The sequence below is a fragment of the Falco peregrinus genome, chromosome 2, assembly GCF_023634155.1.
Source record: "Falco peregrinus isolate bFalPer1 chromosome 2, bFalPer1.pri, whole genome shotgun sequence".
Lineage (NCBI taxonomy): Eukaryota > Metazoa > Chordata > Aves > Falconiformes > Falconidae > Falco > Falco peregrinus.
This window is the reverse complement of record NC_073722.1, coordinates 53625801-53697302: the sequence shown is the minus strand read 5'-3', so window position 1 is coordinate 53697302 and position 71502 is coordinate 53625801. Positions and strand designations below refer to the sequence as shown.

The 71502-nt window shown below is 41.8% G+C and overlaps 2 protein-coding genes across 8 annotated transcripts in view; both read left to right on the top strand.

The window, feature by feature from the left end:
- Positions 1 to 13053: 13053 nt before the first annotated feature.
- Positions 13054 to 52708, top strand: BOD1L1 (biorientation of chromosomes in cell division 1 like 1). 7 transcript variants are annotated; one of them, XM_013303779.3, is made up of 25 exons: positions 13054 to 14229; positions 15812 to 15936; positions 17242 to 17432; positions 18630 to 19241; positions 19711 to 19857; positions 21076 to 21245; positions 22085 to 22208; positions 22570 to 22714; positions 23394 to 23469; positions 24358 to 30508; positions 32596 to 32663; positions 34207 to 34276; positions 36904 to 36947; positions 37859 to 37946; positions 39054 to 39133; positions 39808 to 39892; positions 40871 to 40944; positions 42293 to 42368; positions 42449 to 42483; positions 44445 to 44490; positions 47430 to 47464; positions 47578 to 47662; positions 48101 to 48254; positions 50001 to 50144; positions 51319 to 52708. In XM_013303779.3, exons 3-25 carry the CDS (start codon positions 17249 to 17251, stop codon positions 51425 to 51427), a joined length of 8802 nt encoding a protein of 2933 aa, XP_013159233.1. In that variant the 5' UTR covers positions 13054 to 14229; positions 15812 to 15936; positions 17242 to 17248; the 3' UTR covers positions 51428 to 52708. The 7 variants fall into 7 exon arrangements, 3 of the variants coding, with proteins under 3 accessions (XP_013159233.1, XP_055650371.1, XP_055650372.1); XM_055794396.1 differs by lacking the exon at positions 13054 to 14229 and adding an exon at positions 15180 to 15360; XR_008745575.1 differs by lacking the exons at positions 13054 to 14229; positions 51319 to 52708 and adding an exon at positions 15181 to 15360 and having other exon boundaries at positions 48055 to 48254; positions 50001 to 50139.
- Positions 52709 to 70766: 18058 nt separating this feature from the next.
- NKX3-2 (NK3 homeobox 2) overlaps positions 70767 to 71502 on the top strand; it is a 2617-nt gene continuing 1881 nt past the window's right edge. Inside the window, 1 exon segment of the mRNA XM_055796327.1 lies at positions 70767 to 71402. Within this exon segment, the coding sequence (XP_055652302.1) occupies positions 71003 to 71402 (400 nt within the window). The 5' untranslated portion in view covers positions 70767 to 71002.

The window sequence follows — 71502 nt, the reverse complement described above, 5'->3', positions numbered from 1 at the left end:
TAGTAATAATAATGATTATGATAACGATAATGACAAGGCGAGAGAAGGGGAGAGGAATAAAATCCAAAGGGAAGGGAAAAAAAGCATCTGATGCACAATCCAGTTGCTCATCACCCGCTGAGCAATGCCTAGCCAGTCCCCAAGCAGCGATTGGCAGACCTTTTGGCTAGTTTGGGACAGCTGTCCCAGCTGTGTCCCCTCCCAATTTCTTGTGCCCATCCAGGCCTCTCACTGGCAGGGCCTGAGGAACTGAAAAGTCCTTGACTTAGTATAAATTATCCTCATACTAAGTCCAAAACACAGCACTGCACCAGCCACTGAGAAATAAAAATAACTCTGTCCCAGCCCAAACCAGGACAGTGGCTAAGTTCAGTGCTTTGGCCTACACCGAAGACCCACTAGCAGTTCTGTGGTGGCAGGTGCAACAGTGATGCAAATGTACGAAAAAGCAATCTCAGTTGGCAGGAACTCTGAATTCCTCAAGTCAGCTTCAGTGCCAAAGTCAGAACACCATGGAACTACAGAATCAAAAAGTTGTGGCTGGTATCCAATAATCTGGAGCAACAGCATCAGATTTGACCTACACTTCAATTAGGAATCCACCGATGTAGAGACTACTAACAAATTCTTTCAGCAAAATGCTTTTTGACTGCATAAAAAGTCAATTGGATCGAGTTCATATCAGTTAAATTAAAATACAAATCTCAAATCTAAAGGGAAGCAAACCGGGCATTGCAATGTTGTGAGCTTCACACACATGGCAGGACCCCTCTTGATCCCCTGCCAAAGGCCCTGGGAGTCTGGGAGGTCCCTGCTGGCTGGAAGCTAGCCAGTGTTACTCCAGTTTACAAGCAGGGTGTGAGGGAAGACCCAGGGAGCTACGCACCTGTTAGTCTAACCTCAGCTCCTGGGAAAATGATGGAGAAGATGGTGCTGGGTCCTGTTGAAAGGCATGTAAAGAACAACACAATTTTCAGGCCCGGTCAACACGGGTTTCACAAGGGGAAAAGTCCTGTTTAACTCATTTGGTATTCTGTAGGATAAGGTCACCCGACTCGTGGGTGAAGGGAAGTCTGTTGTTTTTTTGGTTTTTTTCTGTTGTTGTTTTTCTGGATTCCAGTAAGGCTTTAGATACTGTCCCTCACAGCATCCTTCTGGACAGGTTGTCCAGCTGTGGGATGAGATGGTTTACAATGTGCTGGGTGAGGAACCAGTTGAAGGGCAGAGCTCAAAGGGTTGTAGTGAATGGGGGTACATCTGGCTGGTGATTGGTCACCAGCGGTGTTCCTCAGGGTTTGAATTGAGGGCCGGTCCTGTTCCATACATCTATCAGTGGTCTGGGTGCAGGAGTTGAATGCACCCTTAGCAAGTTTGCTGGCGATACCAAACTGCAACATGCTGTTGACTCTCTTGAGGGACAGGAGGCCTTGCAGAGGGATCTAGGTAGATTGGAGCATTGGGCAACTAATAATGGGATGAAATGGAACAAGTCCACATGCCAGATTCTGCACCGGGGCTGGAGCAATGCTGGGCTCAAGTATGAACGTGGAGAGGAGTGGCTGGGGAGCAGCTCCACAGAAAGGGGGCTGCGGGCCGGTGGGCAGCAGGCTCGGTATGAGTCAGCGGTGTGCCCGGGCAGCCAAGGGGGCAACCCGCGTCCCGGCGTGCAGCAAACACGGTGTAACCAGCCGGTCACGGATGTGATGTCCTGCTGTATTCAGCGCTGGGGCGGCCTCCCCTCCAGTACTGTGTGCAGTGCTGGGCCCCCCAGCTTAAGAAGGATGTTCAGGTGCTCGAGTGTGTCCAGAGGAGGGCAACAAAGCTGGTGACAGGGCTGGAAGGAGTGTCCCGTGAGGAGCAGCTGGCTTTGTCTGGTTTGGAGAAAAGGAGGCTGAGGGGCGACCTCATTGCTCTCTGCAGCTTCCTGAGGAGGGGAGGTGGAGGGGCAGGTGCTGAGCTCTTCTCCCTGGTATCCAGTGGTAGCACATGGGAATGGTTCAGAGCTGGGCCACAGTAGGTTTAGACTGGACATTAGGAAGCGTTTGTTTGCCGAGAGGGTGGTCAAATACTGGAACAGGCTCCCCAGAGAGGTGGCTGATGCCCCAAGCCTGTCAGTGTTTAAGAGACATTTGGACAATGCCCTTAACGTGCTTTAGCTTTTGGTCAGCCCTGGATTTGTCAGGCAGATGATCATTGTAGGTCCCTTCCACCTGAAATACTTCTGTTCTATTAAAAACTGTATGTTAAGGAAAAGCAGGAGTTCCCAAATTGTTAGTAAACAATTTATCCTCGTGGAACAAACATTGCTGCAGTAATGCTCCAAGTGAAAAGAACTTTTCTGTGCTGCAGGCACAAGCATATATACTGAACCTGCAGGTCTCCCACCACCAACTCCTCCTGTTCCTGACTTTTAAGCAAGTAATTCTTTTTGTATAGGTCTATATTAGTCTTTCTTCATCTACTCTTTTGCTTTCTCCTACCCCCAACCCCAACAGACTATCACCCACTAAACAAGCTATTGATGCTTGTCTCAGAATTGTCATTTTGTGGCAAGTGGCATACAAATCCCAAACTGGCTATTATGTGTAGGTTTGACGAGGGCCCAAAAATTCTGCCCACTTCAGAGAGTGTCCAGCCAAAATGCGTAAGTCACACACCACTGCACAAACAGAGCACTTTGCTGCAGAGGTGAATGTGGGGCTGAGGAAGGCTGGATGAGCTCTGTGGATTACTGCCTGCCTCTTGTTACAGGGAATGTGGGAACGCTTTCCTCAACAACCAATTTAAGCTTTCTGGCTTCAGGAGGGATTGTGCCCCTTTATATAAATTCTAGAGAGCTTCTTCCTCTGAAGACCTAAGGAATTAGGTTTAAATATACTTAGCTGTTGAGTTACACAAGTGTCCCCAAGGGAAAACTTGACACAGCATCTTGGAGAAGACATAAGGAGAAAACCAAAAGGGAACTGTCATCCTGGGAAATAAAGTGATGACCATTGTTCCAGACCAGAAGAAATGGAACTATATGGTTGTTGTTTGGAAAATTAAAATATTAGTTTAAAAAAAAATACATCAGATATAAGTCTATATGTTGGCAGAAGAAATAAATAGACTTATAATAAATAGACATGTAAATACTGCAGTACAGACAGCAGTATATCTGAACTGTTTAGAGATTGTAACTTTATGTCAAACTCGGGGAACTCTGAAAGGAGGGTTAAATGAGAAAACACAAGGAAATAAACAATTGCAAATTTTTAATGAGTTTTGCAGTCCTTTAAAAAACATGAAAGATCGCTGGAGATTTAACAACAAACAAAGGCAAGATAGAAAAGGAAATCAGGTGCATGTTAGTGGAGATAAGAGCAGCATGCAGTCAAATAGCACATACTTAACGAAAATTTTCACTTCATTATATTGAAACCTTGAAGAGAAACTAGGCTCTTTTAGACTATCACAATACGAAGCCTAAAAGTAAAATTGTGCTTTGAGACTTTAAATAGATCATGTCTCCCTGGCAATTTTAATTAGCATGCTTCTGTTTATACAAATGTGTCTGCGGGGAGCTGGTTTGAAGAACGGAAGAATAAGCCTGGATGAGTATATGGAGTAATTTTAGTATCCATAACTTAAGTTTCCTTTGTCTGCCCATGAGCAAAAGGATCAAAAAAAAAGTATTAAATTAATATTTTAAAATTATCCAAATTCCCTGTTCATTTAATGCACTATTTACATTTTCCTAGCTTGCTCATATGCTAGTGCAAATAGCCATCCCAAATAGTGTTGCAATTACACAGAGCAGTATTTCAATAAAATGTAATTGTGAGAAGCAAATTCTAACTGCAATTAAATTGGAGTTTTAAAAGATACAGAGGGGAGAGAAAGAGAAAAGAGAGAGAAAGGGGGAGGGAGGGAGGCATCTTCAAAATTCTCAGTCAGAAAGCTCTCTCTCTGCCATTTAGTGACAGGGAGAGAATTTGAGAATAGTTCTATAGAGGAATCAGACATGGACATAGACATACACCATTTACTCTGAGTGGTTTAGTATCAGAAAAGTAATCTATAATAAACATCGTAGGAGAATCTAGAAATACTTTCACCTGCCCCAGAGATTTGGAGTACTTGTCTAATAAATTATTTTAATCCGTCCTTCAGGCAAAGTGACAAATTTGGTATATGGCAACTCTGTCCTTCCCTCCTCTGCTATACATAAGGTAAAATCCCACTGATTTACGTGCAGTACTCTACCACTACAATTAATGGAACTGGCAGGAAAAGTCAAGGCATAATGTAGTGCTTTAGATGTTTTTTGGGAATGGTAGATTTCACAGACTTTCACTATTACCAGCCTTTATTGAGTTGTGAAAGTTCATGTATTTTTCTCCTGACTCCCTTCCTTTCTTGAGATATTTTATTACAGGCTTGTAAAGAAAGTTCTGTTATGCTGTATAGAATTTTAGTTTGTGGGGAATGTGTGTACATCATATTTTTTATAAGCTTGTCTCTTCAGACTCTTTTCAACACACAGTAAATCACAAATTCGGCTGAAACAAGTAAGTACAGAAGGATACTTTAAATGAACAAAAATTTTCCAAATCTTGCCATGGAGATCTTTGTCTTATTTTTTAAATCAAGCTGATTTTAACAATCACCCAGTAATCAAAGCTGAAAAAAATACCTCCCAAGCTCATGCCAGGAAAGACACACAGACCAGGCAGGATACTAAGAATTGTTCTGCTTGTACAAATAGACAGAGGGTGGCACAATCTAACAGACCAGCTTGGAGGCAGGACTTTGTAGCACCAGTCCAGAGAAACTCCTTTCCCCTTTAGCACTCTCAACAGCTAAACAGCTTCATGGCCTCCCTCCTTTTTACTTTAGAAAGCAAGAAAAAGGATGCTAAAGTATCCTTGTCCAATGTGGGCAATTATTCATTCTGTCTCAGTGGAGGGAGAGTGGGAAGCTGGTGCTTTTTTCATTAATGGACAGAAGTAGATACAATCAAAACTCTGAAAAAGTTCAGACTCTCTTTTCTCACGAGCGGAATCAAATAGTCCTGGGAAAGAACTTCAGAGTGGAGAGTCAAAGAAACAAATTTCCATCTATACTCAACGTTCAGACTGAGAAAACCTTAACCACTTTAGAGCATTTCCTTTGATGCCAGCAGCCTTGGCAGGACTGGAATATTTTGTTATCAGTGATAAACACTGTAAAACATCCCACTGCATGTGTCACTTGAGGGCAGCAGAGCAGCCTGAGGTCCAAGGAGAGTTGTCCTCGTTTCTGAGGTGCAGTGCCCCAGCTACCAGCCTCTGAACCCGACACATGTCTTCAGCAGACCGAAAGACACCTTGTCCCTCTGCAGCATACAGAAGCATTTCCTTCTCTCTACAAAACCATCTACTGGCACTAGCTGGAAACACTGGTGGCAAAAGACAAAGAGATGGAGAGTGGGTTCTTACCAAAGAGTCCTTAGGACAGAGGAGCAAGTAGAGTTCAGGCTGCAGAGAAGAAAGCAGAGGATTACTAGCATAAAGTTTGTATTTCAATTCATTGTCTAAGTCTTTCATTGTTTTTTTAAACCTGCCTTTCTTGAAGTTTGAAGTGCTAAGACATTTTGGAGAACCTTTGAGCAAGCAGGTACTTCAGATGATCAGGTTTCCTTTCAGTGATCCACTGTCACATAACAACATACAGGAGAGAGGCATTGCCCAAAATTTTCCAGCACCTTACTGATAAAAGAGAAAAATATGCTTTTTCAGTCAGTGTACAGTGAAAAAGAATTAGAACTGCCTTTATGTAAAGCATACCATACAGCTGGTTAAAAGAGCCTGCGGCAAATGGAGATAACTTTAAGACATTTCTAACTACAAAATAAATCTGCCAAAGTGCACTCTCTTAAGAATTAATTTTACAAAACAAACTGTGTGACATTAACAAAGCCAGTCAGGTGATGATCATTAACACACAGCAATAAAGACCACAGGGTAAAATAAAAAAGGACATGTTCATGATACCTGAGACTATGTCTGCAGAAGAGGCTGCAGGCAAAGCAGTCTTGCCCTCTGTGCTCAGAAGGGGCTGCAGACCAGCCAGCTGGATCCAGCAGCTCTTACAGCAGAACTGTGCTTCAGCCACCCATCCTCCTTCCAGCCAGCATATTCTTAAAACAGGAGAAAAAGGCTCTTGCAAAGTTGTTTCCCTCCTTTACAGCCTCAATGGCTCCTTTTTACTGAACACAGAAAATGTTCATTTTTTTTTTGACTAATCCTACTGCTGGAGAAAACATGATACTTCTCCTTTTCAGGAAGATTTCAAACCTTGCTGGAGCAAATATAAAAGCTAAAAAACACCAATACATTCAGATGTCTTATCTTCCACAGATTCATAAGAATAAATTTTTAAAATGCTCTCTTCCTAATGCAGAATGGAGCTTGGAATGCTTGAACGTTTGGGGTTAGCATGGATAATACTGATACTTTTCCCTGACTTCCTATTTCCCCCCTGGTTAAAAAATTGAAAAAGAAAACCTTGCGTTCTCACTCTCTCCAGTGTGAGTGAGCAGGCGTACTAGCCCAGGATTGTTTCCCCTTGTCTGACTCCCACATCAGTTCCTATTCAGAGAGCAGCTAGTCTCTGAATATATTCAGAGCTGGTTATCTCCATATACAATATATCCTAGCGGATCCAGAGTTCTGTTCTTTTTTTTCCCCAGGAAACAATTATTTCGCTATTTATCAGTCTTTCTCCAACCCCTGCCCCATAACTTTTGAAACAGTTGGCCAATTTTATTGAAATCTGGCAGGAAAGCACAAATCTTGAAGGCATTACATTCCTATCATCTCTGTGCAAATCAATAGGTGGGGAGGAAAGATTTTGAGCAAGCATTATTATTTCTGCTGTTTCACGGAACATTTTTTTTCTGCCATGTTTCACCTTCTTCAGAATGAGTCCCGAGGGCTGCCCTTGGCCTTGAAGTGCAATAGTTTGGGGTACTCCTCTGGATAGGCAGAAAATCTCCAGGCTCCTGTTCAGCCATACCGCATGAATTCACAGTGGAACCAGACTCAGGTGGGCAACACTCTCCTCCTCTCTCCCTGCTCAATGGCCAGCCAGGCAAGGATGCCAGCCATGCTGCTGGGGTATCCCATGGGATCTGCAGCAGACTAGGAATGGGGCAACAACCTTGACTGCACTTGACCCACAGCTTTGATTTGCAGCCAGACCCAGCAGGGTGGTGTTTTACCTGCCCTCCCCTCACAGCAGCCCTTTCTCTGCACATTCCCACCTTACCGATGACTTCCAATAGTCCTCTTAATTGCCCAGCTGTACAGGGAAACAGGCACTGAAAGTAGGTCAACAGCAACAACATGACCCACCTCGTTCACTCCCTCCACCCCACCTCTCCTAAAGGAATGCTGTTGAAGGTGACTCATCATTCCTTTTCCTCTGAACATGTGGCACCCCCAACACAAAAGAACAAGTCAAAAGTCCAAATGATTTTTTTTCTTTTTTAATTTTTATCTTCCTAAACAACATTTTCAAAATTTTCCATGGAAATTACTATTTTTGTATTAGATACAATAACCTTTTTACTTGAGGTTTACAACCAAAGCTACAAAAATGATGGCATGAGCAATTTTGAGCACCCTATTATTTAGCGGCAAAGCCCTGCTTTGATCCATCTCCCTGCTGACTTCAATGGAACTACACTAGGTATAAATTAAAGCAAAACTCAGTCCATCAGCTCTACTTTAGGCTTCATGCATCCTATTTAAGCAATGCCTCCACCTTGATTTCACCTTGCTGTAGTCAGCAAAGAATGCTGATATAAAAGGTGTCGTGCTTTCGGGTATCCACTCACTCTTTCACGTTTAAGCTGTACCATTTTACCTTACCATTAAAATTACACTTAGGAAAAAAGTGGAAGAGTGTAGAAAGAGTGTATAATCTCTTGTGCTCTCTCTGGAGAACAAGCCTCCATTAAGTTTTTCTGTCTCCCTTTACACAAATAGCAAAACCATGTATTTTCCAGTCAAAAACAAACAGCAAAGTAAAAACTCTATTAAAGAGAATACAGTCACTCATTCTAACAATTTTCATCTGAATGGAGAAATAAAGTGGTATTTCTCCAGCAGACAGGAATGCCCATTTCAAAAAATAAAAAAAATAAAATTTAAAAAAAGATATGCCGAAATGATCAAGCACATTAACGGGAATTAGATGTCCAATCCCTTAGATGCCAATAACAATCCCAACCATGTTGCATCAATTAGCCATTGATTGCTTGCAAAGAGGTAAAAAAGCTTTAGTCTTTCTCTCCCTTCTCTCATTGCCACGGAAGAGTGCAGCACAAAGAGCTGTACCACCAGTCACACCCATGGCCACACAGATGAGCCTTCTTTCCACCAGCAGGTCAAGGCTCTGTCTGCCCTTAAAAATTTCTTTCTGGTTACAGAAAGAAAAAAAAAAAATCAAGTAAGCCTGTGTATTAAAGCTATTTCTGACAGCAATCTTTTTTTGCCCTCAAATGCCATTCACTAAGCATGCTCTACTCATCTTCTCACAAAACTCAGGGAACCAGGAAGTCGTTCCTTGGCCTTGGCAGAGACATAAAATGAGAAAAAAGGGAGAAGAGGTGTAGCTGTACCTTCAAAATAACATACTTTAAAAGCATCATCTGCAAACCAGGTGTCACACTGAAGTTCTGAAACTGGAAAAAATAATCCTAACCTTTCAGATAAAGTTACACTCAGAAGTTTAAATTTAAATGGCTTTTACACGGGAAAGCTAGATAAATAAAGATAAGTTCATTTACCTGCACATTAATGAAAAAGTATTAGAAGATGTGGTTTGTCAAAATGTGACTTAGAAGACTTTACAAATTTTTTTCAAACTTTAACCAATCCTCCCAGCAAATACAACCAGTAGTATTTCCCACTGAACACAAAAACCTTAGCATTTTAAAGAGCACGTCAGTCCATCTATTTGACTAGCCACTTTAAGGAGCCACCATGTGCTTTCTCCATCAAACTAAATTGTCACTAACAACAATCACCCTGCTCAGCTCCAGTGGGAGAACCAGGACCCCTCAGCAGTTTTAGTTTTGCTCAAAGCATCCCTTTAGAAGTGACTGAAAAGTTCTAGAGGTGTCACACAAAGTCATGACAGGCTAGTTTAAATAAAAGCTCTCCTTTTATCACTTTAAAACGTGTTATCTAGTCACTGGTTTCACTTCTGCCAAGTCTTTTGCTTGTCAAAGGCCTGCCTGTGGAAAACACAGGGCAGGCTGCCTGCCACTGAATGAAAAACACATTTGCGGTTCCATGGATAATACACATAAACCACCAAATTTCACCTTTTATATAGGGCCTACTTGCCAGTGCAAATAGGAAAAAGATACATATGTATATACCTCCTTGAACAAACAAAACCACTACTAACACCTGAAAAGAAACATGGTTGCAAAGCCAGGAAGAGCTCTTCAAGCATGCTTTATTTTTATCCAAATGTTCTTTATTTACCAAAACAAAGATGACAAAATCATATTCTCCAGTCTTGGAAGTCCAAGAGCATTTCACCCGTTGCAACTATTGCCATGTAAGGATACGGACATCACTCAGATCACATCACAGCTGAAGGTATAGTCCATGTCTAGGCTACATTTTAATCTTGCAACTAGAGCATTTCATGCCGCAGCCTAGCTGAAGCCACATTTGCTGTTATTGACAAAGCATAAAATCTCAGCGATGCTGGCAACATTTTTCGGCTGTTTCAAACCAGGGGGGACTAGATTGTCATTACTGGTGCTGCTCCTAGGCATAGTAATTTTGGCTTTTTTTGAAAAAATCCAGTATCAGCAAGCATCAGAAAATCTGAGACTTTCTTTAGAAATAATCATTAAATATACCCTTTATGTACAGAGAGAAGCAAATGTGAACTATGCATCAGGAGATGTACATTTATACAACAAACCAATTCATCACCGATTATTCTGGATTTTATCGTGTCACAATAAACAACACATAAGCTACACACCAGAAGAAAACAAGCCTCAGAGAATGGAACAGTGGTTAACACAGATGGTGCAACGCACAGACGTGGTACCACTACATATGTGGAGGAAGAAGTGAGCAATTCATCTGGGGCAGATCTCCAGCTAGGTGCTGGGCAGTGTTAGAGCTTTTAATTATCCAAGAATCTGCTTGGGCATTTCAGTCATTCCCGGTGAAGTGTCTTCATTTTTCCTAGAAAACTTGAATTGCTTCTAAACAGCTCCCCTTTCTGTGTACCCTCATTTGTAAAAGACTACAGATTTAAGAGGAACATCACCCTTGTAAGCTCAACACTGCCAGCAGCACTTCATCTTTAGAGGCTGCAGAACCTTGCAATAGAGTTCATCATAGAGGAAGGGCATCTCTTATCCAAATCAAACTTGTTCAGATCGGAACTTCACTCCTGCACAAAGTGAAGGATTTTTTCCTTCTTTTTACCTCCTTAATCCAGTTGTCACCTGGATTTCAGATACTTCATAAATTTAGATTCATCACCAGCATATACTGCATAAACAAATTTTTTGAGATGGAGGAAAAAATTGCACAAATAAAGCATTTCACTGGGGGGAAAAAAAAAACACCCAAAAAAACCCCCACCAAACCCAGAAAACATCAGCTAACCTGCCAAGTTCTGTTACCTCTTTTACCAGCTACGGTATAAACTGACTTGAAGAAAATTTAATTTTATTAACATTCATTAAAGCAGTTGGTGATGTTGGCCAGTCTGAATTTGATGCTTGTGGCAGGCATTCACAGAATAAAATTGCTGCGACACTGTCTAAAAATGAGCTATTGCAGGTGCTTTATTCTGACTTAGACTACTACCTATAACTATTCCCAAATTCAATATATTATTTTATTGCTATTTAGAGGTAGATTTCCTGCTTTAGAGGTGGCATAATTATTCTATTTATGTCCCCAATTACTCAACCATAACCTGAGACAAAAAGACATTAATCTGAAATCACAAGCTGCGTGGCTTGCTGCCATGACATCAATGGCTGAAACTGCTCTGTCCAGCCTCACAGTCCTGCATCTGATTCAGGAGACCAAAAGCAAGCCTAGAGCGAGAAAGAGAACGATATATTCTCCCAGCCCACAGCAGCACACAGTGCAGGTACACTCTGAGCCAGAAGCACTTTCCCTGAATTTCGTGACTTGTCCTACTTTCATGTACTTGTCCAGTCTCCTCTTGCAGCCATATAAACTTCTTGTTCCCACAATATCATATGCACCTCCTTTTTCTTTGTCTCATATCTTAGTATTTCTCCAGCACTTTAAATGTTGCCTGCACTTCAAGAACTGTAGCTGGAATTAAGAAATATCTGTTATCTACTTTATTAAGTAAGAAGATATTACAAACTTTGCTGAGACTTTTCACATTAAATAGATGTCAAAAATATTTTAAAATGAGACTGTTTCCCTGAAAAAGAATGTAAACGTAAGTGTAGTCATTACCAGTGTGTAAATACCCACAGCAGGGGCTGTAGGTTTCAGGATATAAAAAAATGAATAAACAACAGCAACATGATTTATTTTTTTTAAACAGAAACATTTTGCTGAAAATTCCACGTAAAGTAAAACGCACTACAGTCAGAACCCAGAGTATGAAATGAAGATTCTCATACTGTGATTAGGGATCACAGATGTTAACACTAGAAATATTCCAGATTATGTTAGAAAAAGCATAATTCAGTGTACAGAAAATCTGCAATGCAAGACACTCTATGTAATTCAACTGTTTACATAAGTGAAAATTGAGGAATGAGGTGAATATGGAAAAAGCAGAAAGTTTAGCAGAGGTACTCAGGACTGTCCGGAAAAATAATTGTTCCAAGCATAAGGGAAGCTATGAAGTATGTGTAAATTCAAGTGATAACAGCAATACAGGTTAGGACATTTAACTGGGACTATGACAGCAAACAAGGAGAGGAGTCCGACTCAGCACGACAAAATACTAAAAAAAAGAAATCCTTTGTATTCACTCCAAACTGTTTCTGTTAATTATCTGACAAGCCTTTTTCAAGCTGTTATCTCACAAATAACATTTTACTAGCATTGGGTATCAGGCATCACTAAGTGAGTACATCAAATGACTGTAACAACTACAGTAAACTGCAAAGATAAATACTGAGTACAAAATAAACAACGGTAAGTACTGAATAGCTCTGGAACAACTGAAACAATTACACTTGAAAATGTAAGTTCATCTGTGAGCTCACTGAAAACAGCAAGATGGCTTAACATTTAGTCGCACATTCATAATTCTTTGTATAGTTATACTATAGAACAACCAATAAATAATGTAACTTTACTAGCACACAAGGCTTCATGTAACCATATCTCAGCTCGTATAAGACTGCAAAGCATCCTTAAAACAAACTGAGAACACAAAGGGCTGGTTTTGGTTTAATTAAATTCATTGTTTTATTTTCAGGATGCTTCCAGTTTCCTTTACGGCATCTTCCCATAGGAAAATGTACAGTTGGCCCCAGACAACAAAAAAGCCATTTTCAGCCAGCACTTAGGATAAATATATTTTATTTGATAAATAAGATATCCAACAAGCATGCAACACTCAGTAAATTGGATGAAACATGGGATAGTATGCAATTCAGAGCACAGAACAACCTTGTACATTCAGCTGCTAAATCAATTGGGGTACAGACTGCTTGTTGCAATAGTTTCAGACCCCTGGGCATAACTGATCCCCGATAGCCCTTAAATTCCCAAATCCCATTAACGGATTCCTGCCCCCTAGTATGCATCTTTCACAGTCCATTCATTAACATAGTCTGAGACAAAGGCCACAGATATTCCAGGTTGTCCATGACATCTTGTATGTTTAATGGTATACTGTCCTGTGAGGCAGGTATCTTGCTCGCACTGTTAAAATAATTTCTTTTCTCATTTTTCTGTACCACCCCTGATTGGGAGGAGGGAGGAGGAACCAAAATGGACATCTATCCACCCCCCGCCACTTCCTGCCCTCCCCCCCCCCCCCCAAAAAAAAAGGAAGTTGCAGTGCCTTTTCCTAACAAAAAATTTTGAAAATGGTAATTTCCCAGTAAAGTCTGCAATTTTTGTTCACTGTCACAGTAAGTCACACACTATTTCTAAAATTAGCAGGTGCATTTACTAAAATGATACCCTTCGCTTCTGCCCTTTCTTGCTTACTGCTACATGATCTTTAGTCAGCAGCAAAGGAACTTTTCTTCCATGAGAAGAGATGTAGAAGTCAGTATATCACATGTTTGGATATACCAGTAGGGGCTGTACCAAGCTCCAAGCTGCAGACTCCCCATCCCTCTTGAATTTCGTGCTTTAATCCTTCCAGGCATCTGTGTAGAAAATATGAAACTACAGAGAAGCTAGGTTTTTTTAATTACTCCAGTATCCAGAGATAAAAATCTCACAATACTTTTAAATACTTGTCAGATTTGTTTCCTTCTGTAGAATTTTAAATAGTCTAGGAGTACTTAGTTTACAATAGGAAAACTACAGTCAGGCTTTACACTTCTAACCTGCTTCTAAGTCTGCAATAACAATCCTGACACTCTTGCCGTTACAGTCAAACTGATTTTTAACACTTTTTGCAGAGGGAAATTCCTAATATTTGTAGTTGGACAAGATCTCCACTCATCATGCCACAACATGTGTGTAACCAAAACACTGTTACTCCCAAGTCCCTTTTCTTTTCTGTAAGCCAGTCATTCTTTCTCTTGAGTGTATTTTTACACGTCCTTTCATCCTTACCCATGCTGGGTAGGACAAGAGCTCAGCCACCTATGCAAGACACTGGAAAGCCAAACCACACCCAATAAGACAGTACTATCCCTCAGTCACTGTCCCAAGTATAATGAAATTAACTTCCCTATTTCCAGTTTTTTACTGCTTCCGGGTTCCTGTTTTAGTCATAACAGGTCAGCCTGCAAATTGCCAGCCCACAGCCTGCACTGAATTCGGCTTCAGACTGTGGAAACAGAAGACACTCAAGGAGCGAGGAGTGGTTAGTGCCACTGACAAGACTTCAGGACGGCACATTAAACGGTTGTGACTGAGAAAAACTAAAGAAGGCATGACAAAGCAAGTGGCAAACGAGTCAGCCTGAAAACATTTGCATTAGGAAAGGACGTAGGAACGCGCTGAAAGCCAAAGGAAACATGCTTCAACCCAAGTATGTTAAATGTCACCTCCCCAGGTGCCTCACCCAGGCCACTCGCGGCCCCGGGCAGGCTGAGGCAAGGCCCGGGTCCCCACACACAGGCCCGAGCCGCCCGCGGTCCTCGGGGGGGCGGCAGCGGCGCCCCCTGACGCAGAGGAGGGAGGGCCCGGGGCGGGCGAAGAGGAAGCGTCCGTGAGCCGCCACTCACAACTCCCGGGCGCCCTGAGGGGAGGCCGCCCGTCCCTCGCCGTCCGGCTCCCGTACAGCCCGCCGGCATCACCGCCCCGGGAGCCGCCCGGCCGGCCGCCCCGGCGACTAGCAGCCCGCAGCCCCGGCCCGACATCCCGCCCGCCGCCACGGACGGCCGCAGGCCCCGGCCCCGCCCCGCGCCTCAGGGAGGAAACGCGCGGTGCTGCCCCCACCATGATGGCGGCCAGCGCAGGAAGGGGCGGGCCGCGGGGCGGGGCTGTGGGGGCACGGCCGGGGAGCGCGGCAGCGGCGCGGCGCCGGGCGGCGGGCGGCGGGGGTGGCGGGCGACCCCGCGCTGCCCGCAGCGCCCAGCCGCGCCCGCGCCGCGCGGGGGGCTACCGGCGAGGCGGGTGGGGGCCGAGAGCCCACCGCGGCCGCCCCCCTGCCCCCCGCCCGCCGCCGTCGCCGCCGCCGCCGCGGGATCGGGGCCCCACTGGAGCGGGCCGCGAGCGGCTCCGCCCCCCTTCGTCCCCTTAAAGGGCCCGCGGCTGCTGCGCGCGGCTCCGCCAGTGCTCGCCCCGCGCCGATGGCGCCGCTCTCGGCGGCGGCGTCCCTGCTTCCCTTCTCGTCTCCCGGCGCTTCCTCCCTCCGTTCCCTTTCGCTTCCGGGGTCAGTGCTGCCGCGGCCGCTGCTCGGTAACAAGCCCCGTCCTGGGGTTCGGCCGGGAGAGCCGGTAGCCGTGCCCTGCGCAGGCCGCGCCGTCCCGCCGCCCCCATGGCCAGCAACCCCCAGCCGCCGCCGCCGCCCCCGCCGCCGCCCCCTCAGCAGCCGCCGCCGCTGCCGGGGGGCGGCGCGGCCGAGCCCGAGCTGGTCTCCATGATCGTCAACCACCTCAAGAGCCAGGGGCTCTTCGACCAGTTCCGCCGCGACTGCCTGGCCGACGTGGACACCAAGGTGGGGGCGGGCGGGCGCCGGTGGCTCTCCCCAGTCCCGGCACGTCAGTGGCAGGCCGGGAGCGGCGGGGCCGGGCCCGGGGGTGGCGGCGGGTTGCGGGGCGCTGCGCCCCGCTCTCGGGGGTGGCGAGCAGCCGCCTGGGCCCGCGCGGGGCTGCGGCTCGGCCCGTGGCACCGGGGCTCTTTGCAGCGACCCCGGGGCAGGGCTGGAGCCTGAGGGTTCGGCGGGGAGCGTGGGCCGGCCGGCGGCGCGGGCGCGCCGGGCTTTGCGGAGCGGTTTAGCCGTACGGGCGCCTGTAACAGGCCGAGGTCGCCGGGAAGGAGTGGGAGCGGCGGCGCCTTCAGTGCGTTGGGGGGGTCCGACGGGGCTCCCAGCTCCTCCACCCCGGCCATCGGGAGGCTAACTGAGTATCAAAACCCTCCTGTCCAACCTCTCTGTTGTTGCTTTTTAGCCTGCCTACCAGAATTTGAGACAGCGTGTTGACAACTTTGTTTCCAATCATTTGGCAACTCATACTTGGAGTCCTCATCTCAACAAGAACCAGCTGAGAAATAACATTAGGCAGCAGGTTCTCAAGTAAGTGGCAGCTTTGGGGTTTCTCTGTGTGAACGTGCTTGTGTACCCCGGTAGGCGACAGAGGCTCAAGGTAAAGTGTCCACTTTCTTCTCAGAAACTTCTGAAGGAGCTTTTTTTCAGCATTTAAATTGTGGTATTGTGTCAGATAGCAACTTGCCATCAGCATGAGTCAGAATTAGGCTACAAGTATTATTTTGTGTGATCCAAGTTGATGCAGTGGTGGAAAGCTTGCTTCTAACTGGGAATGTAACACCCTAGCTAAAATCTATCTTTACTATTTCTTTTAAAGGAGCTATTAATAAAATTGCCTGTATCAAGTTTTGAGCTAAGGAAAATCGACAGGATTTAACAAACACAGCTCTGCGGAGTACAAAGCTGAGGTCACCAAACAAGACACTGGACGTAAATTTGGCTAGACAGAGTTTTTTCAGAACTGCTGTTATGTCAAATTGATGTCCAACACTTAATCAGACGTTATGTTTTTTCATTAGGGTTTCTCTAGTTCTTCTTCTCAAAACTTTGAGTCATAAATATAAGGAAACTTTGTTAAAGTAGCATGAGTTTGGTCGCTAAATTCAGTCAGACAAGGAATTTGGGAATGAACTCAGTTATGCTGTAGTGGTGCTGTTGATCATTGTACTGAAGAACTGTCTTGTTTGGGAGGAAGGGAGCATTGGTTGTTGGGGGCTTTTTTTTAGTTCTTTTTAAAGAAGCAATGAGGACAAGAGGCAATATATGTCCCACAAAAGGTTACACAGCTCTAGAGCGAACCCATACATATAAAGCTCTCTATTTATTCAATTTTACTGAAGATTAAGGGTGTTCTATAAAGCCACAACACTCTGAGATGTCACACTGTATTGGGCAGAAAGTAACTTAGGGTGGTGATGACTGGTCTAGTAGTTGTTTGTCCCTCATGCCTTCCATAAATCATCTGTATGCCATGGGAGTTGATAACACCAAGTTTCTTCTTAATTTTTCCCACAAATGTCGCTTTTACAGGTAAGTAAGGTTTGTAGGCATAACCAGTAATGACATAACCACAGGCTGTTGTGTTAATTCCGTGCGTTTGGATTGCTGTGTTTCTCTGGCATTTAGGTTTTTTTCTTAGTTCATAAGGCATAGAAAGCGCTGCTGAAATACAGGCAGCTGGCTAAATACATGGCTGTAGTGGTGCTCAGGAAACGTTAATCCTTCGTTGGAGGCCCTAAGAGTGTTTACATCAGATCTAGATAAGCCTGTTTCATTAAGATGTTCTTGAAAAGTCATTTTCCTTATTTAAGTATTCATGTAACTTTGTTCCAGGTCTGGAATGTTGGAATCTGGAATTGACAGAATTATTTCTCAGGTTGTGGACCCAAAGATCAACCACACATTCAGACCTCAGGTGGAAAAAGCTGTCCATGAATTTTTAGCTACATTGAATCACAAAGAGGAGGCAGGCCCCAGTACAGCTCCAAGTGAAGAGAAAACAGATACTTCTGTTACAGTACAAGGTATTCTACCATTTCTCTGAGCAGTCTGTTAACAAATATTTGTTGAGAGAGCAGAAAGGTTGACTAGGTTTGCTGCTAGCACAGAATTGTTAGCCATCAGTGTTAGCCAGTTGAGCTCTAGGCAGTGTACCATACTACTTGCCTCTGTATAAAGGTAGAAGGAAAGAGAGATGTCACCATGTTATTCTGTCACTTCTGCTTGAGATTATAAAGGATCAGTTTACTGTAGGGAAAAAAGTTGGTCTCAGGGTTTGGCCCTCTGACTGGTACAGGATCGGATAAGACATAGCTGTAAGAGAAGGATGATTGAATTTTTTATGCATTGGTAGATTGGAAAAAAAAATACCTATTAAACAGTGACCTGTCAATGCAATTGGTGTGTGCAGTAAAACCTGAATGGCTAAGGTCCTTTCAGGATCTTAAATTCTGCTGTAAATCAGCCAATCTTTAGTTTGTTTATAAACACAGCACTTTACCTGTTTGTTTGTTGCCTGGTATTGACTTCTAAAGGCTCCTGCAGGTAATTGTCCATTCTTTCCCTTCCTAAGAGACTCCCAAGCAGTTCATCTATTTGTAACCAGACCCTTTATTTAAATCCTAACCCTTTTCCTGTGAGGCCCACTTCCTTTAAAGTAAGTGGGTTAACAAGCCAGCTGCAGCTCTTAGTGCTAGTCCAGTTAACTCTTTCCCATCCATCTTCATAGTTACTTCTAAGAGGATGGGAAAGTGGTAAGGTATTTCTGATAGTCCTGTTGTTATACAGGCACTATGCTGAGTCCATTTTCCCTGTCATTTATGGAGATACCAGAGGCATGAAATACAGACTTTCTGCTGTAGCGTTCTATACTGTGATTCTCCAGAGTCGTCATTGCATTTAGGGTGATGGTAAACTTGAACAAGGATTGCGTTCAGAACATCCTTCCCATTGACAGCCCCTGCATGCTTTAGCTGACTGTGTCACGGAGCAAAATGAGTCTCCAGTAGTCAGATCATAATTGCTGCAGAAATGTAACTTCTTGGGGGGGTTTTAAAATATTTTTTTAAACCAAATCTCTAAATGCAAAATTAGTAAAGCCTTTCAGATTATTTTAAATAGAGTAATTACTCTTTTTTTTCTTTCACTTGCTTAAAATTCTGTATGAACAGAATTACAGAAACTTAAATGAGCTAAAATAATTTTTTTTCTTACTATTCAAGGTGTGTCTGCTACAGCTCCTAGTGGAAATGTAGCTAGTGATGCAATGTCCATTTTGGAAACAATAACTTCTCTTAACCAAGAAGCAAGTGCTGCCAGGGCTTCAACAGAGAACTCAAATCCCAAGAACAACGACAAAGTTGTAAAAAGGCTCTCATCTCAGCAGAGTGTGGATGGTAGCACTGATAGAGAGAGAAATGGGGAGGACTTGCCAGACAGAGAGAAAGCAATTTGTGACCCTTCTGGAGAAGGGACTGAAACATTTGCAAAGTGTGAAGATTTAAATGAGCTTCCCTGCCAAACTGAAGAAATAAAAAATTCAGCAAAGGATACTAATAGTTTGACTTCTACAAGTAAAGAAATTCAACAGGAAAGTGAAGATCAAAAGAGTAAATTACTAGATAAATGTGACAAGAAACCAGACAGCAGTGAAAAAGGTGAGAGAAGAAAAGAAAAGAAGGAAAAACTCGATAAGAAGTCTGACCATTCAAAGAAAAGTGATGATACTATGAAGTCTAAAGAAGAAAAGCAAGCAAGAGAGTCTGAACCAGTGAAAGTGTTAGTTCCAGAAAAAAATAGCAATAAACATAAAACAGCTGAAAGCACTAAAGAAGGTATGGTGTGGGCAATCCTCTTCCTTGAAATACGGATATGGGGAGGGGGCATTAAGTGTATTCAGGAGTTGAATTGGAAGTAAATTTGGAATGTAGGTTCTCCTCTAGTTCTGGCCACAGCTAGGTCTTGGATAATCTCCCTTAGCTCAGGTACCCACACTAGGAATCAGACGAGCTTTGATTCCTCAGATGTGTGATTGGTCATCTGCAAGTTCTCTTTAACAATTCCAGCCTGCATTTAAAGTCTTTAGTTGTACCTCTGGGTGATTGTTGTTGGTGGTGGTTTGAGTAAACCAGAGTTAGCCTAATAACATTTTATTAAGGTGTTACACTTTTTTTTTTCCTTTCTTATTTCTTGTTCTTAAGGTAATTTTGTTTTCATTGGCAAAATCACTGTTTTGGTAAGAAAAGTTTCTGAAATACAGAGTGCTGCATTACAGCCCTTTGTTTCTATTTTTTCCTTTACAAGAAAATACATCAGTAGATTCAGATATGGATGTACTCAGTGACATCACTGTCAGCTCTGTCCATACCAGTGACCTTTCTTCCTTTGAAGAGGAGAGTGAAGAGGAGACTGTCGTGTCTGACAGCACTGAGGAGGGGGAGATCACATCAGGTGGTAAAATAATTAGATTGTTAAGTAGCAAGAAAGAAAATGCAATGCTTTTGTTAAGTGCATCATATAATAAATTGGATACTTTGCAGTATGTTTTATTGTACTTATAAATAAGAAGGAATTTGAATGTGGAATGGACAGTATTTGTGCAATTACGAAAGACAAGTAGTGGACATACTTTTTGAATATTTTTTCAATAGCTTGATGTATTCTAAGCATTGTAACTCCTATTTGTACTACAGTGTTTCTTAGGCAAGAAAAACCACTTAAGTGACAGATGTGTCACTTCCCTATGGATTTTTTTCCCCTCCCTTCTGCTATGAATTTAGTATAACATTGGAATGCTGGGTTACCGTTCTTGGGCTCTTGTCTAGAGCAGAGCTTAGACTCCAAATTCTGTGGATATGTGGCTTTTGCTGTTATAAGACTTTCCACTTCATAATACAGAGTGCCTTCGTACCTGAATGAGTTGTCTCTAATATGCTGTGAGCTTATCTTTTCTGCTTTAAAAATATTATTTAGAAGCATTGTATTACTTGCACATTCTCTGGCTTTGGTGTTACCTTGAAACACGATATGTTGCATTCAGCTATGACTAAAAGATTTGTGAAATTAAAACGTACTTTAAGTATATTTCAGGGTTATAAATAAATAGTACAGTGTGGAGCACAAGTGTTTTCACTTTATTTCTAATAATCCTGATAAAACCAAAATAGATGTATTTGGTTTTACTTGAATAATACTTAAATGAATATAAACAATAATGTGTTTTATGTATATATTTCAGTAAACCTACCTAGTTTTTATGTACTCAAATATTGTACAGGGGTTTTGTGGTGTAGGGAAGAAGCTTAATTTAATACATAGTAGAAACTATGTTCTAACTTCTTATGTGGTGTTAACTACTAAATACTATATGTACAAAGGCAACATGATTACAAGCAAGAGGGTAAGCCTAATTGTTGTATCCCAGTTTATTGCGGGGTTTGTATTTTGTTATTTTTTGGCTGAATGGTGTGCATGAACACATTAATATACCTTTCAGCTTTTCATAATCTAGTGATATTTTGATGTTAAATGGTTTAATTTTTTAACTGTTTATGTTTTTAGAATATATAATTGTTAATGTGCTTTGAGTAGCTTTGTTTTCTAAAAAGTTATGTTGAAAGCACTGTCCCAATTTATCAATATCTCTATACTTTGCTAACCTTTCTTCAGATGAAGAAGAGAAAAACAGTCAAAGTAAGACAAAGCCTCATGCTAATGAGCTGAGAGATGGGAAAGCCAAGCCTGTTCGTCATGCTTATGTTCGCAAGCCTTTCTTGTACTCCAAATACTTCAGTGATTCTGATGATGAACGAACTGTAGAGCAACGCCGTCAGTCCATTGTAAGTGTAGATTGTGTTACTGCTTGCATTCTGGCTCCTTAAACATTTTAGCACAGAAATCCTATTTCTCATTTGTTGGTGTTTTGTGAGTGGGAGTCTTCTGTGTCTTCTCGCTGCTTTTTGGGTTTTTGTTTTGTTTTAAACCTTGTGTTACAGCTGCCCCTCCTTCAGACTTCCGCCGAATGTTGCATGATCTGCTCTCCAGTGAAGGCACTCCACAATTTGGGTGGAAAAAGTAGCCTATTATCTACCTGCAGCTTGTCTTCAGCGGGGTTTTGTATAGTTCAGGCTTGTGTTGACTGCTGCAGGCTACTTCATCACATCATCTCTTTACAAATGTAGTTCTTGCTGTCTATGAAATCAGTAGTTTCTAGCATGTCTGCAGTCGTCAAGAATGAAAAGAGAGGATTAAGCATGTTCACTATGTTCTGTGGAAGAAGGACCAGCACACAGAATAGGGAGCAGCAGTTCTTTTAGGTGTTTTTCCTTTGGCTAAGTCTGTATTCTTTTATAGTTATATACACAGTATGTATGTATTAAATTATATATATTATATCTAAGTAAAATAAAACCCAAGATACATTCTTTGAGTAGGTATCATAGCCTGAGTCTGGTGTTAAGCAGCAATGAAACTCTGGAACTCAGCTAATTCCAATTCACAGAAGTATTAGAGGATTCCATTAACTTTTATATAATGATTTTTGAGGGCTATTTATTTTTTAGTTTGCCTCAAGCTACACTGTTCTGTTTTCTTTGGCTTTTAGACATACACATGTAGTCAAAGAATTCTCTTTGACCCAATGATAAATTAATTGTTTTCCTTGGTTTTGTATCTTGAGGCCAAAGAAAAAGAAGAGAGACTTCTAAGAAGACAAATTAACAGAGAGAGACTTGAAGAAAAACGGAAACAGAAGGCTGCAGAAAAAACAAAATCTCTAAAAACTGGAAATCAAAATGCTAAAGGTATGAGAAATACAACATTAGCCCCTGCCACCCTGCTCTCACTCACTATCTCTGGGGGAAAAACATTCAGCTTAAAATATTGGTAATATGTTTCTACTCATTTCCCTTAAAAACCCAACATTTCAACAGTGATGTAACAGAAAAATGTATAATGCAAATTACTCATACAGAGTTCCATAGCTTCACTTTTGCGTGTATCTTTTTATATATCATTGCATTGCCTAAACACAATGAATACCTGTATACATTAGTTTTCTCTGCTACACGTTAGTGTTCTCTGTACTGCTTTCAGTCACGTTTATAGCTGAAAGAATAATACAATGACACGCTTATGTATTTCACCGTTTGTGTATTATTTTAGGAAAAAGTGGCTTGAACTTAGAAGAATCTTCATCAAGAGGTCTTGAGTCAAAAGCTACTGGTACCAGCATTAAGGAAGTGCTTAAAGAACAGAAATTTTTAGAAAAAAAAGTAGCCTTGAGCAGAAAAAGAAAGAGAGATTCAAGGTATTCATCTATTTGCTCAAAAGGAATTAAACCTTTGAATATTCATTTTTGCAGATTGAAATGGTTCTCCTCAACTTTGCAGTTAGCCTTACCCATTTTAACAATTTCCTTATGAAATATTCACATCATTTTGTTACTAGTAAGCATGAAGTTCAGGCAGAAAATCAAATTATAGCCACTTAAATAAGTTACAGCTCAGACTGCAGTAGCAGCCTTTGTGGATTTTCACACACAGAATGGTAATAAAGGCATGAGCATGGAGAGCATTAGATGTTGTGCATCTAATATGTAAGTCAACTTGGCTTGGTCTTTAAATTGTTGTTTTGCACAGATGCATGCATGTGTATGTGTCTGTCTACGTACAGGTATATATGGGGCAAGGAGAGCTCTTATCCATTTTACGGGGACAATTGTAGTACTAACGTTGGCATACTAATATTCTCAGCTTTAAGACGCTGATGTCCAGAGGATATCTTTGAAGTTGGTACATGTAATTTTCCAAGAGAAAAAAGCTTGGACATATTAGCTGGTCAAAAGCTGAGTGATCATGTTCCATTTCAGTATTCTTAGTGGGCATTTCTGTCTGCCCTTCAGCTTTAAAAGCAGAAGGTTTATAAACTAATGTTGGGCTGATATCAATTTTTCTTTTTTTTTTTAATTGTCCAAATACCTGTTTCAGGCATGCTGAAGATGGCTGCAGAAAGAAATGTGATCCATCTGAAGAAGACTCTAAAGAGGTGCAAAAGACAAACGAGGTATGTGTCTCAAATACAAACCTTTTGATCTTCCTTTTTAATTGTAATAGTACTTGTTGATATATCCATACCAAACTGCATAGTATTGCATTCGTTCTCATGAATTACTTTTTTCCTGTGAGTACTTTCCGTTGCATTAGTGATCTGGTATTGCTGTAGTAATGTTTTCTGAGTTCCAGTAGCTGCTAGAATATACAGTCTGGTTTTGGTGGTGATGTCTGTTATAGCGGAACGCAAGATACAGTTTAAGCTCTATTCTGTGAAGCTTGTTGTGTTTGTAAAAAGAGCAAAGTGTGTCTTGCATGCAAAGGCTTGAGGAGCTTGAGCTATTTAAACTTCTCACTGGGAAGTTAAAAGAAAATGAATGTAGTCCAAACACTAAAGGAAAGAGAATTTTTATGTTGGAAGTTCTTATTGCTAGCAACATTATTAACAAATAAAAAGTGGTAGTTGGAAGTTCAAATGGAAGTCTCGACTTATCTTTTGTGAGTTTTTGGGTGGCGTTTGCTTTTGTATTCTTTTGGTTATTTTTCTAAACAGCATAATGGCTGTTTAACTTATGGAGTACTTGAAGTTGTGATTGTCCATTTTTGAAATCCATTTAAATAATTTTAGAAAGAAAAATCACTTTATAAAGAAAAGATATGCAAGTTTAAACAAACAGCTTAAGGTTAACATCTGTTTCTTTGGGTTTTCCCACAATGGCAGATAATTGAAATGAAAATAGCAAGTTTCATTTTCTTACTATATTTCAGGTGCATTTTCATTGCAGTGTAAAGTGTATTCTCTGATGTATTGTTTTTATGGAGAGTTTGCCCTTTGTTTGGTGATGTAGTGAAGGAACTATGTAACATTTGCTTAAATATATATAAAAATTTTCTTTTGTAGACTTGTGAAAAAAATTCCTCCAAAGATTTGAAGCATAATCATGGGAAAAGTGATATCTCTAAACAGCTTCGAAGACTTTCAGAATTGGTGCATTCAACTGAGGAAAGCAAAAGTGATTCTAAAGCAGAAAAAGAACATAAAAGAAAAACCTCCACCTCTCTTCAGGCTGAAGGAGTCCAGCAGGACAGTGAAACAAGGGATCCAAAAAAGCAACTGGATAGAGCAGAAGTCAATACTGAAGAACTACAGAAGCAGAAATCCATATGTAAAAATGAAAAACACCCTAGAAAAGATAGTGACACAGAAGTTCAACATATGAGAAATGCTGCCAAAAAAGAAGCCAAATCTTACAGAGATAAAAATGAAAAGGAAAGAACTGCTTTGGAAGATAAACTTCCTTTAAGGCACAAATATAAAGGAGACAGTATTCACAAATCAAGTGAAGATGTTGAACTCCATTCATTTGAGAGAAGTTTGAAAGGAGAGGATAGTGGTCAGAAACATAATCAACAAATAAAGGTTTCCTCAGATGACAAATCTGAAAGAAAAAGTAAACACAGAAGTGAACGGAAAATATCAGTAACAGGAAAAGATGGAAAAACTGTTTCTGAATCAACCTTAAGAGCTGAAGAATCACTGCGTAAGGAAAATAAAAAAGACAGACATCTCTCAACAGAAAAATCAAAAGCAGAATACAAGTCCAAAAGGTCCCTGAGTGATTCTAGGCCACAAAAGGATTCCCTAAGTGCCTCAAAGCAGCTTGCTTCTGCATCACACAGAAGGAGCGAAAGCTACTCAGAAGATAAACATGAAATAGAATCAGCTAACTCTGATTGTAATTTGAAACAAGAAGATGGCATTCATAAAGATAGACGAAGATCTAAGAGCCTTGTAGAAGACAAGATTTTGTTAAAGTCTAAGTCAAAGAGTCATACTAATAGTAAGCAATTCAAAGCATCTGAAACAGAATTACAGGAAAATTTAACAAAACAAGAGACTGGTCAGAAACTAGACAAAGATAAGAGCATGGAAGAGAATGATTCAGATAAGCAACACAAATCTAAGAATGAAGACAAAGTTTTTGAGGAGGGTGGTGCTGAGTTTGAACTTGTAAGTGGCACACAATCAACTCAGGGATCACAAAAAGACTTTAGTCACAAAGTTAAGTTGCATTCTGGAGAAAGAGGTTCTATAAAAGAGAAATACAGAGGTGATAAAGACTTAAGCAATTCCAAACTAGAAAGAAGGCTCTCTGCTGAAGGTCACAAAAGCAGAAACCTAAAGCATAGCAACAAGGAAATAAAGAAGAAGGAAGAGAGTATCAAATTGGAAGATAAAGATATTAAAGAAATGGATAGTGGGCATGAGAAAGTATTGAGTGTCACAGTAGCAATGGATAAAAAACAAAGTAAGAAGATACCCTATGAAAACAGAAAAGGCAGTATACTGAACCAAGATTTACTTGGAGAGGAAAAGCAATCAGCTAGTACAACTGAAAGCAGTCATGCTCCAACCCCTCAGAAGTCAGGCATGCATAATGACAACTCGCATTCTGGTCATGAGGAAGAGCTGATGGAACTTGACTTGAAACAACCAAAAGCACAGGAATCATCTAACACTGAAGGAAAAAACATTCAAAACTCACTCCAAACCACAGGTGCTGAGTATGCAGCAAAAGACAAAGTGTCTCTCTCTATTTCAGATATTGAATTAAAGCACAGCTTGGCAGATCCTAAAGATTGTGAATCGCAGTTTCTGCCTGCAGCTGAAAAAACTGTTAAACAAGAAGATATCAGTAATAAACAAGTTGGTGCCTTAGACACTTTGTCCAGACAAGCTTCCATGGATCAAGGACCCAATAAACCAGGGACTTATAAAATGAGTGTTTTATATGAAACACGTGGTAGAATCTTACTAAATGTTCCCAGTGAGGATCAAGCTTCAGAAGACAGCAGAAAACCAAAGAATTTTAAAACTGTGATAAATTCTAATTCAGATGATGTTCCTGTAGCAATTAATTCTTCCAGAGAAGATGCTGCTGATGCAAAGTCCATGGATATGGACATCTCTGATTTTACGGATTCATTGGGTGGTATGTCTAGAGAATGCCATAATTCAGATGGGACTTCTTTATTTGAAGGTACTTTCATTTTGAAGAATGATGCAGCACAGATTGTATACATGGAGCAACAGGGTAGTGCAGTGCTGAGTTCTGTCATGAAAGATGATAGTGACAACACCACTGTGACAAACAGTATAGGAAAAGGTAACAACATGCTCCGGCCTGATGAACAGGTAATGGAAGACAGTACAGCTAGGTTACCTAGTCAGGAAGATTATGATGAAGCAGCAAAGTTAGAAAGCACTCGGGGAAGTGAGTTGAAAATAAAAGAGGAAAACTTGGTGACTGACATAACTGAAGATTGTAGAGATGTAACAACAAAAGAACAACTCCAAAAAAGAAAAGAGGGAGAGTGCTTGGATACATATCCTTCCACAAAGGGAGAAAGAAGCACAATGATGGATAATGTGGAAAAGAGTGAGGTGCATGATACTGATGATATGATACAGTCTTCCTCTGTGTTGGTGCCTGACAGAGTTCCTGAGGAAACAGTCAAAGGCTCAGTTGTAGCCAGTGGGCAAGAAGGGAATAGTGTGATTGGTATGGAAGATAAAAATGAAAGCAATGCAGTAGGTACCAGTGCAGGAAGTAGTGAACTTTGTTTGTTGTACAGCAGCCTACAAACAACTCCAGCCACTGTGATAGGAACTAGCACAGAAAAGATCATTGAGAGCACTGTAATGGCCACTAGTACAGGAGAAGAAAGAGCTGAAGGTGCGTCACGTTCTGAAAAGGACAGTGATGCTACAACAACTTGCTCAGAAGAGAGTGAAGTGACAGTAATCTGTACAAGCATAGAAGCTGATGAAGGTTTCACAACAGGCATATGGGTAAAAAGTAGTGAGGGCAGCAGTTTCATCACAGGAGCAGATATTGGTGAGTGTACTGTTGCAGCAGCTGAAGAAGGTGGCGGCAGTGTTGTCACTGAAGGATTGGCAGAAAGTGAAAGTTTCCTAACAAGTACAGAAGGAGAAGAAATTGGTGACTGTACCATGGTTGATGCAGAAGAAAGTAGTAAGAATTTAGTCAATGCAAGCGGAGTTGAAATTGAAGACAGTGTGAATAGTGCTGGGGCGGAAGAAAAAGATGATGCTGTGACTAGCGCAGGCTCTGAAGAAAAGCGAAAGGCCTCAATTTGTGTAGATACAGGCAAACTTGAAAGTTCTGTATCCTGCTTAGGTGAAGTTGAGAGTGATGGAGCTGTAACTAGTGCAGGGACGGAAACAGGTGAAGGATCAACAAGTGGAGACAGTTCAGGTCAATTTAGGGGCAGTGTGAGATCTGGCCAAGTAAAAGAACACGAAGGTACTGTGACTTGCACAGGTACAGAAGAAAGAAGTCATAACTTCATCATCTGCTCAGTGACTGGTACAGATGCCCAGGGAGAAAGCACTGTAACTGGTGCATGTATTGCGATGGTCACAAACAACAGTGCCACAACTGGAACTAGTGGTGACAAATCTGAGGATACTGTGAATGGTGAAAGTGCCGTGACCAGCACAGGCATAACTCCAGAAGATGATGCTGAAATTTCAGTAGTCTGCACAGGGCTGGAAGACAGTAACGAGGGGTTTGCAGTTTGTTTAGAAGCTGAAAAATGTGAAAGTCTAATGGACAGTACAAGGGCAAAGGAAGAAGCCGGTATCACCACAGTCAGTGTAGGGCCATGTGATGATGAAGGTTTTGTGACTAGCACAGGCTCAAAAGAAGAGGATGAAGAAGGTGAGGGCATTGTGACCAGTACAGGAAGAGGAAATGAAGAAAATGAGCATGCTTCTACTTGTACAGGAATGGAAAGTGAAAATGCACTGCTTTGTATAGGTGCAGAAGAAGGTGAAAGTTCAATTATCTGCATAGTTGCTGAACAAATGGAAGCAGAGTCAGGAATGGCTGGCACAAATACAAATAAGCTTACTGTTGACAGCATGACAAGTGCAGAAAAAGAAGCTAATTGTGGTACAAACTGCAAAAATGATAAAGGGATTGTTGAAAGCAGTGTAACCAGTGCAAGTGCTGCAGATGAGGGTGCCTTGGCTGTGCATATAGGAAAACAGGGAGGTACCTTGATTCCCTTAGATGCTGAGGAATGTGAGGCTCCCATGACTAGTGCTATGGCAGTGCAAGATAAGAGTCAGTCTGGTGCTGAAAACAAACATGAGAATGTCATGACTTCCTTTGACAGCAGAGAACTTGATGCCTCTATAAGTAGCGCAGTTCCAAAGGAAGATGAGAATTCTCGTATTCCTGGTGACAGAGAAGAAAAAGTAAAAGGTGATATCATATCTACCAGTACAGTGGAAGAAAGTGATGCTCCCTTACATTCAGCCATGGATGCTGAGGAAGGTCCACTTGCTGTTGCAAGAGCAAATGAAAGTGGGGAAAGCTCCATGATCTTAATAGATACTGAAGACACAGAGGTGCCTATGCCCAGTACAGCTGCAGAGTTTAAGGAGTGTGTACATACTTTTGGCAATAAGCAGGAGAAAGATGAGTGCACTATGATTTCCACCAGTATTGTGGAAGAGTTTGAGGCTCCTATGTCAAGTGCTGCTATTGAATATGATGGTCAGCTCCCTGCTGTGAAAACAGAAGAAATAAATGAGAATGCTATGGTTTCTATAGATATGGAAGTATATGAGGTTCCCATGCCAAGTGAATCCAGTGCAGGAGGAGATAATGATGATGAAAGTCACCCAACTGCTAGTGGTAAGGAAGAAAAAGATGAGTGTGCTATGATTTCCACAAGTGTTGTGGAGGAACAAGTAATCCTAATGTCAGGTGAAGTCACAGAAGAGGCAATTCAACATATGTCAGACGCAGAGTCAAAAAATGAAACAGTAATGATATCTACAAGTACAGCAGAATGTTTTGAAGCTCCTATGTCTAGTGTAGCTATGCAAGATGAAAACAAACTCACTGCTTCAGAAACAGAAGGAAGATACGAAGCTGCTATGATCACTACAAGCATGACGGAAGAATGTGAGATAGTCCTGATCAGTGCAGCACCACAAGCTGAAAGTCAGCTCATCGTTGCAGAAGGAGATGAAGATGCCATTATCTCTCCAAATGCATCAGAGGAATGTAAGATTGTGGAGACCACTGCAACTGTAGATGAACAGTTTGGACTATCTGCTTTCAATGCAGATGCAAAAAGCAAAGGTTCTGTGATTATTGTGGGAGAATGTGGAGCTCCTGTGCTGAGGGTTGCCACCAACAGTGAAGATCAACACACTGCTTCAAGTATAGGAGATAAAGAGGAAGGGGCAGTGATCACTCTGAGCACAATGGAAGAATGTGATAGTCTCTTCACTTTTACAGTCATAGAAGAAAGTCAACTTGCTGCTGAGAGTCCAGAAGTAAAAGACAAGAGTGAGGAAATTTTTAATACTGCTAACCAGATTGAATGCATCCTGTCAACTACAGGTCCAGATAAAAGCAGTAATGCTTTGCTTGTCATTGGTAGAGAGAACGAAACCCAGGAGAGTGGTGTGAGGGGAGAATCGGCAGCATCTCAGACAGTAGGGAGTGAAATCACAGAAACAGATGAAAATTCTGTGAACCTCATGAGTGTAGATGAAGCCCTTTGTCTGGAGATTAGTACAGAGACTACTGTGAGTCCAAGTCCTTCCTCGGAGGCAAGTGAGGATGATGAGCAAAATGAAGAAGTTTTGCATGAGGATGTTGCTTCAGAACTCTCCTGTATGATTTCAGAAGCAGCAGTAGAGAGTGAAACTCTAAGGAATGTAAACTATAAATTTAATTCAAACTTGCTTTTAGAAAGTGATTTTTCTGAAATAAGGACTCCCCTGCCTAGGGCACAGGCTCTTTCCTTGGTTTCTGCAAATGAAGTGACTGTAAATACCAACCATGGTGAAGTGACAATAGAAGCAGAATTAGGGGAAAAAAGTGACTTTCCTTTGTTGCATGTAGAAGAACTATATGGCAGCGATGATAAAACAAACTTGGTCAAAATAAATGATATTGGAATTGAAGTTACTTTTCAAAGCAGTAATGCAACCTTGAATTCAGGTGAGGATTTCTTTTTTTTTTTTTTTTTTTTTTACTCCAGTTTATAAGCTGTCATAAATCAATGCATTTTACCATTATTATAGTTAGAAATAACTTGCACTGTTCAAATATACCTGATTTCTTTGTTGGTTGCAAAATAGCTATTAATGTATTTAAGAATTGGTGACAAGTATTTAAATAAGCATGTGATTCTGGGATTGTAGGAGTGACTGAACACAATTATCTGAGGTATGTTGGAAAAGAATTAAATGCTACTAGAGTACAAAAATTCTAAAATATTGACTTAAAATTGTGAGCTAATATAAAGTGGTTTGCAAGGGGTAATTGTGAAGCGGTTGATGAGTTTTGTTATTAACATGTTTTGAAATTAAAAAATGCTTTTATAGGAAGAAGCAGACACTTCATTTAGACATAGGTTCAACCTTTTAAAAAGGTAACTTACTAATTTTGACAGTTAAGAGTGGCCATCCTTAATCATAACAGATTTTCTCTGGATGGTTATTTAATGGTCATATTTAGATTCACTCTTTTATGCTGAATTTTGCGTTGTTAATACATTTTAAATGGTCCTCCTTTGTGTTACAAAGGAATCAAACGGTCATCCTGAATAAATGAGTATTTTAAGTGAGCAATCATGATAGGTGTCTATTTTAAATAGAAAAGTTATGATTGTATGGCATTAAGGAATACCATATTTTACTTCCATATCCATTTTTCTTGAAGCTAACATTTGAAATGAACTTGCATGGTTGCTGGTTCCTAAAATACCATGTAATGAATGTCCTGCTATTTTCAGACTTTCTCCTCTCTGACCCTCCAGAGCAGCTGAAGCACCAAGTTAATGAAAATTAACAAATTCTGTAGATGCCATAATGAAGTCAAGATTAGGACTTCATTATAAATTTTGGAGGAATTAAACTGTAGAGAAATCTGTTTAGCTTTCTTTATACCAAAAAGTATAATGGTGCCAATCAAGTACTACTTCTAAAACATTTACATTCTCATGTTTCTCTTTGCTATTATTTCAATAATCATTTTATAGTGTGAATTTAGATCTAGTTTCTCAAAGGTTGGCTTTATTCTCTGGTTTTATTGATATTTGGTATGAGAAAACTCACTCTGCAGATTTTGGGATCTTAGGAATTTTTCAAGGAAAGATGTCAATCTAGTTAACTTGAAAAATGTTATTCAGTATTTATACAAGAGACAAACATGAGCCATGAAAATGTAAACTGCTATACTAAGGTATTTCTGTCTTGGTGCTTTGCTTGGTCTTTGTTGTCCATTGATGTAGCTTCCGTAAGGTAATGGTAGTGTTATTCTGTGGACTGCAATCACAATTTAATCACTTTACATGCATCATTGATGAATTATCATGTTATAACCATTTCTTTTTGATTAGGAAAAGTTGTATGAACGGGCGTCTGAGATAGGCGGCCACAAAGGCTGTAGAAGTCATATGAAGACGCAGTCTGCGTGGCCTGTTTTTCAGAGGTTATAAGCATACAGCTGTTCCCGTGGGGAATTAAATGGGTGGTGTTTCTTAAGATTTTCTGAAATTACATTGACATTAACTGGAGCCACTGAGCTTTCAGACTCTATGGAAACTGGATAATTTCAGTGGATATGGTTCTAGAGCTTATGGATTCAGATCTAATTGTCACTTAAAGAAAAATATTATCCTTCGTATTAACTCTTAGCTCTGCATTTATTAATACAGAGGTAATTTGCTGTTTGAAATTTGGTCTGAAGATCTGTTGGTGGGGTTTTTTAAAGGAAAAGCAAGGAAAAAAAAAAGCCAAAGTCAATTCATAAATAGGCTGTGGTAAATCCCGATAGCCCATATTTTCCAATCCTTTTGTATTTAAGCAAAACACAAATACTTGTGTTCTTACAGATGCTAAATTGGGTTTTCTGAGCTGGTTTGCTGCAGACAGACTTGCTATTGTTTCCGTTGCCTACAGGAAGGGATTAAATTCTATGTATTGTGTTCATGAAGTGATACTGAGAAATAGCATCCTACTGTAGCATGAGATAAATACAGCATAATGTAATCTAATAATTTTAACATATTTGTATTTCATTAGGCAATAACGCAGCTTTACCAAAGTTGGCAGAAGAACTAGAATTTGAAAGTAACTTGAGAACTGATGAGGTATTTACGTTATTTTGAAAATTTTGACTGTACTGTTTCTTGTATAATTACCTGTCTTGCCAGGGTTTCTTACTATTTCATTTTTGTGCAGCAAAAATGGCATTTGAACTTCAAAACTTTTGAAGGGTCATTTTTCAGATTATTCAGCTGTACTTTTCTAAGCAGCTGGCATTTTAATTGTGGGCTGTCCATGTTATTCTGTGTAGAACCAACTCCCTTCCTTAGTCATGTGCCTTCTATGACCATGACATCCAAGTTTGCTTTTTTTAGAACTGGTCATGCTGTATGCATGTTGCTTGTGATAGTACTTGTAAAATAGTCATACACACCTTAGCTGTTAGAGTTGGCAATTGTTAGTTTAGTGCTTTAAAACAGTAAATTTACACTGCCGTGCATTTTGTTGTATCACTTCCTTGCCAGTCTCCAGACTGGCCCATTGTCTGTGTTTGAGGAGCACTTGCTGCTGTTCTGTACTGTAGTAACTACAGACTGTTATCTGCTCTAACAGGAGAGTAGGGCATCCTGGATAACCCAGGGTTTTGGGACTCGTGGTCACCCATAGCTTGTGTAAAACCAAAGCTGAGCCTGTCTGTTTGTGTGTCTGTGCTGTGGTCCATACTAGCCAGGATTCCAGATGGAATCCAGCTGGGTTAGTTCTTCATTCAGATACAGGAATGATCAGTGTGTTCATATTTTGCCAAAATCTGATAATAAGCGTTCTAAAGGAGAAGATGGTTCAGAGATTCTCAAGCATCTCTGAAAGGGTGGATCTGCACAGGGATACTGGATGCAGCTCAAGGGCAGATCGGCTGAGTATTGCTGAACCATGGTTTTCACGCCTGGTGTGCACTTCAGGAAAATCTAAGCCAACATCACTCTGGTGCGATTTCTTGATTTGAATGGAGTTCTGCCTTTAAACAGCTGTACTGTTTGCCAGCATTAGATGGTCCTAGAGTCAGTATAGCCGTGTTCACGTGGCACTGTCTGAGTTTACAATGTCCAGATCTCACTTCAATACACTTGGCTCCATATAGTACTGTCTATATGTCAGTAACATATAGCTGATTGCAACTTGAATGTAAAAAAAAAAAAAAAAACCACAAAAAAACAAAACACAAACACCTAAACAAACAAAAAATCCCACAAAACACATGAGTTGAAAAGACTTCGCTGTACCTTGTTATAAATTGCAGACACATTTTTCTGTATACATGAATGTTCTAAAATATTGCTGGTATTTGGAACACATGTTAAGTAGGTGTTGCACCTTGATGTCGAGAGTTCTCTTGAGATCTCCTTTTTTAAACTAATCCCTGATACCAGCATTAACTCTAAGGTCAAGGTTAGGCACTTCACCAGTAATTTGACTTAGCGCTGCTGATGTTCCTTAATATTTGCACTGCTGTCTTAATAAGAAAGCTTTAGAATAAGACTTTTATATATCATGATGAGACAATGTTCATCATGACAGGAGGGAGGGGAACGAGGCATACTTGTTCTGGATGTCTGCAATATTTTTGTTTGTTTTGATTTTTGTGTTCAGCCACAACAGCCTGAAAGTCCAAGAAGTGAAGAAGGTTATGTGGATCTTCATACTAAAGAGTTTCAAAAAGGTGATTTTTATACTGATAGAAACTTACTTTTCATATTGATTTGACTGTTACTTGTGATGGGAGGATTGTAGATGTGATACATGCTATGTGTAGAGGGATTGAAACAAAGCCTGCAGAAATCTTATTGAAACATTTCTAGGAGCTCATGTGGCTTTGCATTTGGTTTGTGGGAAAGGGGGAGGGTCAACCTTTTCTTTCAGTGTATGTCAAAAGGTGGAAAGCATTTAGGATTTTGAAAAAGTAGACTGCTAGCATTCTATTTAAAAATCAATAAATACAGAAAAACATTTGCCTAAGAAAGATACAGAAACTTCTCCAAAGAGTGGCTTTTATTCTTACAAACTTAGAACATCCTTGTTTCGGGTGTTGTGACAGGCCCTGTGAGGATATGAGAAAAGTAAGTACTGTGTGATTTCAGTCACAGAGACCTTACGGAAAGATTTTTTTTTTTCTTTCTTTTTTGCTCTCCAGAAGGTTAAAATCTTTCTGGTCATCCACTGAAATTTGAAGAGCACTTGCATATAAGTAGATAACCACCTAGCAAGAAATCTCAATCAGCCAACTTGGATCTGTGCTCAGTAATTCCTTTTCCATGTAATTAAATTTAATCTTCAACAGGACCCCCCAAAAAAAAAAAAAAAAAAAAAAAAGAAAAAAAAAAAAAAAAAAACCAAAAAAACCCAAACCAGTTTCCTAAAATCACATGATTCTAAAATGTGTTGCAATTGTCTGGCTTTCCTGTTAAAGCAGAAACAAACCCTACTTTATTCCCATCTTGATGGATTTTGTGCTCCAGATGCATTACAGAGATACTTACAACACTACCAGATGAGAGTTAATCCTCGGTTAATGAAGTAACAAGCAAAACTAAAGGGAATTCCAAGAGGTACCAGTGATACTGCTGCATATAGAGTCCAAAAAGGTTAAAGGTGTCTCCCCTCTTATGGAAAGTTGCAGCTGAAAACCTGAATGCTATAAAAGGACACACTTTTAAGCTTATGTGTAAATTTTTAGACATGCGTACCAAAATAACCATCTACCAAATAGAAATAGGAGTTTCCTATTTATTTATTATTTAGATTCATATTACATGGATTCCTCTTCATTCTTTGGTTAGGTCAAATTCACATACCTGGTTTAATCGTGGTGTATATTTATCTAAGTGATAAGAGACATGCTCTGCTCACAAGAAAGAAAATGTAAACCCTGAGAATGGGTTAGAAGAATGTGGTCTTCAGGACAGCAGATCCAAAACTTGAACCAGTTTTTCTGTACTGTGAGGTTTCTTTGAAGTCCCTGAAAAACTGTGCCACTTCACATCACTCAGTCACCCAGACAGTATGTAAAATGTGCAGATTGAACTAGTTGTGATAGTCTTGTTCCATGTAAAATGTTTAACAAAAATCCATTTGTTGTATAAATCATGTTGGATATGACATGCACTAAAGAATAATGCTTTGTAGCTCTTGGTAGAGAGGTTTTTCTTTTTCTCCTCCACCACACAGTAATCTCTCTTCATATATATATATATATATACATACATGTATACATATAGCTCAACGTACGTAAAAGGAAGTTGTTTAGAAGACAAATGTGTGTCCTGTCATGAGTATGAACAGCAGACACAGTAGTTTAGTAGTCCAAGATTCCCTGGAATGTAAACAAGTCATTGCTGTTTGAGTGGGCAGAGTCTAGCTCTTCATTTGACATTGCTTTAAAAATTGAAAGATGTTGTGCAACTAAACAGTATAGCTGTGGAAGAATTGTTGCTAAAACATGTAGATTTAAGAAATTACCTGCAAGTTCCATAAAATTGTGTGTAGAATGATTGGTTTGATTGCATCATATGTTTATGTTCTTACTGTATCTGAAATTCCTTTTAGCTTGGAATGTTTTAATTAAAGAAGAAGTTGCTAAAATATGAATTCAGTGCTTTTATGAATCAGACTTTTAAGTGTTTTGTAGAATGCTCAATGAGGCAGCTTCTTTATGATTCTCTTTATGCATCTATATGAAATAGCTTTGAAAGTTACGGAATTTTTTTCAGAAGTTCAGAGCACTAATCTGCTCCCATAATGCGTAATTATTTTCCACGTTTTTGTGATATGGAAGGCTAAGGCTGTGCTTTTTCAGGGTTAGAGTACAGCAGAGTCTAGCAATTGGACAGTTTCCTTGTGTGTACAGTATCAGCTACAGGTCTCACTAGTAAAATTATGCAAACTTTTCTGGAAACATAATACTACAGCAGAGTTTTCATTGTGTTTTACTTCATCCCATGATTCAGCAACTAGGGTTGTGTCTGATAAAGTTCTGATTCATTCAAATGCTAGAACTATATTCGACATGTCAGAAGTTAACATATATGTCAAAGACGACACCCCCCTGATTGCCTATATTTTAGCTATAAAATTATTCTCAGTTATCCTATCCTACAAATCCATAGTGTTTAGTTTTGTTTCTTTGTTCAAATATTGTTAAAGAAGACTGGATGCCTCTTTCTAATATTGAAAGTGTTACGTAGTTTCAGGTACTCTGGAATCCTTTCAGAGAGGTGTAGCAGAGGTTACTATGATACTGTACTCTTGCTTAGCTTTTGTGATCACTCTTGTAATTACTTTTTTTAACAGATTTGCTGCAGAGGAATATTGCTTCAGAAAGAGAAACTTTTCATGTAAGTTCATGGTTTTAAATTCACTCTCTAAGTCTGTGCTGCTTTTTTTTTTTTACTTGCATTTACTTCTATTTACATTAAATATTCTCTAAAGGAAAATACTATTTTTGTGTATTCAGAGCATATGTATATTGAGACTGTGCAGCTGCACAAATTGATGTCTCAATTATTCTTTCAGATTTGTCAGTAAATAAATGTTCTTATTCTTTCACAATTATTTCAGTACTGTTGTGAACTGGCAGAAAAGAGAAACTTGATTGTTCTCCTTGACAACAGAGGACAAAATAGGGATTCTTCTTGGGGCTTTTGATCAAGAAACTAGAAACCTATTATTTTAATGCAGTCTACTGTGATTTCACAAGAATCTAGAGCTTTTAAAATATAAAGGGGGTGAAGTGTTTCTTACAGAGCAGAAACAAGACATTTAACGCTGATAACAAGCTGAAAAACATGTTTGTGGTTTCTTAAACTTCAGCAGTAAATTTATTTATTACTATAATGTAATGTTGGTTGGCCACATTTCTGGTGCCAGTGAGATACTTTTTCTGTTTCTGCATGTAGGAGAGTAACTTTTTAAATCAAAAAAAAGGGGGGTGTGAATTGCCATGATAAATTGCTTTTAAAGCACATAGTAGGGTGCTTAATTAAAACTGAGACTTTTTTTTTGTTAAAAATGCCAATTGGAAATTGTGAAAATACTATGAGTCAGAAGTTCTCTCATGGTGCTGTCCTATAGCAGTAACATTACTTGAACTCTAGGAATAAACTGCTTTTGTAAAACTGCTACTTTGCATTTTAATGCACGTTGTACTTGAAAGTAGCAAGTAGGAAAAGCTTTCTCCCTTCTGTGTTTATAGACTTTATAGAGAAAAGAAGATAAAGAGTTATCTTTCGTTGCGTTTTATGTTTAGGTGGAAAACTTGGATACCCAGATAACTGAAGAACATAGATCTAGGGGAGTACAATGTAAATCTTCAGGAACAATGGATAAAGGAAAATGTAAGTGATACAGAACTATATGAATTTGCGTAAAGCTTTTCTGCAGCAAAAAAAATGTTCTACTGCGATTAGGCTATAAAATGGTATTTTGGTGGAAAGAATCAAATACCGGGAATTCCAAGCTCCAAAGAAATTTTTCTTCCTAAAACATCTTTTAATATTACTCTTAATATATTTGGTAAAAAATATGGTAACAATTTAGTACTGCACAGAAGAGTATTATAATAACTTTTTCAATTATAGGTGAACAAACTTTTTCATTTAGTCTTTAAAATAATTCCTAATTTTATCCTTTTTAAATAAAACACAGGGAAGGAATATGAAGCTGAGGAAAGATGACCATCAGAGCAAAATCTAGCCATTCAGTAGACTGTGTGAAGCTGGATGCTTCCTTCTGTTAGATTGGAAAGAAGAGTTAAGTTTTAGTGTAACAGCTGTGTAGAAGCAAAAAGTGAGAAGGAAGTCAATCCACTGAATGGCATAAACATTTCTAAGTTAAAGTTAGATAAAGTTAACATAGAAGTAAATTAAACATCTTGTTGATGCAATTCTGAGACTGACTATGTAGTATCTGTTCAAACTCTGCCCTCAGCTGCTTTTGTCTTTTTTTCAATGTCAGGACTATTAAAATCAAATAAATAAAGCAAACAAAAAAACAGTAGAATAATTAGTAATGTCATGTTTTTATAACAGGTTTTGTTCTAAGAATTTTGATTTAATTAAATGAGTAATTAGAAGCCGTGCCATATTTGTTATAGAGTCCTATATAGCATTAACTGTTTTCTCTGTCTCTGGGTGAGTTGAAGTTAAGGTTGATGTTTTCTTTTTTTATCTGGTACCTGTCAAATTTCTATTTTGAGCTTATTTTTAAAAACAAACCCCACCTCTAAGATACAAGAAACATGGAATTATTTTTACAGTTGTTAAGTCTTTCCCTTTCGAAGAGGGTTTAGTATAACTTCCTGTTCATATTTTTGTAAATAAGGTGCTGTGTATTTGGAATCTTTTAAATAGCAGTAATGATGAGCTGATGTAAAAGTGGCATCAAAATCTGACAAATGCAGAAAGCACTTATTTATACATTTGAGCTATTGTTTGTCTTTGCAGGCAACCAGCTGATTAGTCAGGATCTGAGAAAAGATGATGAACAAAGTCAGTGTTCCAAAGCAAAACCTGGTAACATCGAGGTATTTTCAAGAACTTTTTTATTTAATGTTCTGCAATTGTAATGTAAATACAATGGAAGTCTTTTAAGTTTTTATTTCTATAGCAATTTATTTTGGGAGGTATTGTCATTATTAGCTGTAAACTACTTTTGCATTGTCTTGAATACAAAATAACTGACTATAGAATGACACTCACTTTTCAAGAGGGAGACAATTAAAAAAAATAAATAGGGCAGAGGTCTGTGGTGTTATGCACAGCACCTCCTTCAAGATGCAGTAGACGGATTTGCACAATAGTTGGGAGCTTGAGATCACATGGAGTATTGCTGGATCCCAGCTCTCCAAACAGTTCAGCATCTTCATGGTCATACTGATCTGAGATCTGCAAGAAGGTATCAGACTTTACCTGAGTTCTGGGTTTGCACTGATTCCTTCTCAAGTCAAAGTGGGAATTCAAGTCAAAATAGATGTTCCTTTTAAGAGTACATCCAGAATATTTGGGACTACCTCACCCATTGATTTTGATGAAGCTTCTCAGCATCAAAGTTTTTAAGAGACATTAACAAAATCTTCGTGAATAAAATAACTACTTATGTATTGGGACGTAGGTTGGGGTTTTTTAGCATAAGTAACTGACAATGATCTTTAATTTTGTAGTAAGACACTCTTTTCTTTGTTGTTTCAAAATAACATAGGAGGTTATTTCAGGTGATACAACAGAAGTGTCCGAAGAAATTGATGTAATGTATACACCTCCTAAAAGTACTATGGAAGAAAAAGGTAATGAAGCTGCCCATTCTGGGCAATTTTCTGAACCCATACTGAATGATAATTTTTTCTCATTTTGAATGATTCTGAGAGAAATTGGAGACTTGATCACAGTTTGATCCCAGCAAATGTTTGTGTATATTCTCTAGTTGCTGTCAAGTAATGGATTAATCCCAGTTCCTTCAACAGTGAGAGCAGGTTTGGTGTTTCTGCTGTGCCATCACCCATCCGTTCCATTACTGCTTCAGTATGTACCTTGAGTAGGAAAGCTAATAGCAAATAAACAGGTGGATAGGGAAATAGCATGATCAGGGTAGGTGACAAGAAAAACTTCTCCTACCTCTAACCACAGATAAGAGGTGTCCTTCAATGGAAAAAAAAAAAAAAAAACCCAAACATGTTCACCATCAAAATCAGTCCTGTTTGTTTCCAACCAGGAAAGAGCATGCAGGTTCCACTGTCGTAATTGACTTAATTGCGCTAAAATAAATAATAAAAGATTATATGTCCATAGTGTTAATTTTGGCTTTGATGTAACTTCACTCTGTCTTTGTGTGAACAGCATGAGTATCTTCTCTAATGTTAGTTTGACCTATTAATAGTTTTGTCTCTCCAGTGAGCATGTTGACAAGTCTGAAACTGTTCTGCAATGAGTTTGTCTCCTCAGCTCCCTGTTTCATGACATGTGGGAGAAAATTAAGTAGCTTGTATTTATCTTACCATTTTACAGCAAGTCACACTCCTGAGCTTTTGGTTTTACCTGAAATTAGTAGACCTGTCTGATTCATCTAATGTTAGAGAAGCATTTTGGTAGACCAGTTTGTTGCTGCAAGGCAAACTGTTAATTTCTGATGGATGTTTTTAGGGAATTTGGGGCTGCAAACTGAAATAATGCTTTTAGTGCAGAGGTTGTGCCTTTTACCTTTTTCTTTGTCTAATAAAACAAAGGTGTACAGTTTCTCTTCTTGGGTTTTTTTTGTATGTGTGAAGATGAATTTACCATTGAACAAGAAATGTCTGAAAAGGAAAAGCATGGTCTAGAATCAAATGCAAATTCTCCAGAGGTGAGTGGTATTATTCATATTAACTAGCTGAAATAATGCAGGTTCACACTGAAAATAAGTGCTTTGTCTTTGTATATTATTTATAGGAATACTAAAACTTTGACTTCACCAACACAGAAATAACTGTGGAAATTTATGTTTGGTACTTTACAGTACCAAAGACTTACGTAATTCTGTGTCACAAGGTATAAACTCACAGACCATAAAGCACCAGTGGCTGATTATTGAAGTAGAAGTAACTCCCTTCCTACATTTAATAGTACTTATAAATTGTGTAGAAAGCAATTCTGTAGGGTTGTACTGTTTAAAAATCATGTTTTCTGAAAACCTTGTAACTGAGATGTGGAACATTTAGTCATTAGTAAATACGACTTGGTTTTACAAAAATACTATCACTCAACAATTTTAAAACCTTTTGTTATCTCATAGGCACATATACTTGTGTTATTCTATGGTGGTGGTTGTAAACAAATGCCTGAACCCTAGAGATTAAAACTGTTGGCCCCTAGAAATGACATAGGTCTCATAAAGACGTTGAGTTTTTGTCATTTGTGGGTTTTGCTTCTAACCTGGAAGCAGAAGAAAACTTAAGGAATAAATGGTTACATTTGTTCACTTAAGAGTTTGAGTTAGATGCCTTGCAGGGGGAGGCATCACTTCAGTAATGCTGAATGAGGCACTTTAACCTTCTTTCCTTGTAAATAGGAGAAAATCTGTTACTGGGGATTTTGTGATCTGAGATTGGGGATCTTTGTGATCTGAACATCTGACCACATTCATTACTTAGAGTTGTCTTTCAAAGCTTAAACTTCAAAGTAAGGGGCCTTTTCTACTAAAGGCCATGTTTATATAGAGAACATCACTAATCTGTACATTGGGATAACTAGTATATTGACTTTTTAATAGCACTTGCTCAACTGCTATAAAATGTAGCCTGTGCTGTATGGCATTGGGGAAAGGGGCTCACGAGATGCAAAGTTTGGAGTTCTTTTAGGACTGAAAAGATGTGGTGGGATATATAGCGTAAGGCAGCGGCATTTGTTAAGACCAAGTGATAGAGTTGTTGTGGGGAAGGGGGCAGAAGGCACTGTGTTCTCAGGCATGCTTTGTGCCCAAGGCCAGCCACAGAGAATTCTGTATAATTGGGAGTTGTCTGGTTTCTTTTCAGCTACATCAATGGATTTTGTAACAGGCAGTGTCTCTTCCTATGAAACCTGCCTCTATATTTTCAAACTGACAAGCAGTACTGCCACTATCGCATCATGAAGTTAGCAGCAATCTTTTGTATTGTATTGCTCAAATGCTATATGTCAATTACAGCAACTGAGCTATTTTTGTCCTTTAATAGGAAAACCAGCCTGTAATACTGAAACGGAAGAGGGGAAGGCCTCGTAAACACCCTCTTGAAGCTGTACAGCCTGGTGGTAAGTAGTTCATAATACCTGTGCAGAAAAACAACACAAGTAGTGACATTCAAGTTCTGAATTCATATTTCTTCCCTTAGGTGGGGAGTCAAAAGCTGATATGAGCACTGGGAATGTAAGTGCCTTTATTTTGTTTGAGTGTATTTAAACACAGTAATTCAAGAGCCATTTATCTGTTTAACAGTTAACAGTATTTCAGACACATGGAAAACTTGGTAATGGAGTTCAGTCTAAGCAAACAAAAACTAATAATAGTATCTCCTAATACAGCAGAATTTGTAAGCAAAATAAACTATTAAGTCAGAATATGGCAAATAACCTAGCAGGATCAGACTTAGTACAACATACATAATAATAGCCAGTGAAACACTTAAGATTTGTAATACACTTGTACGCAGGGTGAAACTCTGATTGCGTGCGCACATGTCTTTTAATTTTTGCTGAGAATAATTTTGGCCTGAAGAGCAAGGGTGACTTTGTTTCGAAAACTTGAAATTTTTTTCCCCTTGACTGAACCTATCATAATAATAGGTCATAGTAACTCTTAATATCTGTAAAATAAAGTATTGTGTAAATCAGTTGTATTATCTGTATTTTACAGTATGTACAGTTCATTCAAAAGATAGAAACATGCTGGTTAGTAACTTAAAAACTCATGGAACATACCACTGCCTTTTAAAGCTCAGCAATATCTTGATTTCTTAACCCCTGTGAAGTACATTCACTGCTAAGAAAGTATTCTGGTTGGGCGTGTTTCTGCAAGCCAGTTAGATTGCAGCACAGGGTAGTAATAGATCAGGCATATTTGTGGAGTATGACTAGTTGGATTTATTCTGGTGAAAGGTTCCACTCTTGTGAATTCCCTTATGTCAGAATCAATGTTATTGCATAGAAAGGAGGTGATTTTAAAATCAAAGTTGTATTGAAACTCATGTTTTCTTCCTGCTTGCCTGGTGAGCACCAGCTGGCGTGGGTGTCAGAAGTCTTGGTAATTCACCTAGGTTATAGGTAGCAGGAGTTCTTATCCCTGCTTGTTCTGTCCCCACAGCATTTAGGTGGCCCTTTGAGTCCTGTCCTTTCTACGTCTGGTGGAGTTTTGTTTCAGAATTCCTAATTTTTCCTAATTGATTCCCGCCCGCCCCCCTCAAGTTCAGATTGCAGTTTGAAATGCAGTTTGAACTGGTGTGGTTTTTGGTGTTTGGGTGGGTGGGATTTTTTATTTTGAGTTTGGTATTTTGGCAGGGAGGCATTGTTTGTGGTTTGTTCTGTTTTTCAAATAAATTTAAAACTGATTTTAAATTACCCCTCAGAAATAGATACATGTTGGCACCCTCAGTACCGGAACAAAATTATCTTGTTCTAGTTCAGCTGCTTATTTAAAGGCCTTGTACCTCTTAGTGATGACTGATTGCTGTGTTAGTCAGCTATGGGCTGGCTCCAGGAGGAGCGCTATCTGCCCTTCATCTGAGAAAATGGTTCTGTAAGGTGAGATACTATCTTTGCATGACAGTTTCCCCTAGGCTGCTTTGAGAACATGTTGCTATTTCAAAGGAAGCATAGACGTCCTAGTGTAGTTCAGTGATGAAAGCAGCTGGATTTTTTTGACAGTCAACATAGGAGATTATGTAATTACACATAGCTCTTTCTGCATTCTGAGTAAATAAAGAATTCTGGTGATCTTGTAATTCTGCAAGCCTGTTGGTGATTATATAAAGGGACTGCACTTTTTTTGTACTGTTGATAATTAAGTTTTTAGAAATATGTTTGAAACTGCTTTTAACATTGTGTCTTTTATTGCAGTGACTTTAGCGTCAGGTTGCAGAAACTGCTATGATTTGTTTATGGGCTGATTTGACTCATTTCAAAGTTTCATCATGAATGGAAAACTGCATGCTACTGTTAAACTCAGTAAAAACTTTCTGTATGCTCATTAGAATGTTCATGTTTTCTAGATTTGCAGGTATGTTCTACTATGAATGGAAGCAAGTTTCTGTGTTTTTGTAATATAATTCTGGAGTTTTCTGATTTTCTTTGAATTAAAAACCCCACCGTTTTTGGGTTTTTTGTTCATTTCAGCTGCAGTTTCCTATCTTTGCAAGTAGAGGGAAAACACCTCAAACGGGTAAGCAAATGGTATCTGCTTTAACAAATAAAAGACAGAAGAAATAGAAGAGAGTTTTCCAGAAAATCACATGGGTCCGTCCAAAACATCATTTCTGGCAGTCCGTATTATCAACATATGAAAACATCTGAGTAAACAGAACAGTGAAGACTTGTCCCTATTTCCTACTGAGTTTTTAATTTTAAAAAAGAGCAGCTTGATAAGAACTTGTTTCAAAGACACAGCAGCACTGTTAAGTGCTGAATAATACACTGCAGAACATACCAAATAGTTTGTGTGGATAGGCCCATGGTAGAGCTTCAGAGGAAGGTAGGTACCACATCAAACTGGTTCTTAGTGACTGCTTTCCATTTCTGCTTATTTTCTTGCGTGCAACAACTATCAGTCATACTTACTACATTAAATGCTTTAAAAATTTCAAATTTTGTTCAGTAAATTGGATTATCTGTGGATATGTGTATAAAGAGCTTAGTGGTAGCTTGGGACATTCCTTTTTCACAACTGCTGTAAGATCTTTAGAAGATGGCTGCTTAGCTTTACTCAGAAATGTACTTTTAGCTCTTCAAACAAGTCAAAGTGAGAGGCTTCTATTTCTCTCTCATATTCAAACGCGATTTGCAAGAGGTCAGACTTTGAATTTTAAATGGCATAGTTAATTTTTCATGTGTATGGAGTCTGAACTGTACTGGTTTAAATGTGTTTTTTTAATTATGGCCGTTCATAAAATAGACTTTAAAATACATTCAGAAAGCAGATGAACCTGAAAGGCAGGTTAAAAAACAGTTTGTAAACAAATGCAAACATTCATGCAACAAATCTGAGAAAACAAGTCTTCAAAACAAATCTTCTGGAGCTTCCAAAAATTTAGGTTTCTACAGAGGTATTAATCTGGCTGCATTGCACATATGGACTATTCCCTATTTTCTCTGCATTTTTTAAAATGTCAGCTTTAATCCGCATGCTTCAGAATTGTCTCTGGAGGATTAGGTGGTTGTGTTGTACTTGGTTTCTGCCAACTGCAAAGAGAACAGACAAGAATGCGGAAAAAGGTGTAAAAGTGCACTCTGGTTTGCTTTTTATTGAAAAGGACAGACACCTGATTTTGTACCTAAAGCTTAAATTTAGTGTGTTAAGTAGCATTTCGTTTTCCAGGGAAAAGACTGTTGATATCAAAGCAACAATAAGAAGAGTGTGTAAAGTGGATGAAATATCCTGTTAAACTTTTCATCATATGTTAACATTCATGTGAGGAAAGGGGTCGAAAACCCCTGGCAGTGAAAAGAAAACAAAGTGGAATCCCCCTGTGCAGTTCACTTATTCTGGTAATTTCTGGGTGTTCCACACAAGCATTTGCAATAGGGAGAGACTCCATGTAGAGCGGGAAGCAGAGTTTCTTTTCAGTGAGTACAACTCATGCAGTTACGAGACATCTGGTTTCTGAAGGCAGCAGCCTCCCATAACACTGACACTGAACTTGAAACTGAAACTATTTTGTGCTAATCAGTAGTTGTTCTTGAAAATTTAGTGAGAATTTTAAATACTATAGCTTACTGTTTTTATACTTATATTGAGGCAAAAGTACTACACTCGTATATTTTAAAGAGAGGGTTAAATGTCTGTTAAAAGGCATATCTTGTAGTTACATGGAGTATTCTTCAATCAAAAATCATGTTGCTGCAGATTTGCCAAAACATGCCAGAATTGTGAAGTATCTGTCTTTTGAACACAACAGTGCTAATAAATATTGTTTGTGTTGTTAGACTTATTTTTTGTTAAGGACTTAATACAGTGGACAGTCCTATGCTTTATTGCATTTCTTTGTTGATTAGTTAAACATCTTTGTGTTTTATTTCATTTGCTTTTGTGTAGGGGTTTTTCCCCATAACCTTAACAAAGGAGGTCCAGAAAACTTGCATGTGGATTTTAGAATATTTCTGCTCTGAGATCTATTTTTGATCCATTGCATTGACATTCTTCTGTTTGTTCTATCAGTCTAATTGGTAATGGGTTTACAGTTCGTGTCATCTCTTGTGTAGCTTTCAGAAATCAAAAATAGGCAGTAATTTTATGGCCGGGGAAAAAAGGTATAAAAATTTGGTTTTCTGTAGGTTGCTTCTCTCCTTTTATTGCTAAAGATTTTCATTCTTGCAGTGTTGCAGATAATTCCATTTGACAAAGCTCAAAAGCTTTGTAAAATAATCTTATTGTAGAGTTAGTCAGGGTAGAAGTGGTAGGCATCTACCACAGAAGAGAGGCCGGGTTGATGCATAGGTTGTAGAGTTATAAATGTGTTTTAATATCCGTAGGCCACTCTGAGAAGTACTGAATTGGAAGTAAGAAGTACTTCAGCAGAGGAAGTAGTGTAATTTGCATACCAGGTTTTAGATGGGGTTTAAGTATTGTCTTTTTGAGCTACAGCCATCTTGGTGCTTCACCGTGGACATAGTTAAGCACTAGAACAGATTGCCTGGAAGACCATGTTCTCAGAGACTTTCAAAATTGGATTGGACAGGATCCTCAGTAGTATGAGCAGATCAATTAATTTAGCCATGCTTTGAACAGGAGGTTGGACTAGATGACCTCCAGAGGCCCCTTCCAAGCTAAATTTTTCTGTGATTCTGTAATTGGTTGACAGTAGTTAAAAGGGGTAAGTAACTTTTGCTTTTCCATTAAAACAAAACAGCATATACAACAAAGCAGTAAATAATGTCAGCCATATAAAGCCTTACTGCTTGAAAAAAAACCCTGATCATTGTCCAAGTCTCTGTATATAACAACAAAATACAACAAAGCCATATTCTAAATTACATAGAGACTTTAAATGTTTTCTGAGCTTCCATGATGTTTATGCAAAGTTGACAGAGTTTGAAAGAACTCCTTTTTAAACTGATTGGCGAAAGATTTGAAGTTCAGGATTACGTTTTGTTCTTTCTTTTTAGGTACAGACTTATCTAATAAGAAAGAAACAACAAATGTAAGTGCAACCATTTTAATTTGTAAGTTTATAAGCAGTATGTAATGAAAAATGTCTGTCTTCTATTTAAATTAAATTGGTCTTGCTTTACTCGCTTCCATTTTATTTTTCAGGAAGATGAAGCTGAGAAAGCAGAAATGACTGTGCGTAAAAGAGGAAGAAAGCCTAGGCGTTCTCTGGCTCAATCAGAGGAAACTGGTAAAAACATAAAACTGCTGTTCCTAATAGACGATAGTACTGTGCCTTTTTGTTTACTAATAGCAACAAGATAAGCTTTATGCAATTTTCCTTTCTTGAGGAAAAATCATTGACTTACAGCTAGTGTAAATATTATGTAAATATGTGTAAATTGCTGTAATCTCATGTCAGAATTGCTACATCCCAGATGCTTCTATAAAGCCTCATGAATTTTCTATGAATTCTGGCTATGAGCTGCATAAGTAAACTATGGTGAATGTGTTACCAAGATTAAGTCAAACAAGTGTGAATTAAAAATGTTGAAGCATAAAGGAAATGGAAAATCACTTACTTAAAATGGGATTTATGAATAGGATACCTTTTCTAAACTAAGTGTCCATATCCTTTTGGAGGGCTTTTGGAAAATTATAGCACATGTGTAACATTTTACATGGACAGAAACACTGGAGCCAGAAAGAAAACGTCAGAAATTAACATCTTCTGAGGACGAACTAAAAGAGCTGGAAGAAGGTGAGGAAGAAGATGGTGAGGAAGATGATGAAGCACATTCTGGGGCCACAACTAGATCAGCCACAAGATTAGAGGCTCAAAGGTAACTGTGTGTAGACACACTGATAGCACGTTTTTTTCTACATTGTTCTCAGTTGTCATGGGGTTTGTTTGGGGGTGAAGTTTTTTTGTTGCTTGCTTTTTTGCCCCCCCCCCCCACTTTTTTTTTTTTTTTAAACTGATGACAGCTTCTCAAATAATTTTGATTCTAATTCTAGTACCACTCTTCTAGGGATGAAGATACAAAGGGGAGGTGGGGAAACTGTTAGGGTCTCAAAAAACATACTTGAACATGTCAGAAAGGAAGAATTGATGCTGTTGGCAGTCTATCCTAGTGATGTCTCAAAAGTTGAAACTAAGCGCATTATTTATTGATAGGTAAAAAGGGACTTCTGACTTGACTGTGCAATTCACTATCTGATATTTGGAGTTGGAACAAGGTGAAAATATAATTACCCTTGTCTTTCTCTTTTTCCAAACATTATCCAAGTTAAATCGGTGAATCTGCAGTAGTGGAGGATTTGATTCCTAGTATGGTGGTCTGCAGGCTCAGAGGGCAACCTTACTTACTGCAAGACTCGTGTGGTAGCAAGATTTCTGTTTTCAAGAAGCTGTTCTTCATCTCCCTTAGCACAGGCCTGCCTTTTTGCAGGCAAACTGTATTATAGCAGAGCTCATCCTCTTGACTTGGTTGTGGAAACAACGATAGATACCAGCTTTGGGAAGTTTTGATTTCCTGTTGCTGCATTCCTGAACAAAATTGGAGTCCAGGCTGTGTTCTTCTTGTTTGTCGTGCAATTTCTGTAAATTCAATGGATTTGCTTCATTTGTAAGGATATTGTATTGTATGTTAGCTTTTGAAGCTTATTTGAAGCACTGTTCACAGTATGCTCTTGAGTTCAGAATTTCAGAGCTGAATCAGAAAGCAGTTACGTAGTCTTCATTTAAATAAAAACTGTGAAGGATTAACTTTACCACTTAGTAAACAACGGTTTGGTTTTGGTAAAGGCAAAGGGACTTCCTTTAGTCCCACTTAATTTTTAACTTTAAAATTGTAATAAAAGTTTATAGATATTACTAGTTTTCTGATAGCTTGTGGAAACATCTGCTCTTTTATTTATGATTTGTTTGGTTGGTGTTTCAGATTTCCAATGCTATCTTTGTAGCTCTGACTGTAACAAAGCACCTCTATCCTAAGGTGCTGCAAACAGTCTGCATTTTGTAAGTAGTGTTTGGGAATAATTCTGTGGAAGGGGAGGCTGCTTCATCTTCAGCATTGCTAGATTATCGTTTTCTCTGACTTAAGTAACCTGTTTTCCAAACTATGAATTAGGTTGCTAGTGACCAGTTTTTCATGTTTCTGAACGGGTGGATACTGAAGCTGATAAGAGCTCTTTTTTTACACTGAATAAACAAATTCTCTTCTTCTGCAGCCTGTTTGCCTTTGCTTTTGTTTTTCTGCTAGTACTACAAGCTATTTTATTTAAACATGGTCAGTTATGTACCAGAATTATTGCAGACTTGGAACGAAGATTTTTATTTAGTTAAATAATAAATATTGTCAGTAAAGTAGCCTTTTGATTCTGCGTTTGATATGAAAATACACAGCTCAGCATTGCAGTTTGTGTCTCAAAGCATGCAAATGTATTTTTCAGTTTCTTTTGGTAACTCTGATTTACTTGTTGCAAATACTATGCAGTCTTAATTTTCTGGGCTTGCAATACAAGAAGAAAGTGACTTGGTAGAAGTATTTTGTTATACATACATTCATCATTCTTTTGTATTACAGAAAGCAGCCCAGCAAGCCAACCACACGTGCAACTTCTAAAGGCAGCAGTCCAAGTTCAGTTTCTCCTAGAAAACGACAAAACCTAGCAGCAAAAAAAAGATCTCCAAGTGATATAAAAATTAATAAATCTCCTCCATTGACACAGTAAGTATTTAAGTTGAATCCACTTCTGTTATTTGTTTTGGAAGCTGCTGCACTGGTAGTTTCCTTATATGTAATAGTACTGCTTCAAAATCTGAACAGCGGTCTAGCTGTTCTTGCATTCTGCTCCATTGTAATATACAAAAGCTTTTGAAGGATTTTCTTCTGGTTTATGTTTTTTATTTTTCTTCATTTCTTTAATATTTGGAAGGCTAGAATTTTTTTCTTTGTCCTCAGAAACCTCTTAGGAGAATCTGAAAAGGCTGTTATGCAGTATTTTAACTTGAGCTGTGATTGTTTCCTGAATACTGTGGGAAGAGCAGCTGTAGTTCAGGTTAAAGCAACATACAATGACATGATTCTGATGCTTCGAAGGTCTTGCTAAGATCAGCTGATAAAAGAGAAGAAACTGAGAGTCCTTATGTCAAGTTTTGAAAATATTTCCTTTTCCCTCCTTCCCTGGTACACTTTCTAATTTTTAAATTTGAGGTCACAGTGTAGAATCCCAAGGGAGTAATAAATGGGATGCACAGTTGCTAGTTTACCCGTAAAATTAGTTATATGCCAAATTTAGTTTTCATCCACTCTGAAATGTTGCAATATCTTCCAACTGAACCTCAAGAACATGTGTGTCATGCACTGATCGGCTGTCACAGTTCGCCTCATGTTAATTACTGCATGGTAATGAATAGCCAAGAGTTTAAGCCACACTTATAATTAGTTGCAGCAGAACTGTGGCAGGCTTATATATGGATGCTTAACTAGAGGTAAAGGTACATGATGTCTGCCCTTTACTCCCCCTTGTGTATGCAGGACTGAAGTTACCATTGCTATTCTCCCGTGAGAGAGGGTATGAGATAATGTAGTTCCTTATATTCTGTTATAATCCACAAGTCTTTCCAAAAGAAAGAGGAGGGAGGAGGAGAGGTCTAGCCCCATATTCTACATCAGAAGCACACTCCAACATACAGAATGAGTATGCAGTATCCTGCTAAGATGTGATGGCAGCGTGCAAGGGTTCCCTATGGTCTGTGCTTGTGTGAAATGTTTTAGTAGTAAGCTTTTAAAAAATATATCCTTATAATTCATCAGAGATAGACAGCTAAGTTCCATCTTCTAAACAGGATTGTGCCTGATGACCCTTTCTGTTAAAATAATTATTAATCCTGCTTTTCAGGTTAAAGGTGCAGTCTACCAAGCGTAAGAGGGAAGACAGCCCAACGGTAGTACGGAGAAAAGGCCAGCAGAAAACAGAGGAAACGCCACTAAAGAAAGCAAAACGATAATCTTTACCAGCTAGTACTGTTCATGGAAGAGTCAAAAGAATAAAAACATTTGTGCTTCTATTTTTTTTTAAAGCAAAGGGATTTGCACGTGCTTGTTTCAGAGCTCTAAGTTAATCAATGCAGTACTTTTAAGTTACATTTTAAACAGCTTTATAAACTATTGTTTATACAGAATATTATGTACATTTATTTCAGATGAAAAATAAGTTTACTTTGTATCTGAATGAAAAACAAAGTAGTTATATATTTTATCACTGACTTGGAAAGTTGGAGTTTCCCAATGTGACATGCTAATGCAGATGCTTCCAACCCATGAGGCACCCCTGGGCCTACTAAGACACTTTGTATATAAACTTGTAAAAATAGGTTGTATTTTACTCTGTGTATGAATCTAATCGATGATGGACATTTTATTTATTATATGGAAAGCATTGGTCTGTAAACTTTAGTATATACCTTAGGTTTTTTTAATTATATATTTTACATTCTATGCAGATGTCCGTAGGAAACTTCCCCTCCACTCCCCCAGGGCTGTCTAAAACCTGAAGTTCTCTAAAATATGCTCAGACAGTCAGTAAAGTATTTTTCTCGCATGCATTAAAGTAGTTTAGCATAGTGAAAGGGACTTGGCTCCTTTCTGTCCACATTTGTGACAAAGTATAACATTTAAAATGTAATCTTACTAGATTATATTTTCACTTGTGAGTTTACTACCAATCTCAAGAAACAAATAGTATTAGGTTAGATTTATTCACAGTCAGCCAACACCACCCTGAAATGAAACAGTTTTATTTTGCAACTAAACATCTGTTCTTTCAGTATTTGTCTTTTTCAACAAAGAGGGACCCATTGAAATCAAATTTCACTACTCCTAACTATAGAGCTTCAGCATTTTATGTTACATTTTATACACAGGTATTAAAAATAGAACCTGGTATTATTGCCAGAATCTTTTTTTTAATGTATATTAACTCTGGTAAGAGCAAATGTTCAAGTGACGTTGTATATAAAGTTAAACTTTTCTTATGATCAAATGTGTCTCTTGTTATGGTGTGATGAGTTGCCAAACAATCTGAGATTATTTTAAGTGTTTTGTTGATATTCTGGTTTATAATTATAAAGCATTCTGGGGGGGTGGAATTTTACTTTCTTTTTTTTTTTTCTCTCTTTTTCTTTTGTGAGGTTTTTTCAACTTGTTGTAAGGCAGATGTTTCCGTCAGATATTCTGCTTGGTTTCTTACTGAGATTTTTATATAAAAATTATAAAATGTTTGCCAAAAATCTGAGTTGCCATATTTTATTATCCTTTCATTGTATTGCTGTGGAGCTTGTTACAAATGTATTGGGCTGGAGCCATATCTATAAGCTTTACCTGATCAGTGTCTTTAAATGTTTACAGGTGCTTGTATTTTAGTGATACAAACAGCAGGGAAAGGACCTAAGTATTTTCTTACCTGGCTTAGTACAGCTGGGTAAAAGCAGGTGCACACATGATTAGTTTCCTAACTAAACTTGAGTCTAAAAAAAGAAAACCTCTTTGCTCTGAAAATTATCTCCTTTTGATCTCTACCTTAACTCTGCTGCCATACTAATATGTACCTTGCTAACATGCTGCTGATATTTACCTATATATTACTAACTCTGATGTTTATGCACTGCTTCATACACAGGTGCAGGATAAGTTGAGTTGTTTTGGGGTTTTTTTACCTTTTTTCCCCCTTTGCCCCCTGCAGTATGCATAGACCAAAATCATAGATTTCTTCTCAGCCTTTGTTCTGTAAAGGTAAACAAGCTGAACTGTTTGTTTTTCAGTTGGTGCTTTCTAGACTTGATCATATTTGGAATCCTTCCCTGTCTCCAGTGTCGTTTCCGTGCACCTGAATGCAGTTGTGAGATTGTTCAGGAGGTGCTAAGGAAGCCCCCCAGCGCACTGTATGGTATTACCATTTCATCTTCCCGCCGCTGGCCGTGCCTCTCCTGCTGCAGTGCAGTTTATCTTTGCCAGTTTCACAGACACATCCTGATGGATTACAGTGATTGCCAAAGCTCCTGCTTGTCAGATCCTCTTGACTGTGGTCTCGTGACCAGTACAGAAATACAGCCCCGAAGATCAATGACAGTCTTGCAGAGCTAACCTCCTGGAAGGCCGCCATCTGTCCTTCCCCTTAGTGTGACGGATAACATTCAGGAATAGCATTTAGGAAAATAGTCTTATCTGTAGACTGTATCTTTGATCATTCATTAAATTATTCCATAATATGAAGGCATTAAAGGCTTTATCCTTCACCAAGAGACACTTTTACTTACAAGTAGTGGGGGGAAAAAGTGATAATTCCACAAACCTTTAACTTAAGCATGCTTCACTTGCTGCATGATGTATGAGGACACCAGCTCCTTGTTCCTTCAATCCTGCCAGGCCGCATCACCGTCGATGCATGTTTGGAATGGTGGGGTTTTTTCTTTGCTTAGTAGTTTCAAGTGCCTGTCACCAAAATTACTATTGTATTTTACAGGTACAGTAGTGGTCTGCTGTATTTGGGCATGACTTGGGCATTGAATATTCACAGCTTCCACGTGTTTTGTGTGCTCTGTCTCCCAGAGCCCTTCCTGGGGGAAGAGGGAGTGCAGAGGAATCCCATTGTTCCCTTGGGTGCAGCAAGGGCCCCATCCATCTTGTTCAGAAATCAGGTTTGTAGTTCAACTTGAACCTTGACATCCATATAAAGCAACTGCACTTTCCTACCCTGTGTGAGCTTAGAGAGTTCAGAGGGAAAAAAAAAAAAAAAAAAAAAAAAACAACTTCTGCAATGTGATGAAACAATGTCTTGGAAGTGTTCCATGGAGAGATTTGTTCAAAGCAGTTTGTTGCCACCTTTAGTGCAAGAACATGGCTACCCTGCTACCCAAATAACTTTCTAAACCACTTGGCTGGTTTTATTCCAGTTCCTTCTATTGGAACTGCTTCATTTTTCTGAATATTAAAATACTGAGTGAACCAGAGATGCTGTGGTGGAGGATGGAGTTCAGGTTCCCCCCTGCTGAGTGTTACAGAACAAGAACTTGTGTCCTGCTTGCTGTACCTTGGCTACCAGTGTTACCAGCTGACTGGGGGCTAGCTGTCAGTATCTTTTCCTATTTTCTAGTGCATTCTACTTAAAGGTTATTTACACTTGTTTCCTGTTTTCAACCTAAAGTACTGTGGGGTTATCTTTTAAATCACAAATTAATTTTAATTGGGGGGGGGGGGGGGGGGGGAGGGTTGTAGCAGTGCTTTTTTAAACCACCTAAAGGGTCATCAGTAAAAGTTCATTTGCAGTTTTCATTTTTTATGGGTTCTGGAAAGCTTGTAAACTGGTGAAACATCCCTCTAGAGCCTGGTCCAAAGTCAGTAGGTGCAGTCAGCAACTGGGGCAAAGTTTTTGCTGATGCTGGCAGATCTCTGCCTCAATTTCCTATTCCAACAGCTTCTCTAGTTACACATCCACTTCTCAGTTGGGTTTTGGGGTTTTTTTTGTCAGTCTGTGACATCCATCCCAAATACACACATCCACTGTTTCTTGTCTCTCAGCCTGTGTTGTGAGAGCATCACGTACAGAACAACCTCTGGCTCTGATCCTTCAGAGGCTGCGTACTGTCCTGAGCTCCCTTCATCTGTCCAGAAACTCAGTAAAAAATTGTCCCATAAAACTTGGGAACCAAGAGCAGCAAGTGCTCCTGGTCATAGTGACTATCAACAGACACCCACTGTGATGCAGCTCCCATACAGGCTGAGGTGTCAACAGTTAAAGTGGTCAGTCTGACACCTGTATCAAGCTCTGCAGTGGGAAAAGATAATTTGCCACCGCAGACTTTTGTCGCTCCTTGCTTTTGGGAGAGGTAGTGGGATCTTTCTGGTGCTGACAGTCAGTGGTCTGAAGATAATTGCTGCTCTGAAGCTGGGATGTGCTGAGTGACTCCTACATGTCCTTCCAGAGCAGTTTTATTTCCTTGAAGCTGTACCTGTTTGTACTGTAAAGAGTGAATTTCACTGGCAGATTTTTGTTCTCTTCCCATTGAAGCCATTCCATGTGAAATGTTTTTGGTTTTCAGATTTAATGTGAACATCATAACAAAGGTAACTATGCATTTGTGTAGCAAACGCTTACTCCAAGCTCTAGATAACTTAGGCATTCTCAACATTGCCTGCTCAGTGATTGCATATACCAGCTCAGACAACTCTTACCTTCACGACTTCAACAGCCTTACATCTATATCATTTGCTTATAGCTTCAGTCCAGAGGAAATTGCCCATGTCAGCCTTCTGCAGGTTTTGGCAACTTCTTAAAGATACCGTGATTGCTTCTTCCAGTAGATTCCTTGTCCCAGCTATGTACGTCACACTCCATTACTTCCATCAGCTTCTCAAAAATCCTGGGCCTGTTTCAAGCAGGGTGGTTTTTTTCTACTAAAACATGAAAGTTTAAACACCAAGGAAATTCTATCTACATTCTAGTCTTTGTTTCCAGATTCTGATGTTTCACCAAAATTCCTTGAAAGGCTATTTCTGATTTAAACTCCCTTCTTCTTTCAAATCTCAGCTTTTTAGCTGTTATCCTTGCTGGCTTTGTGAATAAAGTCCAAAAGAAAAACACGATAAAAATAAATGTCTCTCCGAGAGTCCCTAGATAGCCGTATTTAAAGCTAGGAACATAACACTCTTGCCAAACAACTGGGGAAGAAAAATATGGTTTGAAATGGCCGTAACTTAGTAGGGCAGGAATAGATTTTTGGCACTGACTATGCAATTAATTAGCCTCGGGTGGGGGTTCGTGGCCAGGCTGCAACTGCAAGGCACCTTTCACCTTCCCTCTCCTGCCCCTTGGCCGGTGCCTTCCTCCATGCCGGTGCCAAGCTGTACAGCCACGGACTGCCGGACCAGGAAGCTTGGAAATTCCTCTGCAAAACAAAACTGCAGATTAGTGTTCAAAGTAGTCTGGTCACTAAACAAGCTGTTGATGGGGCTGTGCAAATACTGCTGCCCACACAAAGAAGACGGCCATGTGGCAGAGAGGGGATGTGGAACCACCCTTTGTTGTGGTGTAGCCCCAGCTGGCAACCGAGCCCCACGGAGCCGCTCACTCGCTGCCCCCACAGTGGGATGGGGAGAGGATTGGAAGGGTAAAAGTGAGAAAACTCGTAGGCTGAGATACAAACAGTTTAACAGGTAAAGCAAAAGCCACGCACACGAGCAAAGCAAAGCAAGGGATTCATTCCCCCCTTCCCACCGGCAGGCAGGTTCAGTCACCCCCAGGAGAGCAGGGCTCCAGCACGGGTAACCGTGACTTGGGAAGACAAACACCATCACGCCAAGCGTCCCCCCATTCCTCCTCCTTTTCCCAGCCTATATATACACAGCATGACATCATATGGTATGGAATATTGCTTTGGCCAGTTTGGGTCACCTGTCCTGGCTGTGTCCACTCCCAGCTCCCCGTGCCCCCTCTCGCTGGCAGGGCCTGAGAAGCTGAAAAGTCCTTGACTTGGTATAAACATCACCCAGCAACAGCTAAAACCATCAGTGTGCCATCAGCATGGTTCTCACACCAAATCCAAAACACAGCGCTGCACCAGCTACAAAGAAGAAAATTAACTCTATCCCAAGGGAAACCAGGACACCCTTCCATTGCACTATGGATTTGGATACACTGAAGCTGGTCATCCAGGTGCACCATTAGCTCTCACATGCATGTATGGTACCTCTGTACCAACTAATTTGTGTATAAATCAACAGGGAGCTAATCTGTGGGGGTTTTCTCTTCCTAGTGACAAAACAAGAAGGCTGCTTGCAAGAAGCTCGGATTGTCCAGCTAGTCAGGGATCCTTGCTGTGTGCCGTGTACCAGGAAGAGATCATCCGGTTTTTGAAAGCTGAAACCAGACAAATTTAGACTAACTGTAATGCACCGTGCCACTTCACAGTGAAATGACTTGCAGGGGTGCGATGGGTTCTCCCCTGGTGGCTTGCTTTAAATTCTAACACAGGACACGATTTTTCAGGGTTTCTTAGGAACTGTATGTGCCATTTATAAAATTGATGTAAAGATTGGGGCTGTGCTCAAACGTGAAACTGGATCTAATGTTTAAACATCTGAATTTAAGCCAGCTGGCTCACTGAAGAAGTTAGGAATCCAAATGAAGCATCAAATGTCCTTGTATTAGGAGACTTAGATCTTCAGATGCAATCCACAAAGTTGAGCAAGCTGTCCTGGAAGCTGACAGCAGTGGCCTGTAAGAAACATCTAGGATGAGCTCCTCAAGGACAAGCATGTAGTCCTGGAAGATGACATCTACTCTCTGCTTAGCTTTCACCAAGGATGGACCTTTGTTGGCCTTTCTTCCAAAGACATAAAGAAAGAAGGCGCTTTTTTATGCTGTGGTTAGAGCATGGTGGGACTGGAACCTACATGTGTCAGGAAGGCAAGGCTGTAGGGTGTCCAAAGGTGGATACTACTTTCTCTGTTGTTGAGATATTTCACATTCCATGACATGTCCTACTTGCTGAAGCAAAAGAGCTGGGGACTGAGTCTCACTGTTCACATTCCAGATGACTGTTCCACTCCATAGCATATTGAGGAAATGGTTATTACGGGCATACGTGTGCCACCATCTCATTTAATGTTTGTCAAGAAATGTTTTTAATTCCAAGGTACGCATCATGCCTGTGGTTGCTGAACAGGACGAGGCATCTCCTTCCACCCCAAGTTAGGTGTTAAAAGAGACTTTGAAGGGTCATTTGTCCAGCTCAGACATCTCATGGGGCACCTGTTTTGCCTGCCTGCTTCCCCAGACACCGCAGGATTCCTGCTGAGGTGGTATGACACCCAATGGGTATCTGCCTCCAAGGAAGATATTACAATATTAACTATTATTAATGTAAATCCTCTTATAATCACAGGCCTCTTGTTTCTCTGTGGCCTCAGCATTGTGGAAATTCTTCTTTTGCTGATTTCTAGAGATACAGTCTAGGTCAGGGCAATGTTTTCCCACACTGGAAACAGCTTATGCGAAGATTATTTGGAAAAAAAAAAACTTCATAGAAAAAAAAAGAAAGCATCACCAACAATGACCGTTTATTGCTTATTTTCTCTGTTTGTTTGGGGTTGGCAGCAAGATATACTGGCACTTGAAAGGCAAAGTGGGAGCAGCAGGGGGAGATGTCACTGGCTTTTTGATGTACTACTTTATTCAACATCTCACAACCACTGCTTGTGAAACTTGCAACCTCAGTTGTGGGTGTGATGTCAAAAGGACAAAAGAGGCAACCAATGACCTGGTCCATGCAGGACAGACTGGGTTACTTTACTGATCCCTGCTAGCACTAAGATCTAGAACTGTATTAGTACAACGTAAAAAACTTCTACTATGCAAGATAGGATGGGTATAGCAGACTAGAAAATACAGGTGAAAAGCTAGTACTGAAAAATTATTAAAAGTACTTTACTGGGACTGATGGCTGTAATGTCACCCTCGTGCTTGCTGTTAGCTTAGCTTGGTTTTTATTTATTGAGTATTCACAGGCACTAGCATAACTGCTGAGAGTTAACAGTGACTGTTAAGACACAGGTGTCCTGTGGGTGTGCAACTCTGCCCTCACCATCAGCATACCTTACCAGCAAGCTAAGGTACTCTGTCATGTGGAAAAGCTGTCTGAGTGCCCTGATTTCTAATGCCACCAAAGACATGGAAAATAAGTACGATTTCCACTGGGGAAATATAAACCTTTCTGTCGGTCACGAGTTCAGTTTGGAGATTACATACACTCTGCAGTCATGGTGAGCTCTGTCTGGGCTTTTCCTCATGGAAAGATGTTTAGACCTGGCTCCAGCTAAGCCACACACAAGGTGCAGCTCTTACCTGGCTTAATCAGCCAGTGGGAATAGAGCTAAAGTATAAAAACCTCTACAATGTATTTCAGAATAGTCTGGGCCCTCCCTCACTAGGAAACCACATGAATGGACCAAAGCTGAGCCATATTGTTAAACATGGTTCCTTTGCTGATCACACAGGCGGACAGCAAAGGCATCTGTGCATGTACTGGGGATGTAATTGAGAATAACAGAGGAACGTCAAAGCTATCAGTCTTACTGCCAGCTGGACAACTTATCCCTCTGTTACATGTTCACCCATACAATGCAATGATTTATATAAGTCAACATATATTAAGATGAATGAATAAAGAGAAATATATGAGAGAAAAATGCTCAGTGATCACATTCATGATACTCCAGCACCAGTTTCAGTGTATAAATGAAAAAATGTTAATATTAAATAGTTGTCCCTGCTTCGGTACCCAAAGCAAGCAGAGATCTGGAATGTGGCTTTTTGTTCAGACAGTAAGTTCACTCTACTCTTTTTATATAAACAAGAGTTAAGAACTGATCAGTAATATAGTGCTTATTTAACTCTATTCAGCCAGGATTTTTCAGGCTAAGTAAATAGGCAATATAAGGCCACTTAAAAAAAAGAAATTAAACCGATGATAAAACTTCTTTCAACTAATCTTGAACTTAGAACTCCATTCGGCCTTCAAGCACGTGAAATATCCTTTTGGGGAAGCTTTAATGAAACGGGACTCTCGCACTCCTGGGTGTGCTCCCGGTGAGATGCCACCTCCTTTTCTGGCTGAGCAGAGGGCTGAGTGACAAGAGACCAGACGTGACAGTGGAAGAGAGAAGCCACCAGGGATACATATGCATGGAAGGGCTGCTGAGCCCAGGGGAGGTGCTGGGAGGTTGCACCCTTCCCTGCTCCCTGCAGCAGTAGGTGTGATGGGACTGCCACAGAGGCAGCTGGAGGCTGTAATTAGTTGGTTCGTTTCTTTGTGCAACTCCAGCACCAGCAGCCCTGGAAGCCAGCTGCAGGGAGGTGCTCTCATGGGAGGAGGTAAAGACTGGCCGAGCTGGTGGGCAGGTTGCTCCAGGTTATTCCAAATACGTGATTTCTAACCAGATCCTATAGACCTCCAGTGCTGGCAATCCCCGTGTCACCTAACTCTTGTTGCTGACTAGATTTAAAACAATTTGCTAACCTGAAATTCTCTATTGCAATTTATGCCTTTTATTTCCTGTATGACTGTATCTCTTCCCAGCAAGGTGCTAGCCCCTTGCAGACTCGCATTTTGCTTAATCTAGTTTTTTTGCTTTTCTGTTTTCAAAAATCAAAACCGTTTTTGATCTCAGCTTTCAGTGTCTCATATACTTTCTTTCCCCACTGAAGAAAAAAAAGACTGAACAGCCTGAAAGCCTCAGTTTAGAAAGAAGTAAAAGGCAAAGGGGTTTTTCTGTTTTGAAATCAACATATACAACAAGGAAAGTGTTCTGCATTAAAAAAATAGGGGGGAGGGGTGTCCAATGTTAAGACATCTATGATTTTTTTTCATACAAAGGCTTCAGATTTTTGCCCTGAAGTCAAGTTTTGCAGGTATACATTAGTTTGCCTTAGCCTGGAGCTAACAGACCAAGAAGCCTCCTCAAGTGCAGCCAAGAAAGGAGAAAGGCAGCTGTGCCATATAACGCATTCACAAAGCTTCACTGTTAGAGACATATAGCTAACTAGCTTCATTTTTCTTGCATGAACAAAACACTGTCCAATTACCATTATAATTTTGTAATAGACGTTCATACAATTTTATTGTATTTTCAGAATTGGGTAAGTTTTACTTCATGAAAACAGCAATAGGCTCAGGGTGTAAGTGCTAAGCCCTTAAAGTACTATTGGATAATATTTGCTACTATAATTATATACCACAATGGCATTAATCCAAAATGGAATAATCCATCACAAGTGAACACAAAGACAAGGAAACACTATCACGTTACTGGATGTGGGGATGCGTTGTACTGAGGCATGCTATGAGATGGAGAAATAAAGGTCTTCCATTCCTTCATAGTGGTCTCTGTTTAAAATTTTTGTATTTATTTATTTCCTAAGTTCACCTAATTCTTCTCTTGGGATTTGTCCATTTGATTTCTTGAGATAATGGGACTGTTCAAAGACACCACTGTACACAGGGCATCCTTCCCAGATCTCATTCCTTCGCTCCTTTCCCTCTTTTCACACCTTTCTCAAATTTTCTCAGCTTTTATCACCTCTTTTCTTCTGTAAAAAAAAGAAAGAATGGGAAAGTGACTGGCAGCTTTTAAAAAGGGGAAAGAAGTCCAATTACTTTTGTTTTTGCTCAAGGGCATCAGACTTGAAACAGTCCATCTGCACCAGCTCTTCAATTTTCATTGACCAGGCAAGAGAGAGGGTGTGGAGCCAAAGTGCAACATGTCCATTGGACTGATACTTGCTCTGTGCTTGCCCAACACTTAGAATATTGTGTCTTGGTCTGGTTGGGATCTGGCAAGGGTGAATATACTAAAATATAATAAGAAAAACTTTCGGCATATTCCACGAAGCTGTTAGGGGCCAGAATCCTTACAAGCAAGGGGTGAAGATCCTGGTGCTGCTGAACACCTTGGAAGCGTTGCCGTTTTGCCAGTAAGAGAGCCAGCCTTCTCCCAGCAGGGCTGGGCTCTCACTTGGCTGGTTTTGAGGCTTTCCTAGCCTTCTCCTCCCGCAAAATCTGCACCTAGAAGGCAGGTAATTCACCTGATTGCAATGCAAGGCCAAACTGTGCATGCTGCAGAAAAGGAAGCCCATTCTCCGTGACGTGCACCAGACCCTTTGGTTCTGTGCAAGGCCCTCAGGAAGCTTTTGGGGGCAAATCGTGCAAAACTCCTCTAGAAAAGCAATTGTCGGGTTGCAGTTTGGTTTGAAAAACAATTGTTTTCCGCTGACGGAGAGTCCTGAAATAGCCACTAGATGGCAACGGGCGCCTGCCGGGAGCGCGGCGGGGAGGGCGCAGGGGGACCCGCACGGCCACCCCTGCCGGAGCCGGGGGAGCTCGGGCCAGACCCGCAAGGGCTCGGCGGCGGGGAGGGGGGGCTCGGCGGGGGACTGGGGAGGGGCTGGCATGTGGTGGTTGCGGGACCACCGCTGCCTGGACCTGGCCGTCCACCAGCTCCTCCTGAGCTGCTGCGCCGCGCCGATCCGCGCAGGCAGGGTGCCACCCGTTTCAGCAGGAATACCTTTTTTTCAGCTTTACATCCATGAATATACCATGCAGAGGTCTAAACCCATCTGGTGTTACGGGTGCAGGTACAGTATATGTATATTAAATTCCATATAACCTGGGTCTATGTTTATAGGCACACCGAACTTCTTGAGGAGCAATGCAGGTAACATGTTTTTCTCAAGTGTAACAAGTTAGGTACGGAGGTTTAATAGAAGCTATCTGTTCCAGTCAGTTTCCTTGCCCTGACCTTCCCATTTCTCTCATTTTCCAGCTCCTTGTTCCTAGCACTTTTCCAGTCTAATTCCCTCCGTCCTCACCTCTTATCTGACCCATCTGTTGTTGCTCAATGTCTGTTTGTTCCCATCCCGTGTGCTCCAGTTCCCTCACAGGGTCCCTCCTCAGCTCCTGGTTCTCCCTTCATCTGCTCTCCCTCTTCCCTCTTCCTTTTCCTTTCCTTCCTTTCCCTCATCAGCTCGTTGCATACTCCTGGATCAGACCTGACCTCTCTCTCTGCCCTTGCCCTCCTTTGATTTCTCCAGAAGTCCTTCCTTCAGCTTCATTTTCGCCTCCTTTCAATCTTCTTGCCATGACCAAGAACTGTTGTGGATGGCAGAAGTACATGGACGTGCTGACATCCAAACAGGTTAGACACAGGCTAAGGGGCCTTTACATTTAGTCTTACTAGCCACTGAAAGTTGAAGATGACAAGACAAGTTGTGAAAATATTGAGTAGCGCAATTATAATCCCCTTTTCATTCACCGTCCTTAGTCCTCATTTTTTTCAGTTAACTGTGATGTGACTGGAATCAACTTCCAGGCTCCCAGAACCCAGCAAACAAGAACTGGGACAGAGTCAACATCCAACACCAGCTGAGCCAGCAGGTGGGAAAATAAAGCCTGTTCTTGAAAGAAATCATCAAACACTCTGCATCTTGGAGAAAAGGCACAGGGGATTTCTCTATGTCAGCTGGGGCCCAGATGCTAGGGCATGTGATAAGGGGTGTGTATCAAAGCTACCTACAGCCAGTAACATCCCAGTATTTTCATAAGCTGGTTTTACCATGAGGCTTAGAATCAACACTTTTTGAAAAGGAGATTATTACATGCAAGAGTCCGGCACTGTGGTGTTCATGAGAAATACCACTACCGCATACCACATCCAAGAAGCCAGGGCTATTGAAATGACGCAGTGCACAGATTCCTGTCGTGACATTGATTTGTAGATGACAGGCTACTTTTCAGCTCCACAGCCAGTATTCTTGTCTCCTCCTCACTGAAAGGATCTCACTGTCTCATTATCCAGGTGTTCTGACATTTAATATGCTCTCCATAAAAGCAGCTGTTACCTTATACCAGAGCAGCTGCAGGAGCTGCCCAGGCCTGCTTCTGAAGTCGCCATGTATTAGAAAGCAGCTCTAGGAGCTGTAGTAGTGCACCTGGACACATGCAGATCAAGAAGCAAGGCATCTGAGGTAGCAGAAGCTCTTCCACAGCCCCCGTAGACCACAGGGATGTTAACTCTTCTCCAGCACACTGCTGCTCCTCCAGAGCCCGCCAGCAGTTCTCAGGGCTTCACAGCCAACACACCTTATGGCTGCAGAGGTTTCTTACAGTTAGTTCTCGAGGAGCCACTAAAATAGCTAAATTAAACCCTGTGAATGAAATATTATTGTATGTGAAGGTCTTTTGCCCTTGGATGATGTTTTTCCCCTCCATGATAACTATGGGTAAAGTCAGAGATATGAATAACAGGCACAACCATCGATGTGCGTGTGTACCATTCATGCTGGGGTTGTTCAGTCAACCACACAATCACTACAACAGTACAAGGAGGTTGGACTACAAGGGCTTTGTTGCATCTTTTGCAGAAGACTATACTGCAGACATCTTTTTGGAGCTATGAAGGATAACACTTTCTTTTCTTAAGAGTTGTATGTCCTGATGAGGGACCATATCTCATGCAAAATAGCGCATTGCCGTGCACAACCCTTCTCAAAAGGAGTTCCTGGGACACAGAAGTGCTGCACAAAGTGTACACTGGGTGGAAGAAATACAGCCACATCAAAAGTCCTCCAGACATATGGAAGAATGGTTGATAGCAACTATTTGGCTGAAGACCGGGTTTTAATGCTTCCTACAGGCAGCAGTCTGCCATGGTCCTATGTGGGGTTGAAATGCTGAGAGTACATAGAGAAAAGCGTGGGGGTTTTAACTGGCTCTCATAAAATACAGACAGTACTATAAAGCACCAGAAGGCCACACCACTCACTACCCTCTTTCCAAAGAAGGGATTGCAGAAAGCTTGCATTCCTCCTGCCAAAAATAACCTCATCCATAGTGCAGGAAATCACAACTTGCCATCTTGAAATTATTACTAAAATGTCCTTCCAGCCAGCACTCCTCTGCCTTCCCTTTTTCATTTGCAGGCAGATTTCTGCATCCTTCTGTTGTGAAAAACCTCCTGGAGGAATAAAAGGACCTTCTTGGTTTTCCAAGGGATTCATAACTGACATTTTGTCTACCTGCATGTCTGGTCCCTCTTACATCGCAAGAGTTTTCCACTAAGTCATGGGAGTCCTTTAGCACTGGAGGCTTCTCCAACTATCTCATTTACTCTCCTTCTCCAACTATCTCATTTACTCTCATTCATGTAACATGTAAGGTGCAAACCACTTCTGTCATTTTACACATTTTTATTCTTTCTCATCTGTCACCTGTCTTAACATTTTTTTTCTTCTATTAGGTAAATCCCAACATGTGTCTGGCTAATAAATTATAGAAATAGCTACTTCTATGACAAGAATATCCTGAAAACCCACACAGGCTGTGCTCCCTTCAACAGCATAAAAATGGTCTGAAGGAGACAACCCATAACTCAGAATCTCTAAATTTAAGCAAAGACAACACTAGTGAAGACAAGAATTCTGAGAGGAAAGAACTGAGTGTCACAAGGACAAGACAGGGTGCGTATTTGCAGTCATCCATAACTGACATGCTCAAAGTCCCTATTCTCTAAGATACACACAGAAAATATGGACAATATCTGTATTGCCTGCAGACAACTTGTGTCACATTCACTAATTTTCAGGCAGCCAATGAACTTTGCAAGTGAGCTGAACAAAACAGTCACTAATTTATTTGTGAAGTTTATGTAAGTATTTGTATTCTCACTAAGCGAGCCAAAAGAATTAGTGACTTAATGTAAAAGCTGTGTTCAGATGAAATGTACAGTCACTGTACATACAAAATCATTGCCAGTGGAAACAACTCACACAGTGAACACGCTAATTGCCCGAACTTCATAAACCCAATGCTGAATCCAATCTCTGTGCTCAAACATCTTGGCTTGGCTGCTCCACCACGTGTTACTGGGCATGGATCACAGCAAGGCCAACACCATGGCCGTGTGAGGCTGCTGCAGGCATGGACTCCCCTGTCACACAACATGTAGAGCTGGGGGCCTTGTCTTCCACGAGAGGTGTCATAAAGCTCTCAGGGAAGCTGGGGTCCTGTCAGATGAGGGAGCTACCATGGAGTGAGATGCTCGGTCTAAACTGCCTGGGTCCTGTCTGTGCTCAGCAGAGGGATGGTCGCTTCCTGGGACCAGACCAACCACCCTGTGCAATTACCTGGTGAACTCACACCTCTGATTTCTCTTCAGGCATATGAAGTCAGTCCCATAGGCCTGGATCCAAAACAGGGCAGATGTACCATGATTCTCATTCCTGCAACACATTGGTTTTGAGGCACTTAAGTCCAGTACTGGAGCTCCTGAGCCAGCTCAGCTTTTCCAAGCAGGCACCCCAACAGCCAACAGTGCACACGTGAGACTACCCTATACATGCACAGAAATGCCACATCCTGTCTCCACAGTTTAGGCTTCCTATTCAGCATGAGGAGGATGTGAAACAAGTGAGTCTTTCATCTCAAATCCTGAAATTTTTGAGTAATTGGTGAACCATGTAAATTTATAATGGAAAAGTCCCAAACACTCCCAGATATTACCTTTGATGGGTGTCTACTCCTGACGTGAATAATAAGGAGACAGAAAAATCAATATAAATGAATGTTGAATTGTTATCAATAAAGATACGACTCTTGGACAAAGATGTGAAATCACTTTATAAATCTAAACAGTTCCAGTGTCATGAGAGGCTGGCAGGCTGACTTGATTTACCTAAGCATGAGAAGCAACAAAAATATTTAAATGTTACTGCAATGTAGCCATTGATTTAATTACCAGGTTATTAATTACCATCATACATGATAAACTCAACTATTTCAAAATAGATGGAGGAGCAATGGTAAAGGAAGCCTGGACTTTGTATGATGTTGTACCAAATAAACATCAAATGATTAATCTGTGCTATGAGTGTTCTGAAAAGCCTAGAGACTTGCACACAGCAAATGCATCTACTGTAATATGGGGAATATTCATTAAAATGTTCTAATAAATAATAAGGAAAAGTTCAGAACAACTAGATAGACCAGATACCGCATGGATGACTCACACATATATGACTTTGGTGTAAGTGATTCTATCTGTTTCTACTTCAATTTTTCTGTCAGAGAGTGCAAATAAATAGACTACCCCCTCCTTCTAAAGCTGCTTGAAACAAATAAAAAGCTAAATACAGGGAGTAAATATCACAATATTTGTTTCACAGAAAAATTCAAAAGCTTTAATTAGTGACTATGAGATGTGTCTGGCCATTTGGATATGCTGGGGTTTTTTTTTATAGTAAATCAAGTTAATCTTGTCCAGGTTCTATTTCCATCCTACAGATAAATACGTTAGAAGGTGAGGAATATAGAGCCATTTACTGGGGTAGTAGGAAACTTTGCATAAAAATAAGGAAAGAGCTTTCGTAAGACGCCCATGAGCGGGACACATCCTTTCCTGCTTCATCGCCCCATGCACGCTCCGCAGTGCAGCTGCGAGCGGATTTCCTCGCACCTGGAAAGAAAAGCGTCCGAGGTGACCGCAAGAAGCCACCTCAGGCTGCAGCCAGGCAGCTCCGCTCCCTCTTTCCCAGCCCATACCACGGTTTGCGACGCGACGCCGGGACAGGGCGCTGGCGCTGTGCCTTTGCACCGGTGTCCCCGCACGGGCTGGCCCTGCCCCGACCCACCCCGGCTCCCCCGTGCCACCACGGCCCCGCCGGGCGCCCAGGGCTGGGCAGCGTTGCCGGGCAGTGCGGCGGGGACGCCTCTAGGTGGGGCAGCCCCCCTGCCGGTAGCGCCGGGCCGGCTGCGCCGCGGGCGTCCCGCCGCCGCCGCTCGGGGACGGGAGGGCGAGGGGCGGCGGGCCGGGCGGCTCCGCGGGCTGCTGGGTAAAGAGCGGGGGGTCTGCGGTGGGCGCAGGGGGAGGCAGCGGCGGGGCACGGCGGGGTCTGGGTTTGCCCCGCTGCACGGCAATGCACGTCTGTAAAACGGCGGATCCGAGACAGTGCGGAGGGGTTGGCTGCTTCCAGACCGCGGGGAATGGGGGTGGGGGGGTGGGGGGGTGTGGCGGGGCCGTTATCAGGGGTGGGGGCAAGGTGGAAATCGTGCCCCCGCCGGCATCCCTGTTTCAGGCACTGCCCTGCCTGCTAGGCTGCGCCCCTCCGCACACACCCCCACCCCCGCTCCCTCCACCCGTGTGTCCCCCCCGAGCCTGTTCGTGCGAGGAGGGCTTGCGTCCCGTTTCCCCCCACAGGCTCGGAGGGGGCCCCGCGCCCGCCGCACGCCGCCGCCGGGGAGCCCTTGCCCTGTGGTGCTGCCCCGGCTGAAGGCGGCCGGGAGCCGGCTGCGAGCCCTCCAGCCGGGCGGTCGGTGCGGAGCTATGCCGGGCCGCCGCTCTCCCCCATCCCTCCCCCCTTCCCTCCCTCCCGCGGTCCGTCTCCCCCGGCGGGACCACCCAGCAGGCCCCCGCCGCCGCAGCCCCGGGACCGCCGGCCCTGCCCGGCCTCCCTCCGCCGCTCCCCTGCGCCTCACCCCCGCTGCTGCTCGCTCTCCTCCCGGCCTCCTCCCCAGGCATTTCCTCTCCCAAACAATAGTTTTCTGGTCGGGGAGAGGGCGCAAAGATCGCCCGGGGGGGCGGGGGGGCATGAGAGAGAAGAAAGAAAAAAAGAAAAGGAGGTGGCAGGGAGGGAGCTGGGTAAATTAGCGAAGAATTACAGCCATTGTAAACTAACCGCAGGTATTTCCAAGAGCTTGGACGAGAAACCTTGTAAATCAGGGACTTCGCGGGCTGGAAAGTGCCTGTGCCAGAGCCTGCCGGGAGGCTGCCGCCGGGGGGGGTGGGGGCGCCTCCTCCTCCTCGCCGCGTCCCCAGCCCCGCAGGGCCGCCTGCGCTGCCCCCCGCTCGGCCGCACCTGAGCGCAGATGCCAAAGAAGCGCAGGGCGGAAAGCTGCGCCAGGCCGCCCTGCCCAGAACTCCCGGTCCCCCCTGCCCAGAGTCCCTCTCCGGCCGTCAGCCCAAACCGCGCTCCTGCGACCCGCATCTCCAGCCTTTCTCCTGAGGAGCGCCCAGCCCTTCCTCTCCCCCCACTGACACCCCACACTTCACCTCTCGCCTGTTAGCACCCCTTACAACCCCGCAGAGAACACCCTTCCTACATCTCCTACACATCCCCTTGTAAGTGGATTTCTCGCAGCTTCCCCAGATGCCTCTTATTTCCCTCCAGCTCTTAAAAAAAACATAAAATAAAATAAAATAAAATAAAATAAAATAAAATAAAATAAAATAAAATAAAATAAAATAAAATAAAATAAATCCCCTTTGGATATTTTCAGAGTGTACCGTGGCACCGAAGCCTTGGGTGGCAGAAGTGATGGCTTTCCCGGGAAAAGACCTGGGTGGGAAGAAGGGATAAGTGAGTCTAAGCAAGGATATTAAAACGGACTGAATTTATTCAGAAGGATAAAGTCTGTTCTCGCTCAGGCAGTGCTCTCCGGGTTCGTGCTGCGTATGAAAGCGGGTTTATTTATTTTATTACTCTATTTTCGGGGTAAGAACGATGATTGAAAACGTTTATTCCCTGCCAGAGTCGTTGATAATCAATTATCGTGGCTTCGTGGTCTACTGCCAACGGGCGCTCATCTCTGCGGGATCAGGTAGGGAAATGCTGGAGGTGGACGCACGCCTGTGAAGCAGCAGGATAACGCTCTGGGAATGCGGCTCGGGAGGCGAAGCCGGGTCCGAGGGCATCATTTCGATGTGCCCTCGCTCGTTACGTTGCCGCGTCTCCCCAGCGCCAAAAACACCACGGTCGTGAGGCGCTGGCATTTCGTTCCTCCTGTGACAACCTGCTTGGTACCGTCGCCGGGATTTTTCTGTCGGGTCTGAGAATGCCAATAATGTCTGAAATAAAGAAAAGCACGATGCTTGGAGGCACGTTGCTGTTCCGGCAACGAGTCGCACCTATACAGTTCACGTGCGTGTAAGTTTCCAAACGTTTCTGGTTTAGGGCCATTTTCCTTCAGGAAAAGCATCGTTTCGAGGAAAGCTGTCCTTAATCCGGGAGAAATCGCCCTCCTAAAACGGTCTTCAGAAGCCCCGCGGACCGAAGACCATCCCCAATATAAAACCGACCACGTCTTTAAACAAACGGAACGGCGAAACGCCCGTTTTCGACAGCCCGTCGGGTTTGGCGTTTGCGCCCTCACGCCGAGCGGCCGGCGCCCGGCTCTGTCCCCGCAGGGACCCCGGGGGAGGCAGCTCCCCCCGGCTCTCCCCCAGCAGCGCGCAACGGCCGCTTGCCAGCCCGCGGTGCCACTCCCGCTCCCCCGCGGCTTTTCCCGCCGCGACCGGACCCTTCCCCGCCGCCGGCGGCTGCAGCTCCCGTTGCCCGACTCGGCCGAGGCACGGCGAGAGGGGGAGACACCCTGAAAACGCTACCTCGCCCTCCGCGGGTGGCAGCCGCCGCTCCCCGCCGAGGAGCGGGACCTTCCTTCCGCGGGTCGGCTCCGCCGCGGGCGGCAGCGGCCGGAGCTCGGCGCCCGGGGGGACGGCGGGCAGCCCCGCGGGCCGCAAGGGGTTAAGGCGCCGCGCGCCCCGCCGCGCGCCCCGCGGAGCCGCATCGCCCCGCGGCGGGGAGCCAATCGCCAGGCAGGCCGCGCGGGCGCTGTCCAATGGGAAGGCGCGGGGCCGGCGCTGTCAGGCGGCGGTGAGGGATGACAGCGCCGCCGGGAGAAAAAGGAGAGGGCGGGCGCGGGGCGGGACAGAGCGGGGCGGAGGCAGCGCCCGCGCCGCCAGGGACCGGCGGCGGCGCCCGGCGGAGCGCGGCGCGGCGGCCCCGGCGGCCCCGGCCCTATGGGCGGGTGGGCCGGCAGCGGCGCAGAGAGGCTGCCCCCGCTGGCGCCCGCCCTCCCGGCGGCAGAGAAGGGCCCGGCACCGGCACCGGCGCCGGCGCGGCCGCGGCCGGCGATGCGGTCGCCCAGCTGAAGGCGCGGCGCGGTCCGCAGCTCGCCCGTGGGGCCGCCCGCCGCCGGGCCATGGCCGTCCGCGGCGGCAACGCCCTGACGCCTTTCTCCATCCAGGCCATCCTCAACAAGAAGGAGGAGCGCGCCCGCCACGCGGCGGGGCGGCCGCCGCCCCCGGGGCCGGCCGGCGGCTGGCGGCTGTGCAGCGCCGCCGAGGGCCCGCCGCTCCTCGCGCCCGCCGCCGCCCGCGCCCCCGCCCCACGGACGCCGGCGGGCTGGGACTCGGACTCGGCGCTCAGCGAGGACCCCGAGGGCGAGCGGCGCGCCGAGGAGAACGGCGCCGGTGGCAGCGCCCGCCCCGCCGAGGCCACGGGCGGGGGGCGGCCGGCGGCGGAGGAGGCGCAGCCCCCGGAGGCGGCGGAGCGGGACGCCGCCGGCCTCAGTGACAGCGAGATGTCGGCCGCCGTCTCAGGTAGGGGCGGCCCCGGCGACGGCCCCTCCGTACCCGCGCGGGGCGGGCGACCGGGTCCCGGGGGGGCTGCGAACGGGAGGCGGTCGGGGCTTTCCGCCGG

Bases quoted from the DNA above. Each gene is read 5' to 3' on its own strand.
- BOD1L1 (XM_055794396.1), top strand. From the start codon at position 15,181: ATGGCCAGCAACCCCCAGCCGCCGCCGCCGCCCCCGCCGCCGCCCCCT. The intron at 22,715-23,393 runs GTATTCATCTAT...TACCTGTTTCAG, and splicing joins AAAAGAAAGAGAGATTCAAG to GCATGCTGAAGATGGCTGCA. The intron at 42,369-42,448 runs GTAAGTAGTTCA...TTCTTCCCTTAG, and splicing joins TGAAGCTGTACAGCCTGGTG to GTGGGGAGTCAAAAGCTGAT.